The sequence below is a fragment of the Scleropages formosus genome, chromosome 7, assembly GCF_900964775.1.
Source record: "Scleropages formosus chromosome 7, fSclFor1.1, whole genome shotgun sequence".
Taxonomy (NCBI): Eukaryota; Metazoa; Chordata; class Actinopteri; order Osteoglossiformes; family Osteoglossidae; genus Scleropages; species Scleropages formosus.
In genome coordinates this window covers 4,215,528-4,285,634 of record NC_041812.1, presented here as the reverse complement: position 1 = coordinate 4,285,634, position 70,107 = coordinate 4,215,528, and the positions used below count along the sequence as shown (strand labels likewise).

The 70,107-nt window shown below is 45.2% G+C and overlaps 5 protein-coding genes across 7 annotated transcripts; 4 read left to right on the top strand and 1 right to left on the bottom strand.

Annotated features, from left to right (window-relative positions):
* The first annotated feature begins 22,577 nt into the window (after positions 1–22,577).
* On the top strand, positions 22,578–25,155 carry LOC108937529 (transmembrane protease serine 2-like). Its single transcript, XM_018757541.1, has 5 exons — positions 22,578–22,633; positions 23,027–23,080; positions 24,155–24,353; positions 24,735–24,994; positions 25,118–25,155. The coding sequence occupies exons 2-5, from the start codon at positions 23,035–23,037 to the stop codon at positions 25,153–25,155; spliced, it is 543 nt and encodes a 180-aa protein (XP_018613057.1). The 5' UTR covers positions 22,578–22,633; positions 23,027–23,034.
* Positions 25,156–28,382: 3,227 nt separating this feature from the next.
* On the top strand, positions 28,383–30,439 carry LOC114910984 (cell death activator CIDE-A-like). Its single transcript, XM_029253802.1, has 5 exons — positions 28,383–28,523; positions 28,757–28,895; positions 29,185–29,337; positions 29,538–29,689; positions 29,976–30,439. The coding sequence occupies exons 1-5, from the start codon at positions 28,483–28,485 to the stop codon at positions 30,076–30,078; spliced, it is 588 nt and encodes a 195-aa protein (XP_029109635.1). The 5' UTR covers positions 28,383–28,482; the 3' UTR covers positions 30,079–30,439.
* A 421-nt stretch (positions 30,440–30,860) lies between these two features.
* LOC114910918 (tubulin beta-5 chain-like) lies at positions 30,861–33,277 on the top strand. Of its 2 annotated transcripts, XM_029253343.1 has the most exons (4): positions 30,861–30,917; positions 31,106–31,214; positions 31,410–31,520; positions 32,223–33,277. In XM_029253343.1, the coding sequence occupies exons 1-4, from the start codon at positions 30,861–30,863 to the stop codon at positions 33,275–33,277; spliced, it is 1,332 nt and encodes a 443-aa protein (XP_029109176.1). The 2 variants fall into 2 exon arrangements, with proteins under 2 accessions (XP_029109176.1, XP_029109178.1); XM_029253345.1 differs by lacking the exons at positions 31,106–31,214; positions 31,410–31,520 and having other exon boundaries at positions 32,339–33,277.
* Positions 33,278–34,653: 1,376 nt separating this feature from the next.
* On the bottom strand, positions 34,654–45,224 carry afg3l2 (AFG3-like AAA ATPase 2). 2 transcript variants are annotated; one of them, XM_018757821.2, is made up of 17 exons: positions 44,988–45,224; positions 43,596–43,695; positions 42,532–42,603; positions 41,706–41,848; positions 41,450–41,602; positions 41,185–41,259; positions 40,570–40,694; positions 39,735–40,008; positions 39,065–39,202; positions 38,535–38,688; positions 38,180–38,287; positions 37,923–38,048; positions 37,248–37,358; positions 36,993–37,108; positions 36,515–36,715; positions 36,019–36,213; positions 34,654–35,780 (listed from the first exon to the last, which is right to left on the bottom strand). In XM_018757821.2, the coding sequence occupies exons 1-17, from the start codon at positions 45,084–45,086 to the stop codon at positions 35,538–35,540; spliced, it is 2,433 nt and encodes an 810-aa protein (XP_018613337.1). In that variant the 5' UTR covers positions 45,087–45,224; the 3' UTR covers positions 34,654–35,537. The 2 variants fall into 2 exon arrangements, with proteins under 2 accessions (XP_018613337.1, XP_018613339.1); XM_018757823.2 differs by having other exon boundaries at positions 40,570–40,691.
* A 2,616-nt stretch (positions 45,225–47,840) lies between these two features.
* On the top strand, positions 47,841–58,249 carry LOC114910967 (divergent protein kinase domain 1C-like). Its single transcript, XM_029253648.1, has 4 exons — positions 47,841–48,312; positions 54,352–55,065; positions 56,064–56,228; positions 57,693–58,249. The coding sequence occupies exons 1-4, from the start codon at positions 48,124–48,126 to the stop codon at positions 57,924–57,926; spliced, it is 1,302 nt and encodes a 433-aa protein (XP_029109481.1). The 5' UTR covers positions 47,841–48,123; the 3' UTR covers positions 57,927–58,249.
* The last annotated feature ends 11,858 nt before the right edge of the window (positions 58,250–70,107 follow it).

Genomic DNA, 70,107 nt, shown 5'->3' with positions numbered 1-70,107 from the left:
ACGACACCCGGAGGGAAGCGCCCGCCACAAGCAGCCTCTCGAAGACGGACTTAGAAATCGAGCGTGAACGCTAGGAAAGAGAGGGTGCGCTTGTAGACTCGGGGCAGCGGGCAAAACACCTCCGTCCAGGGCCGTTTTCAGGCGTGTCGTGTCACTCTGGCTTCCTCGACCGAAGGGCCTTCCAGCGACGGAGGACCTTCTCTAGGTCTACGTGGGATTGCGTGGGAGACCATCCGCTGGTGAAGTCCGCCCTACATTCCCGGCCCCGTTGAGCCCCGACGCGACCGGCGGTTCTTTCGAGGTTTCCGTGCGGATAAAAGCATCAAGGATACATTGACCATTTCCGTCAGTTCGCTGTGGTGAAACCTATCATATCCCATCATGGATAACGAAACATACTGAGCACCAAATCCTGCGTTCATAACGAGCAACTTTTGATAATAAATGAATGAAAGAACATATTCAGTATCATGTGTGGACTAATTTTAACATTATTCAGATGGCAAAGCCTCCAGAACTGGTTTGGATGTGTTGCATTGTTATTCTTCACTACAAAGATTAACAGAAATTAAGCTGGAACGAAGTTCAATGTTTTTATGTATGAAGTTCAGAGGAGGAATGACAGGAAACAGACACCGAGACATACGTGTCCTCAGTCACACGTGTCAACAGGCTCACGCAATCAGGATTTCTTCTCCAGGAGAACCTCACCCGTGTCCGGAGAACCGAAACGGCTTTGAACGCTTATGGACGGTCCAAGATCATCGTCTCTCTCCCTCGCCCCCCCCCGGTGGAGAAACCTGCGGTGGATTTTTCTAGAGGAAAGAATGCAATTGCCCTTTTGGTAAATGTAAATTGATGTCCTGCTCTGTGTTACTTAGTGTTCTAAAACCTCCATGCTGGTTAGTATCGGGGGCGATGAGCGCGGCGCCGTATCTCCACAGGACCATGATCATCAACCAACTCAACTGCTCCCTCTTATGGTCACATCACACATGTTCCTTCTCTCCTTCTCGCTGCTCGCATTACTAACCCTTTCCCTTTCTTCCTTTGGATTTTATTTATAAAATCAAATTTTGTAGGGATCTCTCATCTCCTCTCAGTTGATGTCTCGTGCAGCAGGTAGTTTAGTAGTTGTAGTTACTGTCTTTGGACTCAAAGGTTGCAGGTTTGAATCCCACCTCCAGCTGTAGTACCCTAAATTGCTCCTGTAAAATTACCCAATAGCTTTGGAGGAAAGTGTCGGCTAAATTAACGACTGTAGATGTCTTTACCCAAATTGCAATGGACTGTAGACAGTGTAACATCCTGGGTACGGTGGCTATTGTACCACGCAGGGGTTGGGAAAACATCTGACATGTACTTCCCAATTCTGTTTCTGTAGAATGGAGCCCAGAAAAAAAAAAAGGTCACCAGAACCTGCTCTTAGTGGAAAAGATGCTGTGTATTATGAGATGGAGTTAAGACAGGCTTGACCACAAACATCTTGTAACAGTAGGATGTTGATCCGTGTTTCTTCGTTTAGCTGACACCTTTCGCCAAAGCATCTTGCAATTATTTGGACAAACTAGGTAATTTTACTGGAGTAATCTTGGGTAACACAGCTGGAGGTGGGATTTGAATCTGCAACCTTCGTGTTCAAAGATAGCAGCTTTAAACACTACACAGCCAGTTTGGTTGGGGCAGGAATTAACTGTGGAGTTCAAAATGGGTAAAGTCACTATTTCTCGTTCAGTTTCACTAACTGCTTGTCCTTGTCGGGGTCACCGAGGTCCAGAGCCAATGCCATTATCACCGAGCACTGGCCTAGGAGGGGGGTCACCCTGGACGGGACACCGGTGCATCACAGGACACCCTCACGCATACAACCACACATTTTGGGGGCAATTCGGAGTCACCCGTTGACCTCAAACACACATCTCTGGGATGAAACTCATGCAAATATGGGGAGAACACACAAACTCCACACATGCTGGGCTGGATTCCCGCTGCGCCACCATGCCGCCCAAAACGTCCATTTCTCTTCATGAAACTGGTTAAATGCGTGAAATGGAAAGAAACTGCCATATTAAGCAGCGAGCCCTGGATTTAAATTTTGGTTCCTCACGACCTGCAGTTGAAGTATTAGCACAAATTGTATATAAAGTATTAGTACAAAGTACTGGAGCCCGTCGCTTCAGTGAAAAAGTGCCGATTTTGCGTGGGTGAGGTGTAAAAGCACGAGACACGCATGCCTGCTTAGCAGACTGGTAGACACCGAGGTGTTCCTGTTTGCCGATGGAGCGTGTGTGTCGCGGCCCGTGGAGAGCGTGTCATCCGCACGCCGGCCGTCTCAGGGTACGAACCCAGGGGGACAAACCGGATGGAGGAGAATGACTGGGATCCACGCGCTCAGTGCAAACTCATGAATGGGAGCACCGGGCCCCCTAAAAGAGCTCGGCCCCCCACGGTGACCCGACGCACCGCATAAGGGTGAAACGGATGGTTGGGGGAGGTTGGGTTCCTCCTCGCTCCATCGAGCGCTCCGGCTTCGACAACCGTTGCGTTTCAGGGACGGCGCGACAGACCCCGGAGTCTGGAATCTTCCGCACGGGGCGCTGGACTCGGGCCGGGGATCCGGACGCGACCGGTTTACGAGGGAATCGATGAAACCGGTCTGAATGCGGCTCGAGGAAAAGAAAAGGAAGTCGGGGTTTAGCGTTTCGAAACGAATGTGGGGAAACTTCGGTGTCCGCTGGCTGATGTCACACGGTTCCGCTTCCACCGAACAGCTTTCCAGCCGCAAGGCGGTCGGACGGAGTAGCTTTTCTCATTAAGCCGAGCTACATCACCGTTCGGACGGAGACGATGAATGATGTCACAAATCCCCCCCCATCCCCCCACGCACCGTAATTCCTGCCCTCCATACGTCAAATAATAAACTGTTTTTCTGTGTGCGGAAATTTCGAAACAGAACGCCGTTCTGTTGACCTTTCGGATGTGTTTAAATTTGTCTCCCGTGTGTTTATTTTATTAGGTATAATTTAAACTTTGCAGAATATTTATAGCAACTGTGTCTGAGTTGAGCTTCCGGAGAGGCGTTCGGAGGAATACCGGCGAACGCTCGTAAACAAAAATGTATATCTGTAATATATATCTCCGTCTACTCGTTTCATCGATTTGCTCAACTTAAAATAACTATTTGTTCAGTGTCAGTAGTGCAAATATAATATAAAAGTCTTGTTGTTTCATCCCTATAAATACTTAATGGCTTAACTTATATCTTACAATCTCTACTACAGTGGGGTATTTTTACAGCATCAATTCAGGGTAAAGACAGTGGTCAAGAAAGCAGGGATCGAACCCGAGTCTTTAGACTGGAACTTTTCCCAGATATCATCACACGATAAAGCCTTGCAAATGTACATTTCTAGCGTTTTTAGGAAGCAAGGGGCTATTTTGAGACAGGGTGGTCATTTCTAGATAGGGGCAATGTCCAACTAAATGGGTCCAACATTAATTTCTAATTTAACTTTTTTACTTGCAATATTAAATATTAAATCGTAATGTACTATTTTTGACCCGAGCGCATGAATGAAAAGACCTTCTATGATGTATCATGTAAAAGATAAAAAAAAAAAAAAAAACAGCGTAACTGCAAGTCACCGGAAGAGACGAAGCATTTGCAAGGGAGCGCACATGGGCAGCGGGTTGCAGGAAGGAGGAAATACGTGCGCTGGGTGAATCTGCGATGAATTCGTGTGGTCAGCGTGTAAAGACGTAATCATGGTCAGTGAATAAGGGGAATAAGTGTAGCGCCTGCATGAGCGCGCGCTGAATCCGCCGTCCCGTCACCGAGGGCCGGGGCTGCCAGACGTCTCCGAACGCCTCCCCTCGGCGCGGACGGTGGCGGAAGCCCCGGGCCGGCGTCGGGCATCCTGGAATCCGGCGCTGTGTGCCAGACTCCGGGTGGGAGAGCGACTCTCGGAGGAGTTCGCTTTGTGTAATCGACCGCAGGCCGACCTGGGAGGCCAGCTGGCCGACGCACCAGGACTCCGTGTTCCCCTTTGAAGTTTGGTCCGCGTGAAGCATTCCTCGTTGCCCCCTCTGCCCCGTCGGCCCAGCGCGCGCGCGCGCACACACACACACACACACACACACCGGCCGCGCGCTTTGCCGCGACTCCGCCCGTCGTCGTCGGGTCCGCCGCTCCGCTCCCTTCCCCGTCTTGGGTCCGCTGCCGCGTTACCGCGGTTCTTTCCCAGGCCGGGCCAGACGGATGACGACACAGAAGGTATTAGCAGTCCGCACCGCTGCGGAACCAGACGGGGCGAAGCTCAGCCCGCGCTGGGGTGAGTCAAAGGACGTGAGCGCTCGGTCCATGATGGGATGAGAGGAGTGCGGAGGATCGCCAGTCATCTTCTAAAGAAGCGTCCGCCCCGGGGTCGAACGTGAACGGAGTACTCCAAACACAGCCGCTGGACAGCTTTAACGTGGCCGACCACCATGACTCTCGTTCCAGATGTTGCGTGTCTGTTGTTCCCAGCCGAAGCGCCGCACCTCACACGGCGAAGGGTCGATGCCGCAGAATGCGGGTCAGGGAGCGTCGGGCGAGATGGAAGTTTTGCATCCCCAACTGTGATCTTTGAAATATTTCGCGTCAAGTTTCACTCCGGTCTCCTGCGACTGGCTATCAGCAGGCTTACGAGGGTCTTCCAGGGTCAAGCCGGGTCAAAGTGCCCGGACAGACAAACCTGTCAAAGACGGGTGACTGTGACGTGACGGGCCCTTTAAACCCCAGACTTTTTTAGGTGATTTTTTTTTAACCGCCATATGTGAACAGTTTTAGGTTTCACGGCTACCTGAACGATGAGTGTGTCCTGGGACAATCCAGGTGGCCTTGGATTTAGTGTCTTTGTGCCACTTAACAGGTCCCAGAGAACCTCAACCGCAAGAGTGGGTGGTAAAATAATGCAGTGTGTGAAATATACGGGATGTTGGTAAAAATACACAGGGCTGCTTGAAAGTATGTGAACCCTATAGGGATGGTCATTATTCCTATACAAGTATTTAAATGAACCTGCAAAATCTAAATGTTAAATCTTAAAATAAACTAGTAAAATGAATAAATCATTATGATTTGTACACATGATTCTACTTACACACACACACACACACACAGTCCGAACCGCTTGTCCCATACGGGGTCGCGTGGAGCCGGAGCCTAACCCGGCAGCACGGGCTGGAGAAGGAGGGGACACACCCAGGATGGAACGCCAGTCCATCGCAAGGCACCCCAAGCAGGACGTGAACCCCAGACCTACCGGAGAGCAGGACCCGGTCCAACCCACTGCACCACCGCACCCCCTTGCTTCTACTTACATACCTGGTTAATGCAACTTGGGCTTCACTTATTTGTACATCTGCACTACTACCGTGGTTCGACTACACACGATTTCCTTCAAACATCATATAGAATTGGTCATTACACAGCTGTTATGTCACATGAGAAATATTGAATAACCGTTTTGCGGTAGAACTAAGGGAGACAAGGGCTTCCAGCAGCACTCCATGTACATTTCTGCAGTTCTATCCATTTGACACCAATTAGTCGTTCTTACAGTGTTATATCTTTCATGAAAAAGTGGTCTGAGGTTTAGTGTGAACATGGATGGAATTAATTGCCTTGAAGCGATTCCTGCGTGAAACCAGAGCGCCCTGCTCCGAGCATGACGGGAGTGACTAACTGCGATCGCCAGTTGTTGACGGACACCTGTGTGTAACTGTTAAGTGCCTTGGGGGGAGTCAGCGGACCGATGATGTGAGATGTTAATTTAGACTTGATCACGACTGTCAGTTCGTGAGCCACGCAGAGCGGACGCAGCCCAGCACACACACGCACACACACACGCGCAGTACTGCTCTCATGACTTGCCGCATTTGCATCCTCCCCAATGCAATTTATGTTTATTCATTTAGCTTTTCTGTAAAGCAACTTAGTGTCAAACCAGTTAGACCAATTTACATTTGTTTATTTAGCACAAACTTTTTTCCAAAGCAACTTCCGATGAACTCTGTGTAGTGTTATCAGCCCACACACCTTATTCACCGCGGTACTTACACTGCTACTTTACACTGGGTCACTCATCCATACAACAGTGGAACACACACACTCTCTCTCTCTCTGTCACTCACACACTGTGGGGGACCCTGAACAGCATGCGTTTGGAGTGTGGGAGGAAACCAGAGCACCCGGAGGAAACCCACGCAGACAGAAGGAGAACATCCAGACTCCACGCAGACTGAGTGGGGATTGAACCCATATACTCTCACAGCACCCAGGCGCTGTAAAACAGCAGCGCTACTCACTGTGCTACCGTGCTGTGCGACATTTCCTCACCTGATTTACCTGTTAGAGCTGGGTAATTTTTACTGGAGCAAACCAGGGTAGGTGTCTTAGTCAGGGATATGACAACAGGCGGTGGGATTTGAAGCGGTGACCCTCCCCCCCCATCGAGAGGTGGCACCTCTAACCGCTACGCCACCTGCTGCCCCAGCTCCGCACGCGCGGGGGTCGAGGGGGAAACATCAAGCCGAGCGCCGCGGGCCCTCAAAGCGGAGTGAAAGCAGAGAAAAGCGACGCCTTGGCGAACGTCGCGCGGAAAGGGGACGAGAAAACCTCGCAGAGAGAGAGGGCAAGAAGAAAGTCATCGTTAAATCACGAAGGCAAGCGGTAACGTTTTGACACGTCGGATCTGTCATCCACGGCTCGTGTCTGACTTCCTCCCTCTCCGTGGGCGGCGCCGCGTCCCGGCCGGCGGGGGCGTCGAGGAGACTCTCCCCGCGCCGGGAGTGAATCAGACGGCAGCGTTCGGCCCGAGGCCCCCGAGGAGGCTGCGAGCGCCGGGTGGGCGGGATCCCTTTAGCTCCGTATCCTTCGCTCTCCGCAGCGCCGTCACCGTTCGCCGGATGAGTCACGCCCCCCCCCCTACACCGCCCCCCCCGACCCTCCGGCCGTCCGCCGCCACGTGCCGCGGGCCTCTCGCCCGCCTCTCCGTCAGCAGCGTGACATCACCCGCCAATCGCCGCCCGGGGACGTTCTCCGTTCAATCCGCGCAGCCCGGCTCCTGTCATTACCGTTATTATTACCTCTATCGTTATTATTATTCCGCCGTACAGCGTGAACTCGGCCTCCTATTTTCGACTACGCCGCAGACCGCGCACGTTCGCACTCTTACGTCCTTCTTCTTCATCTCTCCCCCAAGCTGATTCACAATTCTGCGCTGAGGTGTAGGTTTTTTCTTTTTTTTTCCCAAAGCAGTCTGTCTTTATCCGCGTTTTTTTGCGAGCCAAAGTGATTTTATGTAATGCCTACGCGCCGCTGCCGTGACGCACCGCAGTGAGCCGACGCACCGGCCCTTGCGTACGCTAACATCGCCGGCGCGGCGCTGCGCTGCACCCCCCCCTCCCACCTGTCAGGGGCGAGGTAGGGCTGCCTGCTTCGGGAACGCCTCACCACGTGCCGGGGGGTGGGGAGCGGGGTGACCAGAAGAGCCTGAAAAACAGACGACGACGCCTCTGGGGCTTCCTCGCCCCGGTGACTCGAACCCCCCGAAGCTTGTACTACGGCACACTGTCCAGGTGCACTGACAGTCTGTCCAGGTGCGCTCTTCCCTCATCCCTCGTCCCCTGCGGCTACAAAGCGCACCGATCGACAGCCACGCGCCAGCAGATGGCGTAGTCACTATGCACCGCGGCTACAAGTCGAGGACCGTGGTACCAGAGCGGTCCGGTAAAGCGTAAAAAGGGCCGCAAATTTTAACGGAAGTGCCGGGAGAGACGGCGAAGTAATTACAAGGTCCGGCGTCGATTCGAGGAGTCGGAGGCTCTCGCTGCCTTCTAGACTCCAGTCATTTGTTATTTACCGAGGCGGTAAAAAGTTCATCCCGTAGGCCGGGCGGCTGCTTCGTTCCCATTAAGGCCTCGGAAAATGCTGTTACTCGTCTAGACGGACATTTATATCTTTTTGTTTTAATTTAAACCGCCCTCGTTGAAAATGAGCTAAAATTAAATGAAACGCTCAGGCAGGGAAAGACGTGGAAATTCTGAACGATGTTTACAGTGCTTGTAACGTTTCGTCTGGTGGAAACAGCACACACACACACACACACACGCACCCCCACACACACATTTCCATCTGTGTGTTTTTCGCTTCTGTACGAAAGCTTTTCGTTTTGGGCAACTCCACGGCCTCTAAGAAGGAAGATGCGGGGCCCGCGATGCGAGCCTCGCACCCTCGCCACCGCCCAGCTGGATGGGAGGAAACGCCGACGCCGAACGGAACCACGCAAATACCTGGAGCGAGTTCCTGACCCGGTCCACGCAAGCAGCCCAATAAAACGAGAGACGCGGATCGGAAATTAATCACGAGTTGTGATATTGCCTCTTTTACAGCCCCCTGTCACGTATTAGTCGTGAATTTTGTTGTTTGAAGTCCCAATAAATTCCCAGCTGCGTCTGCGTCAAAACCCCGTCTTTCCCGAGGTGCGAGGACCCGGGCTCACTCCCCCCCGCAGCACACGCACGCACACACTCGGAACTCAGAAAGGTGTGCCCCCCCCCGAGAGGAGACCGCGGTGTGTTTCACATCATCGGTGCGAACAGCTTTAATGGAAGGGAAACCTACTGTTGCACCATTAGCTCTCATCTCTGCTTCCCTTCCTACTGTTTCCGGAAGCGAAAACCACTTCCCTTTTTTTCCTCCCTCATGGGACAAAAGGCAGAGATGACCGAACGTCAACCGCAGCCTAACCTGGAACTCGTTGCTAAAGAGCGGAAAGTGTAGCTGGGGCTCGAGTAACCAGCGCGAGGCGGTTTATTGCCCCTTTCAAACAGATCCCGGTCCCCGACGTCCTGGAGGAAACGGAGCCGTTTGCCAACTGGAGACGGGGGGGGGGAACACTGGAAATAGGAGCTCAGGATGGACCGGAGTGGCCAAGAATTAAGGCCGTTAACATGGGGAGAGGGCGAAAAGCCAATATTTCAAACTGCACTGGCACGCGTGTGCGTGTGTGTGTGTGTGTGTGTGTGAGGCACTGATGGTCCTCTGGTCCTTCTGGTTTCCGTAGTTTAGAGCGCACTGGGAGACTGGAGCGAAGTGTGAGGCTCTCTTGCTAATCCAACGTTTCCACCTTCAGGTTTTCCCTTGGAGGCCCGGTCGGGCCGAACGGAGGAAGTGTTTCTGGAGATCCACCAGGCCGCACCCCCTGCGCTGCCCCCCCTTTCCCTTCCTGACCGCGGTTCGCTTCGAGGTTGACCGTTGGCACTGAATCTCGCCGCTACCGCACACTTTGGACGTGTCGGCTCCGCAACAACGGACCTGCGAAGAAACGATTCTCACTAAGAAGGTAAAAGGTCAAACATCCAGTCATGGCCAGCGTACGAGTTCCAGCCGTTGCCGTGCACTTGAAGAACCCGGGTTCGAATCCCACTCCTGCTCTAGAACCCCTATCACGGTACTTACCCAGAACTAAAATGGCACAGCTGTAAAAATGGGTGAATCACTGTAAGTAGCTTAGAGCGCAAACCTCATACTGTTAGTCACCTTGGAAAAGAGCGTCAGTGAAATAATAATTAATAATAATAATCCTGGTGGAAAAAACAACATAATAGTTTAAATGTGAAAAGCATGACCTTCTAACAGTATTCTCACGGGATACTACTCATATACTGGCGCTAATGTGTTTAAGTTACTTCGTTTATCAGACACTTTTCTCCAATGCAACTTCCAACGAATGCTATGTAGTGTTATGAGCCCACACACCTTATTCACCGCGGTGACTTACACTGCTAGATACACTACTTACACTGTGTCACTCATCCATACATCAGTGGAACACACACACACACACACTCTCTCTGTCACTCACACACTATGGGTAAACCTGAAAAGCATGCGTTTGGAGTGTGGGAGGAAACCAGAGCACCCAGAGGAAACCTATACAGACATGATTAGAACGTGCTACCCACTGTGCCACCCAAAAATATGCCATTTCCTCCTTTTATAATTTTACTGGTGGTATATTAGACCTTCTAAGAGTGACCCCTCCACACACACACACACACACACTGGCTGAAACCGCTGGTCCCAAGTGGGGTTGCGGCAAACTGGAGCCTAACCCGGCAACACAGGGCGTAAGGGACACACCCAGGATAGGACGCCAGTCTGTCGCAAGGCACCCCAAGCAGGACTCGAACGCCAGACCCACCAGAAAGCAGGAGCCAGCCAAGCCCGCTCCGCCGCCACTCCCCCGTGACTCCTCTATCGATCCAATTTCAATAATCATTTGTCCTGAGCAGGGTCCCGGTGAACCAGAGCCTATCCCGGAATCACTGGTCCCAAGGCCCTGGATGGGATGCCTGTCCATCACATCCAGGGTAGTCCCACACACGCACACGCACGCATTGAAAGAATGATCCAGTATACCATTTTAAAAAACTGCAGTAATATTTTGATTTGCTTTAAATGCATAAGAAAATTGCACTGTTTTCCGTTGCTTGTGTGGGGTGTCTGAGAGCGTGTGTGTCCGTGAAGGTACTGCCGTTATCCTCTGTGACTACTCAGCACAGCTGTTTTCCAGCTTCCATCAGGTGCGCTTGGGCACGTTAAAGCAGCGGCCGCCTTCGCTGACCACGATCCTCGAAAGGGAGCCTCAGAAGTCTGGCTCGTGACCTCGGGCTGAACGCTCCGCTCTCTTCCGGGGGTTCGCTTACAGCGCCTGGCCTCGGGTTCGCCCTCGCTGCCAGGTGACCAGGCTTAACCGCAGCGCAGCTGAGTTTGGACCCTCTTGACGTCGACGAAAGCGCGGACCGCACGAAGGAGCGCGCCGTGAGTAATGGCGACCGCTCACGGCTTCACTTTCAAGCCCCCAGAACCGCTGTAAAGCTGCGCTGTGAGCTGCAGATGGCGGCGGGCTGCGACGAGTGATGTAGCGGTGACTGGGATCGCCTCTCAGCCTTCAGAGCCATTACTTTGGACTGAGTCAGCGCAATAAAAGGGTCCGGGTGTTTCAACGGCCGCTAAAAGAAGGCATTGACTCAGCAATCAGAGAGCGCTGACAGCCCGTTGACCCGCGCTCAGCCTCACCTTCCGGCACAGCCCCCTGCACGCTCGCTTACCACGGTAAACGTGTATCTAATAGGTCGTACACGTTAAGATGATTTGAAGCCTTTTGCTTGACCTTATATGGTATTCACGACATCCAAGGCTACACACACACCATGCAGACCAGCAGGCTCGTAGCTGTGAGAACCGCGTTTTCGGAGTGGACTTTTCATATTTTTAGAAAGTCAAAAGTGAATATGGATGAAGGGAAAAAATAATCATTTCTCTATTGGCCTCTGTGATGGATTTCGTGCGGTGGGAGCAGCGAGCGTTAGATGGACCGGCGAGGAAACCCTTGAGCGTTTTTTCCCACAGTGTCGGCTTTTAACTTCTCAAGTCCTTCTCCTGACATCTCGCAAACTTCCAAGAAATTCCAAGAATGCCAAAGCTTGTCGAAGGATAGTTTATCATGGCCTTTTTAGGTTTGGTCAGGTTGTGGTACAATTCATGTTAGGGAGTTAATTTCAATTATTTACAGCATGGTGCTTAATATGTTTTTGTTTTTTGTGCCTTAACTATATATATATATGTCCAAATTACAGCTTTGTTTGCATTCTTTTTACGTTTGTGGACCATATTGGCTGTCTGCAGGAACATTCCTTGTAAATACTTTTTCCACTAAGATGTACACACACATCTTTTTATACTTGTATGTCGCTGTTGTTAAGATCAGGAATTTACCCGCATTTATAACGGCAACTGAAATTTATCAGGTTTCCCAGGTCATCCCAAGTTTTCCAAGCAAGAAGCACGATTGCTACTGGATGTGATAATTTGATAATCCCATATCTTTATCACTTTTCTGCAAAAAGTTATGAGGAAGAATTGATTTTCATTCTGATTAGATGGAATTTTTAACAAAATCTAGTCTGAATTACAGTGAATTTATTTTTTTTTTTTGTCTCCAAACCCATTTATGATTTTTCCCTGGTTATATGGCTGGATATTTTTCGGGTGAAGACATTCAGAGCAGAGAATCAGAGCCTTGAATGAGCAACCTTCAGATTGCTTCCCAGAACATAAGGGCCTTGAACCAACCGCTTTCAGATTATTACCCTTACAGCACTGCAGGGGCTCTTAAACTGAAAGGTTAAAAAACAGCCATGAAATAAAAGGATAAATGAGACATTGCAAACTGATTTTTTGGTTCGTATTAAAAAGGTATACAGCAAAACACATCATAGTTAGAGTTATTGAGCATAATCCCCCTGTTCGCTACCTACTCCAAAAAGGCCTCTGCAGCGGGTGGCGACTCCACACTGAAGCCCGATTGCAATGAATTTCGCAAGAAGGGCTCCTTTGTCGATGGAGTTTAAACAGGAATTCTGCTACTGTGGCATTTGTGCCAGTCCAGCTGCTCTTGGCAAAACTCGGCCAGCCTCTTCCACCGAACACTTGGACCGGACAAACGGCTTATCTTGGCACCATAGAGTGACATGCAACAGACTGTGACACAGTGCACTTAGACACTCTTTCTAATGGAAAGACAGTAATATCAGCGCATGGACATTTCCCTTTTTTTAAATTGGTCCATGAGGAATTTCCAGGCCATGCTGATTAGAAACAGTGTTGCCGAGCAACAGTGGATGGGGTCTATATATTTGAAAATTATACTCCTTGGTGCGTGCACAGCGATATTTCTATGTACATATAAACCTATTTGTATGTCTCTTTGTCTGATGCCGTCCAGTGTGGTCATGGTCACTGCTTTGGGTCAAACATGGTTGTTGCTGCTTTGCACGTCTCCTATTATGATATGGCTAAAAAGTGGCAAATGCTGCCCCCCTGTGGCCAGAGTATAGAATGCACTTATTGCCGTTAGGTGTCAATTATTACACAGTGTGAGGAAATACCTTGTATTTCTTTCTGTACCTTGTATTATTACCTTGTACACTGTGTGGAGAAATAGGTGCCAGCATGGAAATGTGTTCGTATCTATTCAAAACTGAACCAGTTTCATGTCATTCGTTATGACCAAAGTCAATGTTTACCATTCTATGTAATAAATGTTTGCTGTTCATTCGAAAGGGCTTGCTCGACGCTCCAAGTTAATATTTTCTAAATGCTTCCCTCCTCTGCTCAGAGTATAGAATAGATTTATTGAGGTTTGGTGTCATTATTTTAACGCTTTAATATGGAATGCTTGTATACTGTATAGAAAAACAGATGCCAGCATGGGAATATGTGTTCATCTATGCAAAGTCGAACCATTATATGTTATTCATTATGAGGAAAGTCATTTTTTTGTTATTCTGTGCTATAAATAAATGAGCAATAAAGCTCATTCTGATTCTGATTCTGATTCTAAATGTTTGCTATTCATTCGACGCCTTCCAATGTAACGGTACGGTTGCTATTTGAGAAATGCTGCCCTCTTCTGGCCAAAGTACAGAATACAGTTATGTGGTGTCATTATTTCTATACTTTCCAAAGGAATTATTAATTCTTAAAGGGATTATTAATTATAATCATTACTTGTCACACACTGGCTTACAATTGTTACTTAATTCAGAATGCCCAGGAGGGGTGGGCAACCACTGGCCCGTGGACCCCCAGAGGTTTTTTTTTTTATCCCTCAACATTCAGTTGGGAGTTTTTGTTCCTTTTCCCCGGTGGCCAGTAGGTATACTTATACTATATAGCTCTATAATAAGTTCTTCATTATGGTAGCCATTAGTTGACTGTCTTCTTTGTTTGTATCTGTTTTTCTTGCATAGGCTTATGTCTGTGTTAAAAACAGCGCTCTCTGTCACTGCGTGAGAAGAGCGCTCTATCAAAATAAATTGAATTGAATGTTCTGCACCGTGTGCAGAAATACGAATAAGAATTTGTGTTTATCTGTAGGACATCGAACCAACATCGTGTTTTCCCTTACGGCCAACGTAAAATTTTGCCATTCTATGTCATAAATGTTTGCTTTCATTGCAAGCGCCAGTGCGACGCTACGGTGACTATTTTGGGAAATGCTGCCCTCTTCTGGCCAAACGTGTTGATGAACACACCGCTTCACCTGGGTCCCCCTGCTTTTGCTTCATCATAAGTAGCAGAGGAAACAAAAAGCCACATCATAGAATATTTTTGCAAACAGGATGTGGTTTTGACTCATCAGATCGCATCTTATCATAAAATTGATGGGTCTGGTTGTGGTTTTCTTTGGACGTTTGCTCTCACACTTGCAACCTTTCGATGTCTTCTCTCTTATTTCCATCTCACGAAGCTGAATGAGCCAGAATAAAATGGATGTAATTGTATTTTTTGTTTTGGTATTTGTTTATATATAATTGCTGGTTTTTACTGAGATGTACATCGCTTTGGATAAAAGTCTCTGCTAAATGAACAAATCTAAAATTAAATGTATAATATTGTTAATGAGAAAAATCTCTCCAGATATATTGTGTATTAGTCTGTTTTATTTAAAAGCGTGTTTGTCAAGCCTTCTGCCATTAAAGTCATGTCTTCATAGTCTGTTAGAGGGGTTTTCGAAAGGACATGGAAATTAGGGTTTTGAGAAAGAATTTACACATTAGAGTGCTAAATTTGTACATATCACCAAAATTTAGATTTGACAGTTTTTTTTTTTTTAATTTGATTTTTGCAAATGACCATGTTTCGTCCTTTCTCGGCGAGGTAATTCCCTGGACCAGGAAACATATCAGTAAAAATCCATGTCTATGACAACAGCGTGATCCAGAGTGGAGCTCATATCTTCTGCTCAAAAGTTTGCTGTCAAGCCAGTGGCTTTAATCACTGGGTACCTGTCACTTCACATAAGTGTAACACCCGGGGTCTTCAAGACGCAGTGAGTCACCATGAGGGCTTTGTGACTTCCGTTGTTCTGCTCATCACAAACTCATCTATCAAATATGGTTTTCACGTCATTTCTGAAATTTTCCCCGAGGCGACCACAGAAAATGAACGTCGATATTTATCGACTGAGAAATACTGCATGTGAGACTATACAAAATATCTGCTCTACCCAGCTGCACGTGGGATCAGAGCAAAGGCGGTCTAACTGCACGGCTGTCCGCCGATCCTGTTTTATGCCAACCGATTTTAATAGGCAGTGGCTTTGGTTTAGTGCACTGGTCCTATATGCCCACATCGGTTTGGCGTATACGCCACACTGTTGTACACCACTTTCTATAAATGCATGGTCTAGATTGCCCACCTCTCATTGTGCCGTCAGTAAAAATGGCACTGTAGCGTCCGGACGGGAGTCCGACACGGACGCGCGTTGCTATTACGTCCAAACACAGACGAAATATATAATGACTTCACGTGCAGTGTGAGGTTAGACGTGTACGGTGAGTATTGTAAGACACTCGGTGGAAGTGAAACAAGAAACACGAGACCAGGAAACACACACGGTGTTGGAACTACGGTGAACAGTGAAACGCTAATCTGTGAGTCTGACCGCAACCCTGAGACGTGACGAAATACCGGACAGGAACGATGGACCAGGACTGAAGAACAAGAGGCAGGAACTGACGGGACGGGCACTCGGGACTGGAACATGCACACCTAGGAAACAAACTGAGGGAACAAGAGACTACCAATCGCCAACGAAGCACAAGAGAACTGCTGATTAAGAATCCGCGACTAGTTCTGCTCCGCTGGCTCCTTTTATACCTCCATGTCCTACGAGACTGTGAGGTGATAGGTAAGCGTTAGCTAGCGGCACTGAGTGGCGCCGCCTCTGACCAGGAGGGGCAGTGACCCCGTGGGATGTGACAGTACCCCCCCCTCCAGGGGCGGCTCCAGCCGCAGAACGCCGGCGGGTAGGCGGTCGCCCCCGCCGTCGCGGAGCAGGCCGATCTGGATGACACTCATGGAAGTCCTCAATAAGAGCTGGGTCCAAGATGTCCCGTGCTGGTACCCAAGACTGCTCCTCCGGCCCATAGCCCTCCCAGTCGACCAGATAGTACAGCGTACCCCGTCTCCGTTTGGAGTCCAGGAGGGCCCTGACGGAGTAGGCAGGAGAACCATCCACATCCAACGGTGGAGGTGGAGAGACTGCTGGGCTCTGCAGGGCGGAAACACAATGGGGCTTGAGGCGCGAAACATGAAACGTGGGACAGATACGATAATGCGAGGGCAACTGAAGACGGTAAGAAACCGGGTTGATCCTCTTCAGGATCTTGAAGGGGCCGATGAAACGGGGGGCAAGCTTCCTCGAGGGCAAATGCAGTTTGAGATCCTGGGTGGACAACCATACTCTCTGCCCTGGCTGGTACAATACAGTCCTACGCCTTTTGTCGGCCTTCTCCTTTTGGTTGGATACCACCTCCTGGAGACGGACATGTGCGGATTCCCACACCGACTCACTCCTCTTGTACCAGTCGTCCACAGCTGGCAACCCACTGGTCTCCATCGTCCACGGGAACAGCGGAGGCTGGTAACCGAGCACACACTGGAAAGGAGTTAAGTTTGTGGACGAATGGACCAGGGAGTTCTGGGCGTACTCTGCCCAGGGGAGGTATCTGCTCCAATCCGCTTGATTCTGAGCACAGTAACTCCGCAGGTAACGTCCAACCTCCTGGTTGAGGCGTTCCACTTGCCCATTAGACTGTGGATGATAACCAGAGGAGAGGCTGACTGAGACTCCTAAGCGGGCAAAGAAGGCCTTCCAGACCCTTGAGGTGAACTGGGGTCCCCTGTCCGAGACGACATCCTCTGGCAGGCCATACAGCCGGAAGACATGTTGGAACAGCAGTTCCGCGGTCTCCAGGGCTGTAGGTAGACCTTTCAGAGGAATCAGTCGACAGGCCTTGGAAAAGCGATCTATGACGACCAATATGGTGGTGTTTCCATCAGAACACGGAAGATCAGTAAGGAAGTCCACCGCTATATGGGACCATGGACGGTTGGGAATCGGGAGTGGCTCTAAAAGCCCTGCTGGCAGCTGCCGTGGGACCTTGGCCTGGGCACATGTGGTGCAGGCAAGGACGAAGTCTCGTACGTCCTGTCTCATGGATGGCCACCAGAAGCGTTCAGCGAGAAGCTTCAAGGTTCGGTTGACCCCTGGGTGTCCTGTACTTGGACCATCATGGGCCCAGTGTAGGAGCTCGGACCGAACAGTGGACGGGACGTATTCTTTGTCTTGGGGCTGCTCGTTGGGACCGGGTTCTTGACGTTGGGCTGCTTGGATATCGTCCAATAAAGCCCAACGGATAGGAGCCACAAACTGCGTCGGGGACAAGATGGTGTCTGGTGGGGAGAGCTGAGGCGATACCTCGAACAAACGGGACAGGGCATCGGCCTTGCCGTTCTTGGAGCCAGGACGATAGGTCACCGTGAAACGGAACCTGGTGAAGAACATGGCCCACCGCGCCTGTCTGGAATTGAGCCTCTTTGCCTTCTGCAGATACTCCAGGTTCCGGTGATCAGTTAACACTAAGAATGGGTGCGTAGCCCCCTCTAACCAATGTCTCCACTCTTCTAAGGCCATCTTTATGGCTAAGAGCTCCCTGTTTCCTACATCATAATTCTGTTCAGTAGGCGACATCTTGTGTGAGAAATACGCACATGGATAGAGCTTCAGGGGACTTCCCTGGCGCTGTGAGAGCACTGCCCCTACCCCGGCCTCAGAAGCATCAACTTCCACAATAAAGGGCAGTTTGGGATCAGGGTGCTTCAGGATTGGGGCAGAAGTAAAACGCTTCTTTAGGTCTTCAAAGGCCTGACTCGCCTCAGGAGTCCAGGTCAGGCGCCTAGGGGCTCCTTTTAACAGAGCAGTCAACGGGGCTGCAACGGAACTGAAGTTCCTTATGAAGCGCCTATAGAAATTCGCAAAACCTAGGAACCGTTGCAGGTCCTTTACTGTCTTTGGCTGGGGCCATGACAGAACTGCCGAGACCTTCTGTGGATCCATCGTGACCCCGTTGGGTGTTAGGATGTACCCCAGGAAATCCACAGAGTGCACATGGAACTGGCACTTCTCCCCTTTCACGTACAGCTTATGTGCTGCCAGCTTTTGCAACACCTCCCTGACATGTCCAATATGCTCCTCACGGGACCGAGAAAAGATCAGGATATCATCCAGATACACTAATACTGAGCGATTAATTAGCTCTCTGAGTACTTCATTAACAAAAGCCTGGAATACGGAAGGTGCATTCGCCAGGCCAAAAGGCATGACCAGGTACTCATAATGGCCGAGGGCGGTGCTAAAAGCGGTCTTCCACTCATCCCCTTCCCTAACGCGAATCAGGTTATATGCGCTCCTAAGGTCCAGTTTCGTAAAGATGGTAGCACCGGAAACCTGTTCGAGGGCCGACGTGATAAGAGGCAAGGGGTGCGGGTACTTCACAGTAATGGCATTTAGCCCCCGATAATCAATACAGGGGCGCAAACCCCCGTCCTTTTTCTCAACAAAGAAAAAGCCAGCGGAAGCTGGAGAGGTAGACGGCCGGATGAATCCGGCTTCTAGTGCCTCCGTTATATAAGCCTCCATTGCCTGATGTTCAGGTTGAGAAAGAGGGTATACCCGCCCCCTAGGGGGTGTAGTGCCCGAAAAAAGATCTATAGCACAATCCCAAGGTCTATGAGGAGGCAGTTCTGCAGCCTTGTGTTTGCTAAACACCGCCACTAGATCTGCATACTCCCTTGGAAGCTGCAGGGGCAGATCTGCATTAGGGCTCTCTATGGATGTGGAGTTACAAGACGTCTCCAGGTGTTTGGGACACTGCTGTCCCCAAGACAGCAGTTTCCCCTCACTCCAAGAGATAACAGGGTCATGGGTGCATAACCATGGGTATCCCAAAATAATGGGGTTATCAGGGGACTTAATCAGATAGAACCATATCTGTTCCTTATGGAGTGGCCCTACCTGCATAGTAACGGGCTCTGTGCGCTGCTCTACACGCCCCGACCCGATTGGAGCGCCATCAATAGCTTTAACAGCCAGGGGTTTTGGGCATCGGGCACAGGGCAAGCCCCAGGACGCGGCCATATCATGATCCATGAAATTCCCTGCAGCGCCACTGTCTACCATAGCTTTCGTCTGCTGCTGCTGGAAACCCCAGGATACTGTAACTGGTAATGTCAACAGGGAGGTATGGAGAGATACATCACTCACCAGTAAGTCGGTCCGTTGGGATCCACGGGGTGGCCGCACTGGGCAGGAAACCTGAACGTGATCCGCAGCTCCACAGTAAAAGCACAAGCGTTGCAGAAAACGGCGCCTCCTTTCCTCCTCTGTCACACGCCCGTTACTGAGTCGTATTATTCCCTGTCTGACGCACTGTTCTTCGAGCCCTGCACAGCTGACAAGGTTGCGTGCTTGAGCCGGCTCACTGTCCACAGGGCTGTAGGGCACCTGCTGCCCTGGCGGCGTCGGGGTCCGGCTGGAACCGGAGTTGCTCCGGTAATCCGGCGAGAACTCCTGAGAGAGTGGTCTTGACAATCGGGGGCTGGATGTCTTCTCCACTGGAGACCAGGAACGCACCTGAAAACTCTTGGTGCTGGGGAAGAACTGTCTCTCTGTCTTTCTGTCTGGGCTAGGGGGTGACTCAGGAGAGTAGGGCCCTGGGAACAGAGAGGCTGGACTGGAGATTGAGTATTCTGTGTAATTCTGGTTCTCACCTCTGCTACCTTGCAAAGCCTCCTGGAAGGGAACGGACAGCTGCTCAGTAGCGCTGATCCCATTGGTCTGCACAGGGCTCGTGGGCTCCGCGCGAGGACCCGAGGAAGCATAAAGACGATCAAAAAGACATGTCCGCCAATCATCATGCGTTTGCGAACTGGTCGGATCGGCGCCCCGCCCACCGTGACTGAGGAGTCGTGTCAACTGCTCCAACTGATCTGTGAGGCGGCTAGCGGCGTTTGTGCAAACCAGGAGTTGTTCTTGGTTCGCCTCTGTCAGATCCGCCAGCTCACGCCATTCCGCTGAAGTCATACTAGCAGGCGGATTCTTCTGTAGCGTCCGGACGGGAGTCCGACACGGACGCGCGTTGCTATTACGTCCAAACACAGACGAAATATATAATGACTTCACGTGCAGTGTGAGGTTAGACGTGTACGGTGAGTATTGTAAGACACTCGGTGGAAGTGAAACAAGAAACACGAGACCAGGAAACACACACGGTGTTGGAACTACGGTGAACAGTGAAACGCTAATCTGTGAGTCTGACCGCAACCCTGAGACGTGACGAAATACCGGACAGGAACGATGGACCAGGACTGAAGAACAAGAGGCAGGAACTGACGGGACGGGCACTCGGGACTGGAACATGCACACCTAGGAAACAAACTGAGGGAACAAGAGACTACCAATCGCCAACGAAGCACAAGAGAACTGCTGATTAAGAATCCGCGACTAGTTCTGCTCCGCTGGCTCCTTTTATACCTCCATGTCCTACGAGACTGTGAGGTGATAGGTAAGCGTTAGCTAGCGGCACTGAGTGGCGCCGCCTCTGACCAGGAGGGGCAGTGACCCCGTGGGATGTGACAGGCACCATGGTGGCACACGTGTAAGACGCCACCTTCGGCAGAAAAGACTGATGTTACTTAGAGACTGGATAATAAAAGAAAGTCCGGCTTCCGCAGCCAAAGATTACGGCATCCACCCACCTACAAACAGAGAGAGAAAGACTTGCGGCCCGGCCGAACAACAGGAACCCTGCGAGAAAGACCAAAAGAGCCAGAAACGGACAGCTTCCAGTGTGCGCTCCACTGCTGTGGAGGAAACGAATCAGTCGGCGGAGCAGCTCGGAACGAACAATTTCCGAACGGATTTCGGTCGAGTGCTGGCGAGGAAGGAGCAGCTTCAGGTTCGAAAAGCAGCTGATGACTTTGCAGCAGAGCAATGGGTCACAGACCTTAATCCCAGCATTATGGAGGTCTACTAGCCTCTTTTACTTCAACTGTTCTGAACTGGGTGGGGGGTGCGGTGGCGCAGTGGGTTGGACCACAGTCCTGCTCTCCGGTGGGTCTGGGGTTTGAGTCCCGCTTGGGGTGCCTTGCGACGGACTGGCGTCCCGTCCTGGGTGTGTCCCCTTCCCCCTCTGGCCTTACGCCCTGTGTTGCCGGGTAGGCTCCGGTTCCCCGTGACCCTGTATGGGACAAGCGGTTCTGAAAATGTGTGTGTGTGTTCTGAACTGCTTGTCCCATACAGGGTCACGGGGAACCGGAGCCTAACCCGGCAACTCAGGGCGTAAGCCTGGAGGGGGAGGGGACACACCCAGGACAGGACGCCAGTCCGTCAGAAGGCACCCCAAGGGGGACTCGAACCCCAAACCCGCCGGAGAGCAGGACCCGGTCCAACCCACTGCACCACCGCACCCCCCTTTATTTGAACTGTACTGGACTATAATTCGAGTGGGAAAAGTACGCATGGTGTTTCTCACCTGCTCTACACTGTAGTGCCCAGTAAGTCCAGTGATACCGCATGTGCAGAGTGTACTTCTACCATTTACATTTAATTGTCATCATTTAGCAGCTGCTTTTCTCCAAAGCAACGTACATCTCATAGAAAATAGAATGTGTTCATTACATTAGCAGAAAGAGACACTTAGATGCAGACGTGTGATTAAGTGCAGTTAGTTTCTTTCCACCATATGAACTAATGTTCATCACACAAGTAGCTGCATAAAACCTTATCCCAATATCCACGATTCCTCATCACCGTCCTAGTAATTTTTTTTGAGATACATAGAAATATTTACGTTACATTACAGTAGTAGCTGCATAAAGGATTGATCTGGACATGATCCTAAAGTTATGGTGCATGAACATTTACACCTTACATGAACTTAAGAGATGATGAAGGAAGTGAGTCTGGAAGAGGTGAGTTTTCAGACCTTTTTTAGATGCGGACAGAGATTCAGCAGTTCTGAGTGAAAGGGGGAAATCGTTCCACCACAACGGAGCCAGAACCGAGAACCTCTGTGCTTTACCTTTCGTGTGTGGGACCACCAGGCGGGCAGATGTGGAGGAGCCAAGCAGTCTGGTTGGGGTGTAGCGGATGATCAGGTCTTGTACATATCTCGGAGCAGATTTATTGATGCAATTGTAGGCCACAACCGGGGTCTTAAATTTGTATTGTACCATAAAGTACTTTAGTTATTTTTCCAGTAGCAAGGCTGCACCTTTAAGCAGAGGGCACTTCATACACATACGTACCTGACCACAGACACCACCTACTTCAGACACACACACACACACACATTTTCAGAACCGCTTGTCCCATACGGGGTCACGGGGAACCGGAGCCTACCCGGCAACTCAGGGCGTAAGGCTGGAGAGGGAGGGAACACACCCAGGACGGGACGCCAGTCCGTCGCAAGGCACCCCAAGCGGGACTTGAACCCCAAACCCACTAGAGAGCAGGACTGTGGTGCAACCCACTGCGCCACCGCGCCCCTCACTACTTCAGACACTACATACTCCATTGCTGAGTACAGGAAACAGTTCTGATGTGACATATCAGAGTCTAAAAGACCTGAACACAAAGACCTTTTCAGGCATCTCAGGAAACTACTCTACCAGGAGGTGAGCATACCTTGGGTTTTTGCCCATCAAAGCAGTATTTCAGTGTAAAGCGACTGACTGAAATTACAAAATTAAATGTAATCAAATGGAAGCAACATTTAAGCGTGTTATTTATTTTGCATTTTTGGGTTTTGCGATGTAGTTGTAACATCTGTCACCTGCGATCCAGTCTTTGCGGTAGCAAAGTGTGCCAGTTGCTCAGCAAATTAATCAGTCGAAATTTACACCTTGTTTGTACGTATGTCGTGTGTTGCTGCAGCGAAAGCCACACTTCACTAAACACCAGAAATTTTTCCCCTTCATAAAAAACTATGAAACGAATGATTAAGATGAATGGACTTCGTCATAAATGTTTGTTTCTCATCCTTTCCCTCCATATGGGGACTGCGGCAGGTTTTGAGATGAAGGTCCTCCAAGTACAGCTGCTTCTTCTTGTTCTGTATCATGGTAAGGACAGACAACTGATAGTAATGTCCATGTTAATGAAAAGACATCTTATAATGTCTCAAGCTACAGGTGTCTGGCACACTTTTTTTCCTTTTCCAAAAATAAAAACTGGTATATTTTGCAATCCTACAATTCACTGTACAATATTATAGGGTATTTTCAATATCCAGACAATAGACTGCTCTTGCATTGTATGATGTATGACCATCTCTCATTAGCAGCACCCCATTAACTATTAGATTAGGCTCCGAGCTTACGGACTGCATGTGCAAATATGTTATCCGATGCAATCTGCATTCTGCTGAAAGTTTCAGGGAAGCGGTCATACCAATCAACTGAAGGCACATTATTGCTTTCAAAGTTTTCTCACTGGTCGAATGAATATTGTACAGAAATGAATATCACTAAAGGGGGGCACGGTGGTGCAGTGGGTTGGACCGAGTCCTACTTTCCAGTGGGTCTGGGGTTCGAGTCCCGCTTGGGGTGCCTTGCGACGGACCGGCGTCCCGTCCTGGGCGTGTCCCCTCCCCCTCCGGCCTCACGCCCTGTGTTGCCGGGTAGGCTCCGGTTTCCCGTGACCCCGTATGGGACAAGCGGTTCGGAAAGTGTGTGTGTGTGTGTGTGTGTGTGAATATCATTAGTGATATTACAGGGACATAAAAAGATGTTACGACTTTGTGAATCCACATCACGTCTTTTCACATGCAGAGAATCTGTAGATCACCTGTAGATCTTTTAAAACACACTTCAAATGAAAACCCAGACTGAAGCTTTTTTTTCTCCCCATCTATTCATTTAGCTGACACTTTTTCCCCCAAAACAACTTACAATGTTAAGGTGACAATTGTTTACCCATTTATACAGCTGGATGATTTCACCAGAGCAATTTTAGGGTAAGTAGCTTGCTTAAGGGTACTGCAGCCAGAAATGAGGATCAAACCTGCAACCTTTGGATCTGAAGGCAGCAGCTCTAACCGCTGCATTACCAGCTGTCCTCTCAGTTAATGTATGAACAAAAAAAATTGGATTTTGTACGTACATATGCATGGATGGATGCCCTTCCTTCTCTCACAGTGTCTCTTGGAGGTTGGCTGGAAAGTGACATTGCAGGAGGTCACAATGCGAGCAAGAAGTACTGGACGTGGATGGTGGCCGTGTTCGTGGAGGAACCCAACGCACATACACCGAAGAACGAAGGAGCATCTGTGAAGTTTCAATGCGGAGGATCTCTCATCACCCCCGAGTGGGTGCTCACAGCCGCGCACTGTGTCCAGTAAGAGCCTCTCATTTTCGATACGGAGATACGATCCTCACCAAGAGGTGTACAGAAAATTTTAACCAACCAGTTATTTCTGCTTTTAATTATATAATTCAAAAGTATTTAAAAAATGGAAATGAAGCATGTGAAATAAGTTGATCCAGCAAAGAATATGCTAAATATGACGTACAAATAAAGCAGCACTGTGACTCATCAATTGGACACAAAGTCTCTCAAAATATAGTCAATTTTAAATGCCCCCTTGGGAGAGTTTTTGATGTAATCCATCCCAGACATGCATGTAATTACTACAAACTGAAAGAGAGTTGAAAAAGCAATATGGATCAAAACCTGTTTGAACTATCCAGCCAGTGAGATGGTACGGCATTTCCTTAGGTGCCTTGATCCCCAGCAAATACTCGTGTACGTTGGGATCTACGAGACTGGCAAGCTCGACAAAAACAAGAGACACAAAGTCAAATACTTTGTCCAGCACGAGGCGTACGCCCCGGGAATACTGAGGAACGACATAGCCCTCCTGAGGCTCAAAGACGCCGTGAAAGGACACGAGGTTTCCCAACTAGCCAACAAATTGGATGGATTCCCTCCAGAAGCATCCTGTTTGGTGGCTGGATGGGGCGAGACGGCGCAAGACGGTAAGGTATCTCAAGGAGATAAAGCAGTGCGATCTGACAGATTGGGTCATTTCTCGACAGCGATGATGATGAGATGGTTTCCGTTTTCATGCAGTTGCTCTCGAACAACCCGGAATTCTGCAGCAATTGAACGTAATCATGGTGGACACTCAGAAGTGTGAAAGTCTGTACAAAGAGCCACTGGTAGTCTTTGATGAGAGTGTGGTCTGTGCTAGGGTGACGAGCAAAGAAAAGAAGTTATCTGGAACTTGTAAGGTAAAATCTTCCTTTTATGCCATATATTATCTGTATATATAGGCCATGGTGAAGAGACAAACATTATTTAACAAAGAACTGCATAATGAATACTGTACATTAATAAGAAATTGAAATCTATACATTTGTGAATTTGTAGTAATGTTATATTCCTTTATTATCCTTTATGGAGTCACCTGTTGGCTCATTTCTGCCTTTTCATCGCTAACATTCTCCAGTAAAATTTTGCTGAAGTGGGTACTGATATATAAGTGGCATTGGTGAACTAACCACCTAACAACAGGTATATCCATGATCTAAAGTATTGCATGCAGCACAGTGGCAACATTTTGTCTGCAGAAATAATGTGTTTTTGCATCAGTACACCACAGTGTACACCAGAAGAATTTTAAAGTTATTTTATTAACATTAGCAAATACCGTATTAGTGAAAATACAGTGATTGTGTCATAAATTGGGTTGGAATTAAACTGTTATAATTAGAAAACAATAACCTTTATTTTTGGGGTGCAGTGGTGCAGTGGGTTGGACCTGGTCCTGCTCTCCAAGGGGTCTGGGGTTTGAGTCCCGCTTGAGGTGCCTTGTGATGGACTGGCGTCCTGTCCTGGGTGTGTCTCCTCCCCCTCCAGCCTAATGCCCTGTGTTGCTGGGTTAGGCTCCAGCTCCCTGTGACCCTGTATGAGACAAGTGGTTCAGACAATGTGTAATCTTTATTTCCATACAACCTTTATTTTGTTACCTTCTCTGCTTTCAGGGCGACTCTGGTGGCCCGCTGATATGTGCGCCTAAAAATTCCAACACATTGGTGCAGGTTGGTGTGGTTAACCAAGCAAAAGAGTGCGGAGTGGGGCCTACCATTTTTGCCAGTGTCGCCCACTTCCACAAGTGGATCAAAGAAAAAGTCGGCAAGCTGCTTTGAGAAAATCGCTGCAGTCGGGCCATGAGTCTCCATTTCCAGCTAGAAACATTGAAACAGTTCCTGCAGATCTATTGCTTTGCTTGCCCAGCATTCATCATCCATGCTAAAGTGTTTCACATAATGCCCAATAATCCCAGCAATAAATAAAAACTGCATAAAACACAATTAATTCTATTTTTCTTAATTTCAAACATTATACTAAGACAAGCAGAATAGTGAACTTCCTTTTGCAAACATCCTTTTTTTTCCATTTTAAAATGTTCTCTGGATTTCAGCTATAACAAAATGAAGAGGGTTCTTTCATTTATATAGCATGACCGCATTTACTGAGAGGAAAAAATATTATAGTGAAATGAACAAATTGACAGGTAGGCTGACTTTTTCAAGCATGCAATAATTATTTAAAATGGGTGGCACTCAAAAGAATGGCTTTTAAAGCTAACAAGGTGATGACACGCAGCCCACTGACTTTGGGTTTGACTGGGATGGTTAGTTATGGGGAGGGTCCCACATATTCCCATCCAAGATCAATGCTTTGGACTTAGCCTGGTATGCACTCACACTCCTGGTCCTGCAGCCACGGTCGCTCTACAGGCAGAGACCGATGCTCAGACAGGCCCACCATTGGAAGGATGTGACTTTGACCTTTCAGGTGAGGTCATGACTATCACAGAACATGCAAACACACTGCAGTACTGCATACAGTCTCCCATCTGACTCTCCCCTGTAAAAATAAGCTGCAAAAGGGTGAACTCGTAGATCCCTCTGGGTGCGAGGGGTCCAGTTTCCTTTCAGTCTAATACACGTGTCCACCCTCGTGGGAAGAAGGGCTTCAAAGAGCCTGGGCACATCACGCATGCGCGTCCCTAACAGTACAGCGCAAACGCCTCACCAAAAAAAACAAAAGTAGCAAACAGCGCGCATGCGTATTGGATTCAGTACATTTAATGTTTTTTTATTTTTTTAAACGTACAATCGCGGAATTCTCTGTCACAAACTGGTCGGATTGCTTTTGAAATCTGAGCTAAATGTGAACTACGGCGTATTTCTGATGCTTGTTGTCACGCAAACATTCATTTAGTTGTTAAAAGTTATTTAAAACAGAACGTAAAAACACGAAGCATTTGTGTTTTGCTCAGAAATTGCGAGGGGTCACAGTTAATGTAACTTATGTGATCACGAAATATTCCCTTAAAAGTAAACGATTAAACGACAGAATGAATGGACACGAAGTAATTTACCAAATAAAGGGAATATTGTATTTACACCAGTGTCACGTTCAATACACTTACTTTCAGAACGCAGCGTTCTCTCCAAGCGAAAGAATATTAAATAAAAGCACTTTTTAAAGCACTTCTAGAAAAATAAACTGCTACTCCTTATCTAATCTCATCAGGAAATTAGTTCATTGTTCATATTTGCAATAAAACGGACGTGTTTTCAAACCGACAGTGGGGGGTGCGGTGGCGCAGTGGGTTGGACCACAGTCCTGCTCTCCGGTGGGTCTGGGGTTCAAGTCCCGCTTGGGGTGCCTTGTGGCGGACTGGCGTCCCGTCCTGGGTGTGTCCCCTTCCCCCTCTGGCCTTACGCCCTGTGTTGCCGGGTAGGCTCCGGTTCCCCGTGACCTCGTGAGGGACAAGCGGTTCTGAAAATGTGTGTGTGTGTGTGTGTGTGTTTTCAAACCCTTTTCTCACGAAAAGCGTATTTCCTGTCGTGAAACGGCTTATCGTTCAAACAAAATTAAAAATGGTTCATTTTCCACTCTGGTGTTTTTTTTTTATGTTCTTCGATCAGTTTCTAACTTCTTTAATGCAAAATTAATTCTATTATTTGAATGCTTTGCTACGGAAACGTGGCTTTAGATTTGCTCGTGAATTCCAACATTCATAGTGTCATTCCATAAATGTTTTGCATTATAACAGTCGTAAAAATATATAATCTTGCCACAAAACTACAATGTACTTAATGATGACAACGATAACAATCTTAATGTTATAATTAAAGCATCAACTAAAATGTGCCTCATTTTGACTAATTGATATTAGACTCACTGCAGACTCAATGATACATGGCTGTGTTTGCCAATTTGGGAAAAATTTTCTCAATTCTGCTACCAATTAGCACTTATCATTCCAGGGAAAAGCCCATTAAGTCTGATGTTATTAAAATGGTGCCATCTGAGCTGTTAACATCCATTAATAGAGTAGTGGGATTTTTTTTTTTTGGTGGGGAATTCTGGGGCAGGTCACTGGGCCTCTAGTAGACTGCTGTAGCAATCAAGACAAATACTAATATAATAGTAATTTATTGCTATAATGGAATATGCTAAAGCTCTGGTGCCGGTGTCTGTGGTGAGGTATGTCTCAGTTCATCATGGTTTGTCATGCTTATTTGGTGTGTTCTCTCCTTGTAAAGAAAAAAATTTAAAGGGTCAAATTAACAACTGACAATGTAGGTGCTGCCCTGAAAGCAATGGTGGTGGGGTGTGTCGTCCCCCCCCCCCCCCCCCCCATGGTTTTTTGCTGCTTGTTTTCATTTACTGTGTCCCTTAAACTGCAGGCTGCTTTAGTTTTATAAATCAACTTTCAGGAGGGTGTCTATAGTTGGCAAGTCCTTTAGTTGGTTGGCGCTGCCTGCTGCTCAACCTCGTCCCTTTAAGATGACCACTTACGACCGCTGTCAACGGATAGGTTTGATGGCCAGCTCCCTGGAGGACCTGCTGAGTAAGGTATGGACCCATTGTTTACTGCTGTTACACCTGTGGAAGGCGTGTGATATTTCTACCTGACAGCAAGGGTTTTTCTTTTTCCCCTTGCTTGCCTAAAAGCTGTCTTGCACCTGAACCTCATGAATCTTTCAGAAATTGGCAATTCCTCAAGTGTATTCTCCCTGTATACTAATGATGTATGAGTGCTACAGCATCCTGCATTGTGTGACAGAAATACAGGTTGGTGCTGTATGATGGGCTTGGAATACAGGCTGCCATCATTGCTGATTCTGATCCGTCTCCATGTCAGACCAAAGACTCCCTATTTCTGACCTGTCCGCTCCTGACTGTGGTGCTGGAAGAGGATGGCACGCTTGTGGAGTCGGAGGACTTCTTCTGCTCCCTGCCTAACAACACACAGTTCATGGTGCTGGAGAAAGGCCAAGAATGGGCACCAGTTCAGGTAGGGGACTGCCAACCTTGATTTAAAGAATGTAATTTTGGGAATTCTGCTCTCCATGTCCATTTGTTTATGGAAATGCAGCTTGCAAACACGATCCTTGCAGATGGCTAGAAAGTGAACCTATTGGATGTGTACCTACTATATTTGGACTACTTTAGGAAACTTTAATTTCTGGAATTCTATGGTCTTTTTCCTTGTAGGCTAAGAAGACAGAAGTAGTCAAGCTGACCTTTGACCTGTACAAACTGCATCCAAAGGACTTCATTGGATGCCTGAACATCAAAGCTAGGCTGTATGGAATGTACACGGTGTCGTATGACATCGAGTGCATGGGGGCAAAACATGTGCTTACGTGAGTTCAGTTCAGTGTTTCACTAATGTGGCAAGTTCTTGCAATTTACTCCCCCACCAATATCTCATCCTTGAGATGATACTTGATGTATTCAATTAATTTGATTTAAAGTAAACTCATTTTAGTTACAGTAGTGGCATACTACATAGATGCACACAACCAAATGTATGAAGGGGGGAATTAAAGCGCACAGCAGTGGTGCTACATATGGAATATTCCATGTCCTGAGTCAATTTTAGTTTGCTCTAATGTTGCCTAATGGCTTTCTGGGTTCTGTTCCTTTCAGATCAAGCCTGTGCTGCCTGGCCCATGTGACCAACACAGTGGGACACCTGCTCCTCTGTGGCTCTTCCTTAATCTTGCAGTATTTTTCAGAATCTGACTCCTAGAGCCAGCCTTCATGTCAGCTCCCAAGGCAATTTTGCGTGAGCTGTAGGAAATGATTTAAAAGATGGAACACAGGGTTATGCGGTAGTTATGGAAGTCAAACTCATCCATTTGGTAACGTCTCGGAACTGGACACCTGGCTTTGCTCCCAGTGGATTGTAGGGATTGAAGAGCAAGTTGTAAGCAGTTTGGACTTCTGTATTGAAGTTCATGGTAGAATTTGCAGAATTGCTTGGCAGTTTTATTGCTTTTATGTGTTGCCCTGTCAGCTGTGCAGATATTCCAGTGCTGGGTGTTTTTGGCTGATCAACCAGACTTTTACTGTATATGTCAGCATGAGATGTATGAAAACTTAAATGGTGTTAGTTCTACAATAAAGCTAAATATTCTAAAGGTTATTGTATTGGTGTGGGGTTTTTTTTTTTTTTTTTTTTTTTTTTTTCCCCCCCCCCCCCCCCCCCGGGAAAGTATTTCTGTAACACTCCTATATATACTTTATGGCTGTGAACTGGCAATGTTCAGGTCAGCCTTCTCTGAACAACATAAGGATTATGTTGCCATAATAACTGACCCCTATTTCAATCAATATGAAAGTCAAAGCAGTGAGACGCACTGGTTTCAGCCAGTGTGTGTGCTTGCTTGCCAAAGTCCCAGTGGAATATCAACTCAACATATGGTGTGCTGAAGCCCATCCCTTTCAGGGTGGGAAGGAACAGCTGTCAACAGCACTGCTGCAGTCTCAGAGATCAGCAGGAGCTCAATAGATCAGCATCTCTGTGGCATAATGAGGGAAATTGTGCACATACAGACAGGTCAATGTGGCAACCAAACTGGAACTAAGGTAAGTAGACACTTTCCAAGTTGACTCAATTATGCTTTCTGTTCTGTAAATTGATTGTAGTGCTTGATGTAAATGTGTCTTGAATATATTCACATCAACATACCTGTACTTAAACAATTCTGTATAAATGAATCTTTTCATATCAGTATAATATTTAGATGACACTGAACAGTCTCTGCCTTTGCCAGTTTTGGGAGGTGATCAGCGATGAGCACGGGGTCGATGCCACAGGGAACTACGTGGGGGACTCGGCTCTCCAGCTGGAGAGGATCAACGTTTATTACAACGAGGCCTCCTGTGAGTTCAGATGTGTGTTACCTGGCTTTCTGGAGCAGCCTGCATTACCATGTTAAAACCTCCGATATTTCAGGGTTTCAGAATGAAATACTACTCACGCGGAGCAGAAAGCTAAAATTATTGCCCAACAGCTGTCCCGAAACCCTTGACTCTCAACCTACTTGTCATTTTTACTTAAATGTTTACCCCCTGCAGCTCAGAAGTATGTTCCCCGGGCAGTTTTGGTGGACTTGGAACCCGGCACCATGGACAGCGTGCGTTCCGGACCCTTCGGCCAGCTTTTCAGACCTGACAACTTCATCTTTGGTTAGTAATTCATTACATGTGTAATTTTGAATAACTTCATGATGGGTTTTATAGCATCTGTATGTTCCTTGTGAAACTTAACATTGTGATACCACTACCTATTTTATAGTACAGTGTGCATTTAGAAACTTATTAGAAGCTGTTCCATTTGTCTGCTTCTTAACCATTTTTTGAAAGGATTTTACCCTCAATATCTTAATGATTTTTGTTCTGATATACGGTCAACACTTACCCCTGATAACTTGGCTTATATAATATCCACCCTCCCCATGAGGTCTGTAAATACAACTCCACATCAAGTCATGAAACCAAAAAATAAGCCTCACTGATCTCTACATAATGCATTTCCATATCAAATGTGATTCAAAAAAACTGGGTGTGCTGTGCAGTCATTCTATATACAAATGTGTAACCTCCTGCCTGTTTCGTGATTGTTTAATCGTTCCTTTTTATCTGAATTGGTACGGTAACGGTGAATATTTACACAGCTGCTGTTTTATAAGCTGTATTCATTAGAACAAGATTGGTTTCAAGTTTCCTGACTGGGATGATAAATGTGGCCATAAATCCAGACCACGACCGCCTGCCTGGGAGGAGACGTTGCATTCCCTGCAAGTGGGGCCGAGGGGGGTCAGCGTAGGGCGGCGCTAGGGATTGGGTTGCATCTCTCAAATTGCAGTCTTTGTTTCCACTGGCATGCAGGGCAGACAGGTGCAGGCAACAACTGGGCCAAGGGCCACTACACGGAGGGAGCTGAACTGATGGACTCGGTGCTGGATGTAGTGCGGAAGGAGTGCGAGCACTGCGACTGCCTGCAGGGCTTCCAGCTCACGCATTCGCTGGGCGGGGGCACGGGATCCGGTATGGGCACCCTGCTCATCAGCAAGATCCGTGAGGAGTTCCCCGACCGCATCGTGAACACTTTCAGTGTGGTGCCTTCACCCAAGGTATCTGACACAGTGGTTGAGCCCTACAACGCCACGCTGTCCATCCACCAGCTGGTGGACAACACTGACGAGACCTATTGCATAGATAATGAGGCGCTCTATGACATCTGTTTCCGCACGCTCAAACTGGCCACCCCCACGTACGGGGACCTCAACCACCTGATGTCAGCCACCATGAGTGGGGTGACTACCTCCTTGCGCTTTCCCGGCCAACTCAATGCCGACCTGCGCAAGCTCGCCGTCAACATGGTGCCCTTCCCCCGCCTCCACTTTTTCATGCCTGGCTTTGCCCCCTTGACGGCCAGGGGCAGCCAACAGTACCAGGCCCTCACCGTACCTGAGCTCACCCAACAGATGTTTGATGCCAGGAACATGATGGCAGCCTGTGACCCACGACGTGGCCGCTACCTGACGGTGGCTGCCATATTTCGTGGGCCGATGTCCATGAAAGAGGTGGACGAGCAGATGCTGGCCATCCAGTGCAAGAATAGCAGCTACTTTGTGGAGTGGATCCCAAACAACGTGAAAGTGGCCGTGTGCGACATCCCTCCCAGAGGCCTCCGAATGGCCTCCACCTTTATCGGCAACAGCACGGCTATCCAAGAGCTGTTCAGACGCATCTCTGAGCAGTTCGGGGCCATGTTTCGACGCAAGGCCTTCCTGCACTGGTTTACTGGGGAGGGCATGGATGAGATGGAGTTCTCGGAAGCAGAGAGCAACATGAATGACCTTGTTTCTGAATACCAGCAGTACCAGGAAGCTACAGCTGGCGAAGAAGCAACATTTGAAGATGAGGATGAGGTCGAGTGACTTGGATTGTGATTACCTTTTAAATGACATGTAGACTTGTTAGGGGCAGTGTTTAGTTTTGCGTATTTCTAATGTCTGAGAAGTGTTAGCAATAAAGAGCTTGTCAGAGGATCTTTTTTTATCCCCCATTTGTATTTAATTTTAACCACAAGCAAAGTTAAGAACCAAACAACTTGTTCTAGCAGGTCCCACTGTAGCTTTTTTGAATTCATGGGAGGAAATTGATCAGGCCAACCACTTAATCACTTAGTATTAATCTGTCTATTCTACTGATGTACTCAAATTTTGCTTTCTACCACAAACCTTGAACTACATCTGGGCCATGTGCGAAGGAGCCCATTTCTCTGCCACAAGCATCATATTGTGGCCATGTTTAGCATCATCCTGTCACTGCCCCTTCTCCCTGATAATAGAAGAGGAATAGATCAAGCAAATACTGGAGCTGATATTTAACGATCTCACAATAACTCACTTATACATAATGCAACTGGAGAAATGCTATTAGATTCATCCTTCAATTTTTATAGTGTTCTCAGTGACCTATTGAGGTCATTACTTTGATACAATTTTTTCTACATACTATTCAGTATCCACAATCTTATGTACTGCACTGCTGCACGTTAGATTTACAGTTTAGCTGATTCTTTTCTCCAAAGCAACTTAGACTTATCCATTTATACAGCTAGGTAATTTTACTGGAGCAATTTAGGGTACCTTGCATTCAGGGGTACTATAGCAAGTGTCTTCCCCAGTTTCATGAATATCTGGCATTCCTTGACAATACAGCTGTGATGGGAGGCACAAAAGTCAGTGTATGACACTTGGTGCATGTGGTTTACACAGCTGCTTTGGGAAGTCAGCTGAGCGGGAAGTAGGGCACGTCTGGAGCGCTGACTCAGGGCCCAGGGAATTCCACATTGCAAAGCTTTTGCCAAGTGGGTGAGGTAGGGCAAGGCAAGATAGGACAGGCTGGAGTGCCAACCAAATTATGTGCTCTTACAGACATTTACATTTTTTCATTTAGCAGACACTTTTCTCCAAAGTGACTCCCATTGAACACTATGCAGTGTTATCACCCCACAATATTTACTAAGGTAACTTACAATGCTAGATACACTACTTACAATGGGTCACTTAACCAGTGAAACTCTTTTACTCACACACACTATGGGTGATTTTAGAGTCACCAATCCACTGATGTCTGGACTGTGAAAGGAAACCCATGGGGAAAACATGCAAACTTCACACAGGCTAACCAGGAATCGATCCCACTTCCTCTTGCACCACCCAGCTGCTGCGAGACAGCAATGCTACTCACTGTCCCACCCCATTTACGTGATGGCTAAAGAATCACACGCATCAACACCTGTGTCGGTCTGAGTTGCAAACACGTTTTATTGTCTCTCTCAGGTATGTTAACGTTAGTGTTGAAAAACATTTCAAAAGCGAAAAGTGTTGATTTGGCATCTGAAGCAGTTTCATGAGTGCTGAATGGAAATTGCCACATCATCCACTAATTTGCAAATGTTCTCAACATTGATTATTCCATTCATGGTTAAAACAAAAATTCAACTTGAGTAACAGTAATGTTGATGATTGCTCTGCACCTGAATCTTGTCAACACACAACACTATTGCCAATTAAAGAAGCCTTGATTTAAATCATATTCACATGACAATTGTCTTTGGTGAGATTCAAAATCCCTTTGACTACTTTCTTAATTCAGAGCAATACCACATATAGCCAAACATGAACAACCAACAACTGATAATTTTGATTTAATGAAAGCGAAGCATTTACTTTCAGAATTTTGCTTCCCATCCACTTCACAGAAGCAGAATTAACAAGCAAGCTGCAAAGATAGTTTCTCTCGTTCCAACCACCAAATGCATCTTTATGTACATTCCGTGTCTCGAAGTAGCTGCGTAAAACCATTATCTTCACATCCTTCAAGTTGTAAATTAACTTTTATTTCTCACAATCAATAAGTTTCTCTTTAATTCTTCTACTCCTTGAGAAAACACCTTCCAAGGAAGGTGCGTCTATTAACAACCAAGACCCCCCACCACACACACACAGGTGATGGGCAACAACAAGTGATGACATTAAGTTAGGTCTTCTGTTATGGGGTCTGCTAAGGAAAATTTGCACTGCTGCTATTGGCTGACCACCAATGAGTTCACGGACCAAAGCTTCACAGTACCACCAACCCTCCCCTCCACTTCTCCTTCCCTTCTCCTATCTTGGTTGTGAGGAGTGCTCAGAAAGGCATTCCGCCTGTGATCTGCCGCGCAATCTGCTCATCAGTGCTCTCCTCCTTGTCCTTGTCACGCTCCTTGTTCCAGTCCTTCAGACCCTCGGGTAGAGAGGTGTCCTCATCCATACTCCCCGTACCCTCCACAAACTCCTCATATGTCGACTTTTCGGCGAAAGGCCGCTGGCCCAGCAACTCCACCATGTCGTTCTTGTCCAGCACCTCTTTCTCCAGTAGGCGAAGCGCCACCTTTCACATATGTGAATAACACATTACTGCTTTGAATGTGCATAATATCCACAACATACAAGAATGTGACAAACACATGGATTCCAACTGAGAAAATTAAGACTTAATTCATCTCCTCTCACAAGGCAGCCAGCACACACATATCACAGCAATAAGGAATTTAACAAGCGAAATGTCTTCTGATCCTGAGGATTTCCAGGGATCAGGAGATACTGGCACCATCACGCTGCAGCTTTACCTTCTCCACTTCAGCTTTCTTCTCTGACAGCAGGGCATGGGTGCGTTGGTATGCTGTGTTGATGAGCTGCCGCACTTCTGAGTCGATGAGGCGAGCTGTGGCCTCGCTGTAGGGCTTCTCCAGCACCATCTCGCCTTGCCGTGGGAGGTCGAAGGATACCTGGCCCACCTTGTCATTCATTCCAAATTGTACAATCTGTAGAATTGTACATTAGAGAGGTGAGCTCAACTAGTCACACTGACAAGCAAGAAAGTTTTTAAAAAAAAAAATTAAACCCACAAAGGTTTCTTTGTGGAAACTATATGTTACATCGCACTTCTGAAGCTGATCCAAACAGAAAAATATATTTACTGAAAATATGCAAAACAGTTATAAAATGATGGAGTTTAAGAAATTGTTCAGGACTAATATGCATTTTACCTAATCTGCTTTTGGAGACCAACAACTTACTTCTGTGTCACAGTCACATGATTAGCTTAGGGTACCCCTGACCCACCTGAGCATAGGCGCTTTGAGTGACTTTTCTCAAGTCATCCTGAGCCCCTGTGGTGATCCTGCTGAAGAAAATCTCCTCAGATACACGCCCCCCAAGGGTCATGCACATGCGATCCAGCAGCTGTTCCTTTGTGTAGAGATACTGCTCTTTGGGCAGATACTGGGCATAGCCCAGACCCTTCCCCCGAGGGATGATGGACACCTGGGAGCAGCCAATCACAGAAGGCATAAGGAAAAGGAAACACATTAAAACATTAACAATGTCACTTAAACTGAACAAAAAGACCCTTGAAGATGGGGACTGCCTTTCTTGAGTAGAAACAGTGGCCAACGTTGACAGAATAAAATAACCTCTACATCCATATTAAGAACCTTAGGATTCAATTACTGCTTGTTCAAGTTTGTCTTTAAGCATTATGTGGCAGTAGAACCTGCCAAAGGCTGGATTAACAATTAAGAACGCTGTCTGACTAGCTAACCTTCAGCAGGGGGTCTGCATGTTCCAAGTACCACCCTGCAACGGCATGGCCGGCCTCATGATATGCCACAGTCTTCTTCTCCTCAGGCTGGAGCACCTGGGTCTTCTTCTCAAGGCCTGAATATGCAAATGCCCAGCCAAATCATATGATGTGCACATACTCAAAAATTACAGTAATGTTTTTAAAAATTCCAATTCACATACACATCCAGCATTAAGCTACTCAGATTGGATCCACCTTATGCGGTGTGCTCACCTCCTATGACGCGTTCAATGGCCTGCTCAAAGTGCTTCTGGGTGATGGTGTCTGAGAGGTGTCGAGCAGCTATTAGTGCTGCTTCATTGCACACATTGGCAATGTCAGCCCCTAACACAGGAACATCCAGCCAATGAGAAACAAATATACACACAGCAACAGCATTCTCAAGTTATTCGAGGGGCTCAGTATTGATAAAGTGATCAGATCAATGTTATGACGCACATATTTAATCAACTGGTCAACATTCTTTCAACAGCACTGTTCGAGGTTGGTAAAATTATGTAATGATGCTGCTTCTTTAAAAATACAAAACTGATCAGTAAAGGGGTATTTAGTAGTGTAATGGTTAGAGCTGCTTCCTTTGGAACCAAGGTTCAATTCCCACCTCCAGCTCCAGCTGAAGTACCCTTCAGCAAGGTACTTACCATAAATTGCTCCAGTAAAAATTACTCAGCTGTATAAATGGGTAAATAATTCTAAGTACTTTAACATTGTAAATCGCTTTGGAAAAAACCATCAGCTAAATTAATAAATGTATTTACTGTAAAAATGTCAACACAGATAATCGGCCCCTCAGAGCTTAACATACCTATAGAAAAACCTTGGCATACGGTTGCACAGACAATGTGCCAGCATGCAAAGCTGTGACCTTGGTGACGATCGGTGCCTCACCTGAGAAACCTGGCGTAAGTGCTGCCATCTTCCTGGCCAGAGTCCCCTTGTCCAAGCTTGAATCCAGCTTCAGAGGCCTCAGGTGCACTTTGAAGATGGACGCCCGGCCCTTAATGTCAGGGGGGCCTTGAAACATAAACGACAGATAGGTAGAGTGCATGATAGTCACTAGCTCATGACAAGAGGCTCATTTTTAAGAAACTCATAACACAGAAATATAACAAAGGAGTGGTGATAAAAACAACAGGAGTGCATACCAATATATATCTGCCTGTCAAAGCGGCCAGGTCTCATGAGCGCTGGATCCAAGATGTCAGGTCTATTGGTGCCTGCGAGCACCACCACATTTGTGGCTGTGTTGAACCCTTGATAGATGAAAGATGACCTTCACAATCACAGCAGTGTACTGTAGATGATGGCCATTTCTGAATTACAACTTCCTTCCTCATGGTCTATATCCTGCTCTGCTGCTATCTTTTTTCTTTTTTTTTTAATTAAATGTTAAGAGGACCCACAACAGTCCCAAATCTAAATCTGTCCAGGTAGGAATTTCAGCTTGAAATGTCAGTGCAAATGATTAACACCATGGTTACCAGAACTACTCTCGCTTACCGTCCATTTCCACCAGTAACTGGTTGAGGGTGTTCTCCTGCTCACTTTGTCCACCAAAATTGCCCCGACCTCTCTTGCGTCCCACTGCGTCAATTTCATCAATGAAAAGGATACAGGGGGCATTTTTACGGGCCAGTACAAACAAGTCTCGAACCTGGAAGTGAAAGAAATTACTATATTTCAAATACAATCAAACACATTAGTACCCAACTTCAAATCTAAGCCAGAGAACATGTGACCAGATTTTGGCCAGTTTCTGAAGCGTCACGAGAAAAATTAGTCATAAGAATACTAGCACAATAACGTCACTGGAATTCAGAAGTACAGAAAGATACAAAAACTTCAGTTAGCAAAATATTTATAGAAATTCCTCAGGATAATTATAAGCAGATTTAAGGCTAATAAGGTAATAATACCTTCTGCTTAATAAATCAGGAAAGCCAAGAAAACAGGCTGTTGACGTACTGTAGCATTGCAATCCAGCCAAAAAACTAACACTAAGAACAAGGAGAACACTTTGTGTCACTCACCCTCGCTGGCCCCACGCCAACAAACATCTCCAGGAACTCTGAGCCGTTGACTGTGATGAAGGGGACGTTGGCCTCCCCAGCAGTGGCTTTGGCCAACAGGGTCTTTCCTGTACCAGGGGGTCCTGTCAGGATGGCTCCCTGAGAGGGCAAAACATGGGCAAAGCGCTTGGGTTTTAAACTGTCCATAATAACTTTATATGGAAGAACTGTTTAAATTTCACAGAAAAAAGTAGAAAACATATTTACATTTCACTTACGTTTATTTACTTAGCAGACACTTTTCTCCAAAGCAACTTCCAATGGATACTATGTAGTTATCAGTTCACACACCTTTATTCACCAAGGTGACTTACACTGCTAGATACACTACTTCCACGGACGTATGGATGAGTGACCCAGTGTAACACACACACTCTCTCTGTCACTCACACACTAAGGGTGAACCTGAACATCATGTCTTTGGACTGTGGGAGGACACCGGAGCACCCGGAAGAAACCCACGCAGACACGGGGAGAACATGCAAACTACACACAGGCTGAGCAGGGATTGAACCCATTGTCCTCTTGTACCACCCAGGCACTGTGAGACAGCAGCTCTCCCCACTATGCTACCGTGCCACCCATATTTGCACATGAAGACATTTTCCGTTCTCAATCCCATTCCACATACCTTGGGGATCTTAGCACCCAGGTCCTGGTACTGCTTAGGGTTCTTCAAGAAGTTGACAAACTCCATGATCTCAAGTTTGGCCTCCTCACAGCCTGCCACATCTTTAAACTTGACATCAATCTCATCACGCAGCACCTTGGCAGTGGTTTCACCCACACTGAAAAGGCCACCCATACCACGGCCAGGACGTCCGCCAGCTGCAGGGCCACGTCGCAGTGTGAAGAGCAGGAAGGCGATGATCAGCACTGTGGGAAGCATGCTCAGGAGGAAGGAACTGGAGGAGCAGAAGAAAGAGTTTGGCTACAGTTCACAAAGGACATATTGCGATAAAACTTTTTTTATCCTTTGTTCCCCTATGAGGATGTCCAGTCAAACAAATTTCTCTCTTACGCTTCTCCTCGACACAGAAAAAGACTGTGGACATTCACCAAGCATGGAAATGAAAAAACATGTGACCTTGGTGAAATTGTATGTATCATGTAATACAAGCAAATCTTTAACCATAGTACCACGTCTTAGTTATTACCACAATGACACCTGCTTCAGAATCTAGTAACCAGAACTGTTATTAACCATTATTTAGTTTAGAAGACTTACAGAGTGAGACTTGTATGCAACATTAATCACAAACAGAGAGCAGGGTATTTTTTTAATTGGAAAAGTAATTCAAGGTAATACAACACGAGCAGGGATTCAAATCCAGGTCCTTCGATTGCAATGCGATGGCTCTAACAACTACCAACTGCCCCTCAAGAGTTTGAGTAGCTTAGACTGAGAGGCTTATCACCTCCTAATAAGGAACACTGATAAACACAGTAATTAAGGTCTCCCTCACCCATCACTCTCAGAGGTGTAGACCACCGGCAGCCTGTTCTCCCCCTCGATGCCAAGCTCCACCTGCGCTGTCTCAAGATTTCGCTCAAACGTATCAACGCTGCCAATGTTGAACCACACATACTGCTGTGTGCAGAAAGCACCAAGTTATGAAGGAGCACTCAGCACTTCCAAAAATGATGTTCACAATGAGACAGAGCTAAAGGCTGCCAGGTACATTCAAAGTCAACTTTATTGTCATTCCCATAATATGTTTGGGACATACATAGGAGAAAAATAGCATTTCAGAGTAACACAGCATAAACTATTACTACTACAATAAGCTACAAAACTAAACCTCCTCCAGGATAAGGTGCAGTGATATGTTCACCATCAGCTTCATTACAACTGCTACAGTTTTGTCAGGAAAAACTATAAAACAGAACCGAGATGGAAAGTACACTCTAATACTTAATGTAGGTCAAAAGCCTAAAAGGTAGAAGCATGGATTAAAGGTGAAAGCAGAGTGTTCAAGGGCCCTTTAACGTCACTCCTTCAAACTCTGCCAGAAGGCCAAAGAGGATTCAAAGTCTGGCACTAAAGAAGAGAACATTAAAAAGTAACGACAAAAACTCACTCCGCTGACTGGAGCCTTTCCAGGAGAAAAGATGACTTTGACATAGCGCTTGTTGATCACTTCCAGTCTGTCAACCTGTAGAGAGAAAGCTTGGTTTTTGTCAAACACAAAGTAGCACTTAAATGATGCTAGGCCTAAATGAGAAGTCTCATGTCAAAAGGAGTTTCTTGAAATAGAATCAAAGTAAAACGGACCATTTATGTAAACAGTTCCATGGACAGGTTGAAGACTATTCATCGAAAGCGGACAGGACAAGAACACTCACAACTCCCTTGGAGAGGTAACTGTTGACAAAGTCCTTCCAAGTGACCTCCTGGGCAGCATTGCGGAAGAAGAAATAGTAGCCAACCGTGGTCCAGAAGGCTGCTGCACTCAGGAAGTACATGCGGAACTCCTTATCGTCCCAGGGTATCTCACCCTGCGGTAAATATAACAACCAAATTATAAGACAGTACATTTCAATAATTCTTAATTCAGCTTCAAACTGAAGTTATTATTCATAATTCTGCTTCAGATCTCACCTTCTGTAACCGGGTCCACCAGTTTGAGTCCTCCTTTCTCCCACCTCTTCTCCCTCCCCCACCAGCTGATCCCCCACCACTACTGTCACTCCCTCCTCCAGATGATCTCCCAGAGGCTTTCTGTGCATTGGCAGGCTTGGCCTCTGAAAGAGCAGAAGAGCTAATCAAACTTATTTCACAGAAGTTTTGATGTGCATACAACATTTTATTTCAGAGCAAATATGTAAAGTCTTACAAATAAAACGACTCAGGCTAAAAAAGTTACCTCTGATAATGATGCCAAGTCCCCACATGAAGTTATAAAATAAAGTAATGAGAGGCTCAGGGAATAATGCTAAAATCTCTCAGAAATTCAAGCACTTGGCTCAACTAAGTGCCACAGAAAATTAAAGCGCACAAATCTTTCAGGTAGTATGCTAAAACTTTTAATCATTTTCCATTATACAAAGAGTAAGAAAAGAGGAATGAGACTGCAACACAAACAATACCTGAGAGTATATAGTTCAGCTACAGTTCTCTGAATGATCACAAATACAGAACTGAAAAACCTACCTTGCATGCTACATAGAAAGACAGAAATTCAAACAAATGTCTAATAAGATCTGTCTTATACATTACATAAACATGTTTAAAATTTCTCACTGCATGCAGTCTTAACAGAGATGTATTTCAACACAGTTATTCTCTGTTTGGGAAGACAGGACACATGAGAGGAAACAGGAGACAAAGCCAACGACTGCAGGCTGTACAGTGCATGATTCCTGAATGACTGAGCACAGGATAGACAGGCAAGTAGCAGAAGAGAGTACAAGAGGGACGGTGGTACCTTTAGCTTCCGCTTTGGTCGGCTTGGCCTCGCTGCTCTTAGGACTGTTATTGGGGAAAAATTTCTCAAACCCTGGGGAGAAAAATATCGTATTCTCTAACTAGAATTAACAACAGTGAGCGAAAAAATTAATTACACTGGGTCCTTGTGTTACTAATTTTTGGGTAATTTTTAATTGGATCTTCCGCTATTTTAAATTTTTGTCTGCCGTGGAGCAAGCGTCACATATGTTTTCAAGTCCCTCCTTTAGTTGTTGGAAAAATGTACTGAGACAGAAAAGAGAAAGTACTGTGGAATTGCCTTCATTCAACTTGTTGCCACAGAAGTTGGTTCTCGTGTCCAGCACTGGTTAGGAATAATGATCAGAATTTGCATGTTTATGGGATGAGTCCATTAACAAACGGTACTGAATTGGAAGGTGTAGAGGCTATGTATTTTAATTATAATATAATTTTAAAAAGTTATAATTTTCACTGCACCTAAAGTTAACAAAAATGTTAAAATAAGTCCTACAATATACACTATTAGTTAAGACTATATAGAGGGATATAAAAGATTTAGGGACACAATACAAATTACAGGACATCTGTAATATTAACATTTTACTGACTGTGAAGAAAATAAAGCTTAAAGTAGCCATAAGCAGACACACATTGCATGTGCTCAAATGATGAATTAACCAGCAATCTGCATTGAATAAGAAGTTGGGCAGGTACTGGGAGACAGAATTACAATAGATGAGTGTTGTCCAGTAATTCTAACAATATGTTAAAAACTTGACTTTTGTCTAAAAACAAAAGGCATAATAAACAAGGAAAACAAACTAAACAAAAAAAAACACAAATTTCACTAAGTGTCTGACAGACAAACATGTAGAACACAAAAATTGATGTCAATAAGATTTACTCAATTTCCAAACAAGCTGCTCCTCCACAGAGTTAATGTTCATCTGCCACAGTGACATGTCAGTGACACACAAAGCAATGGCAATACTGTTATTGAATGACCCTGTGACACTCTGAGCGCATAAGAAAAACAGTACATCAGTCGCAGCTGAATCTCACCTTTCGGAGGTTTGGAGCAAAGTCTTCTGTAGGTCCCGAGCACACTGGCCAGAATTGTTCCCTTATAGAGTACAAGCTGGGTGTCAGGTAGCCCGCATGCCTTTCCAAAAGATGCAGGAAAAAACAAATTCAATTTTCTTACACTATTGCACATTACTTCCTACATTTATGGTTGACTGTAGGTTGGAAAAACAATGGAATCCACAAACATCAACAATCAATAATACTGTTATCGACCCTCACATCATCAAGGGTCTGTTCCCTTATAATTTCAAGGTTCCTGATTCAAATCGCACTACACTTGCTGTAGGACCCTTGACCAAGGAGCTGGTGATGTAGTGGTTATCGACTCTCACCTAGCTGCAATACCCTTGCGCAAGGTGCGTACCCTAAATTGCCCCAGTAAAATTATGCAGCTGTAAAAATGGGTAAAAAAAAACTGTAAGCACCTTAACACTGCAAAACACTTTTGGAGGAAAGTGTTAGGTAAATGAATAAATGCAAAATGTAACTCTGAATTGATGCTCATAGCCTGCTACAATAAAAAAAGGAATCACTGTGAATCTAGCACTGTAACAGTAAGGATAACAAGAATTGCTCAAATTCACTCCCAAAGCTCACAGTCAATGTGTGATTCAAAGTGAATCTTGAATACCAAGTTGAAAGTATGTAATTAAATTAGAAAGTGTTTCCTGTATGTTATGAGCATGTTATTTATATACATATATGTAAATGAGACAGAAACAAAACTGATTGGATGAGTGACCCAGTGTATCTAGCAGTGTAACTCACCGGGGTGAATAAGGTGTGTGGACTGATAACACTATATGTCACTAAGTTCACTGGAAGTCGCTTAGAGAAAAGTGTCTGATAAATTTAAAATAAAAAAATGTAAATGTAAATTCCCAAAAAGCTACGAATTAAATACAGACCACAGTGTTCATTATGATTATTTTATTCCCAGTCGTGTTTACATACTGAGCATCAACTCAACTGACACCACTGACTAAACATAATAATAATTATATAATGGCTGCATAAAACACAGAAACCAACTCCGCTTTGCAAACAAACTCTCTGTATGCAAAATGAACATTTACTGCTCATATTACATAGTTTAGCCAAATATATGGTGTACAGAGCTGTGCCTGACTGGTGATGATGATGTAACGACGTCGACGTGTTTACCATGAAATTCATGATGAATGTGAATGTCAGAGGCCTCCTGTCCTCCTGGCCGCATTTAATTTCATGCAATGTGTTCGTTAACAGCATTTCTACAAAGCCAGCTACTGCGAATGTCTAAACTGAGACATTTTCAGGCGTATTTCACACCGTCTCCCAAAAGAACCCAAGAGTCTGAAGAGACCCGAATCCGAGACCGAGACCCACCAGGGAAGAAGAAGAAGCTCCGTTTCGGATGTGAGGAGAAAATAGACTTTTAAAGAGGGTCCTACAGCCTGAGGAGAGGAGGAAGTACCGATGTGCCATGACGACCCTCTTCTCAAAAAAAATTCTTCTCCTTTAAAATGACTGAAAACCTAACTCCTGGAACACCGTCCACCTTGCAGTGGTACTAAACAAATGTCATAATCCTGCAGTGTGCAACTCGCCGCCATTGTGGCGTTTGCAATTTGCGTCATGACGTTCAACGTCGGAACGTCCTTCAGCCATAGCTCCGCCCTTTTTTTTTCTTTTTTTTTAAAATCACCGCTCTGTTTTTAGCAGCTTGCGTCATGACGTAACGAAGCGTCCATTAAGTATCTATATGTTGCACTTTGTAAGAGGATTGAAGTGTTTTTTTTTCCCCCAAACTTTATTGAAAATAACAATAACAAAATGCACATCATGAACAGAACAAAGAACCTCACTTAGTAATATTACAACAATCCCCAATGGGTCCCAAAAAGAAAAGACACAAAATACGAACATAAATAAAAAATACACAAACAGAAAAAAGATGACGTCAACAGTAACAGTTATAGCAGTTTTGAAATGTTTAGAATTCAGAAAAGCATTCTTCTAATGTTTAACTTCTTTTACAAACAGTGGAAACAAAGAAGCTGCATTACTGAATTTACACTTATGCACACAATATTAAAAAATACTGATTATGTAGTACACTGTGCCATTCCGTCTCTGGTGGTCATAAAAGCCAAATAATGCAGCTTTAAAAGAGAAACCAAAATAAGACCAGGTTTCCACTGCATGAAGGAGCTCAAACCACAATTTCTATCTGTGATTCCAAAAGCAGAACAAATAGATCTGTTTCTGCCCCCCCCCCTCCCCAATATCAATACTATTATTAACAAAGTGTCGCTTTCTCGTGAAGATTTTTCATGTTCCATCTATAATACTGTCTAAAACATTTTTCTCCATTCTGGTAAATATGGAGAGAACTGTTTTATAGTCCTTATTGAGTAAACGTATAGGGCACCACATCTCTATACGAGCTAAATCCTTCCCAGTTTAGGGATAAATGTAATGAGTTGGTGGAAGTGCACCATTATGTATAGGCCTACTGTCATTTCCACAGAAATTGGGAGCATCATTTTATACCCTTAGCCGCAATTCCAAATTTACCGGGATCATCACTTTCCTTCAATCCAAAAATACATTAGTTTTCCTTATCTAGAGTAAAGATGCCGTCATTTCTTGTCATCTTCGGAAATATATAAATATTACCGGCTGTATTTCCAGGACATCTTATTTTTTTGCAGTGGAGCTCCCAGAATTTTGTTTTCCTAAGCAAAGTTTTGCTCTCTTTCTTCTATCCTTCCATCCTTCAGGATCTAACAAGAGCTCCTTCATCACCGAACAGCTGATAAGGTGTTGATTTTTTTTTTTTTTTGTAGCTGAAGTATTTATTAATTCATGTGTTCGAAAGTTGCATCACGGCGTAGCTTAACACTGGCACGTGCAATTTTCCATGCTGCTGTTCATACTATCCCACCATCTCCTCGTTACAAAGGCACGAAATCAAATGTACACTTAGTTATTTAAAAAAAAAAAAGAAGAAGACTATTAAAATCAATAATAGACATGTAGCCCAGAGAAATAATTTTAAACATCAACCATTACATAATAAAACCGCCTGCTTGCTTATTTATTTATTTATTTATTTAGTAGGGGGTTGCAGTGTCGCAGTGGGTTGGACTGGATCATGCTCTCCCGTGGGTTTGGGGTTCAAGTCCCACTTGGTCGTGCCTTGTGATGGACTGGCATCCCGTCTTGGGTGTGTCCCCTCCCTCTCCAGCCTTTCGCACTGTGTTGCCTGGTTAGGCTTTGGCTCGCTGCAACCCCAAAGGGGACAAGCGGTTCAGTCAGTGTGTGTGTGTGTGTGTGTGTGTGGGTGTGGGTGTGTGTGTGAGGGTGTGTGTGTGAGATTTGAACTGTCGGCCCATTGACCCATTTTCCATTTCTGTAAGTACGCGTTCCGAACGCTAGATGGCAATATTGTAGCGACTCGGAACACGTGCCCAACTGGGGTAAAATAAACAAAATTAATAAAATATTTCGATATAGGTAATCTACTGTTACTATTGCCTGTCATCAAAAATAAAAATATCATAATGAAAGATGTGTCCTAATGAAACATATAGAATATAAGTGAGTACCTTACAGGTGCAGTGCTGGACAGAACCTGAGAACTATTCCCCAGGATGACAGATAATAATAAATTGCTGTGGAAATTTGAAGAGTGGATGTTTTGCCTTCTATAAAACGATACTAAAAATACAGCCGTGATTCTGTGGAACCAGTAGATAAACACCCTGTCAGATGTGTATAAAATTCCTTGTACCTGTGAGTCACGCTCCCTGACGACACTGAGTTCTTTAAGTCGTTCTTTAATTCTGTTGTTAGGACTGGATGGCTGCTAAAGATCAGGAAAACAATCACGAGTGAGTTCGCACCAGGATGCTCCGTCTCAGCATGGGTACGGCCTCCTTCCCTGGAAATAACTTCAATTTGGACAATCCTTGAGATTCCATACAAGGATGGAGCCCTGAGATTCAGCAGACGGAAAAGGTTGACGGGCAGCCGCCGTGCTGGGGCGCGTCACAGAGTCTGCTGCTGTGGAAACGGAATGGGGCAGTCCGCATGTTCCAAAAAAAAAAAGGCAGGGCATCCGAGGAGGCGGGGAGCCGAGCGGGGGGCCGAGCAGTTGGAGGTGGGGGGGGGGGGGTGCTTGTGTTTGAAAAGAGCAATTCCAGCCTCTGCTGAGCTCACTGCCTGATAGCTGCGGTGGAGCGACGCAGAGCAGTCGGCCTGCCCACGTTGTGTGTGTGTGAGTGTGTGTGTGTGTGTCTGAGGGCAGGCAGGCGAACAGGAGCAGCGATGAGAAACACCCCGGAGGGGAACAGGACACACAGTCAGTTCTCGGAGCAGACAATGGCTGCATCACGACCCCTGGATGATGCGTGGCCGGTTACCCCAGAGAGCCCCCTGCCAGCCGCCGGGGGCCCAGTGACCCGGTCCTGCTGAGTTCAGCGCGAGACGGGTGACGGCAGACTGCCGAGGACCGGCCATGTGGCCATCCAGGGGGGACTCCGGGCTCCGGTGGCTCAAGCCGAAGTTCAGCCGGAGGAGCACCCTGCTCATCGTCCTCTTCTGGTTCGGGATGTGGGTGTTTCTCAATGGCCTGCTCTTCGTGCACAGGACCATGATCTCAGACTTCTGTACTGATGACAAGAGTAAGAAGATCATACAAAGACTGGTAGGACTTTTACTTGCTCCTGCTTGCGTACACACACATAAAGAAGTGACATTGTATGCTGCAGCTACTGTGCTGGACAGCAGCACTCAGACAAGCTCATGATGAAAGAAGGTCAGCGGTCGTGTTGTTGTGTGGAAGTCCACATGGAGCCGGAGGGAATCGTCGGGGGTAGGCTTAATTTAAAAGACTCTTACTTGTCCCCTTCTGGCTTTTCCTCTAATGGTGGGGTCATAGGACTAGAAATCACAGCTGTGCTCTTGGGAGCTTCCATGAGTGGTCAGAACTCACAGATTAATCGTGGTATATTTAACATTGATTCACAGTGATAAAAAGTATCATTGCTTATCTATAATGCATTCATTTTCACTTACTGCTTGTCCTGGTTTGGGGTCGTGGAGGTCCATAGCCTATCCAAAAATCACTGCGTGTAAGGTGGGGCGAGGCAGGAATATATTGGATAGGATGCCAGTCCATCACACAATATTCTTAGCTGCTGGTACTTGCACTTGTGGCAAGCAGTTACACTATAACTGTATCATTCTTGCAGTATCTTTCAGTATTTTTCGTGTATCTCTTTAGTGTGTGAGTGACAGAGAGTGTGTGTGTGTTCCACTGATGTATGGATGAGTGACTCATTGTAAGTAGTGTATCTAGCAGTGTAAGTCTTTGGGTGTTCTGGTTTCCTCCCACACTCCAAAGACATGCTGTTCAGGTTCACCCATAGTGTGTGAGTGAAAGAGAGAGTGTGTGTTCCACTGGTATATGGATGAGTGACCCAGTGTAAGTAGTGTGTCTAGCAGTATAAGTCACCATGGTGAATAAGGTGTGTGGGCTGGTAACTACATAGAGTTCATTGGAAGTTGCTTTGGAGAAAAGTGTCTGCTGAATAAAAGCAAGGATGGAGTATTTTGATGCATTACAAAGTCGGAACAAAGCCAAAGACACCAAGGCCAGGGACAAAGAGGATTACGTTTTTAGAGTTACTTCATGATAGTCAAACACCCATTTCTAGAGCTTTCCCATAAAATTTTTACATGAGCATGACTCACAGAGTCTTAAAAAATTAAAAGAAAATGTTTTATAATTAATGTTTATGGACCTTGATCTTTCCTCCTTGTGCATTTTCCCCTGCTAAAAACAAATATGACTATAAATAAATATGCAAATCCTTCCTCTCCTTGTTTTCCCTATATCAGCATTACATGAAATGAATTTAAGTTGACATGAGCAGCCCCACCACACCTCACCGGGTAAAATCAAACATGAAGGTAAAATGCTGTCAAACAAGGTACAAAATCACACAAGGTGGGGTAGGAGGACAGCCGACTGTCTGGATGAATGACTTACAGCAACTGTATAACCTCTGGATGAGCAGAGAAAAAGGAGAAGAGCGAAAATGAACTTCAATAGACCCCGATCCTGTGGTCAGTTCTTCCGAAATGCCATGATGGAAAGAGTGACTTAAAGAGAGGGAGAGAAGAGGCAAAGAACAAACAGATGTGGAGGAGAGAAGGAAGACCAAGTTATAAGTTATTTTGTCACTCAGCTGTAGTTTTATAATTATATATACATGTGTTGATACAGCTGGGTAAAGTAAAAAATCATTAAATTCCTCACTGAAGGCTTCGTCTCACACCCGGAGCAGCGCTCTTCTCATTAAGTCTATGGCGTTGTCAGTCTCTGAAAACACACACACACACACACACACACTGCTTGTTCCGGGTGGGGGTCGCGGCAAGCCGGAGCCTAGCCCTGCAACACAGGGTTTAAGGCTGGGGGGGGAGGGGACACACCCAGGACGGGACGCTAGTCCATCGCAAGGCACCTCAAGCAGGACTCGAACCGCAGACCCACCCGAGAGCAGGCACAGGCCAAACCCGCTGCGCCCACCGCGCCCCCCTCCTGAAAAAACAGACGAAGACAAAAAAATATAAAACAGGTTAAAGCACAGAAGTTTATTGAAAAGAATACAGCAGAAGGGCTTCGGAAAAACCATAAAAAAACTTAATTTTTCCGGGGTAATTGAGGAACGAGTTAAATTTTACTTCAAACTATTTCAAAGCAGAAAAAGTGATAAGAAGACTCGAAAGCCCGGCCCATCCAAAATAAACAAATATATACACGAGAAGCACAAACATGAGGAAATGAACTTCTATTTTCCCAAACCCTCCCTTGGCAGCCCGCCTGGTTCCCCACAAATGCCATCAGACAAGTCTTCATCTCACATAAGATCTCCGGCTCACGTTGTTCTTCCAAAAAGGCTCAGTGGCAGGTCTGCAGTGATTTATTGGTTATTATTGGTTATTATCCATATTTTCTTAGGTCTAACTGCAAGAAGAGGCTAAAGAAGGTGTGTGCTTAGTCTATGTCTCTAAAATTTGTTGAAATGGATGTTGAAAGGCAGCGTAACGTCTCCAGCAAATGAAATCTGACTTTAGGCATGTGGCTCTAATGTGTTCATAGCTCTGTCATCATGGTAGGGTTCTGTGGAATTTCTGTAGATGCCATTGTGTTCTTGCAGTTTTTATGTGCTTTGTAATTCAAAGTGATTTTTACTCTTTGTGTTGATTTTTGGTATTTAGACTGAGTGAGCTCAGCAAAATCATGTTGTCTGGCATGACAGATGATACAGATATGAGCAATCAGAAGTTCCATGTGAGCTGGAAGCAAAACCAAGAACTACTTTGCCATAAATAGCTATGGTTGAGGCTTCTTCTCTTGGGCCTCCTTGAAAGAAACAATTTCAGAACTTTCAGAAGTCTTCCTTCACCTCTGGTCGAGTTCTGTGTCATTCGGCCGTAATGATTTTAAAGTGCACAAAATATTCAGATGTATAATTCCAATCTGTTTCCCTCATGGTGGATTTTGGATCTTCATGAACATTAGGATCAACAAACAAACCCCAAGAGGCAGGTTCATGGATTTGACAGCTTGACAAATAATGGTGATAATAATAATAATGATAATGATAATAATAAATGGTTATTAACAGTAACTGGGTTTTTTATAATGAGAACTGACCCTTCTAAGCAGATTTTCAGAAATAAAATATGCTCATTACATGAGAGGAGTCTGTACTTCATTACTTTTTTGTTTTATTTCATCCCTCGGTGATTATAGTTTCTTTTCAGCGGGATGCCTGTCAAGAGCACTGAACTCCAGCCTAATGGGTACCTTTGAGGATTCCAGCGTTTCAGAAGTTTGGAGATACACAAGCAGCTTTGCGGGGGAGGCCTTCCGTGTGCGCCGTAAAGGCACAGCCGCATTTATTTCTATATGCATTCGCGCTCGCAGAGAGATCTTCCAGGAATGCGACGTGTTCGGGTTATAGTTACCAGCGATGCCTGGAGGCACAGCTCTACCTGTGCTGCACCTGCCTGATGCAGGACGGTTCAAGTCAATGCACCAAAACATGTTTAACGTGCACGAGCACGTTCCCAACAGTTTGGGTGTCTGTTGCGAAGCTTAACAAAAATAAGGCAAACTTCTGTTGTGTAACCCCAACAAGGTGTAACCTTAGGCTACGCCGTTTCGAAAAGAACTCTGTGCGCCCTGAATTATTTCATTTTCAACAAATAATCTTCAAATTCATCCCGGCAGCATTAAAAACTTCGCGCTGTTAGTTGGCGGAAAAACTGTTAATCGAGGTCTACAAGCGACCCACGGAAGCACAGTCGGCCTGCCTTATCCATGGGTATATGGTTCCAGGACCCCGCGGATGTGCAAAAACCTTGGATGCTCAGGACACTTATATGAAATGATGTAATTTTACCCTGTACGTGTTCATAACTTGAAACCCCACCTATATGTACTATTTACAACTGCTAAACCCCACGTAAATCATACTGACTATATTCTCGGATACTGCATGCCACCATAAGAGTACAATTTACTGTACAGTAATACTGTACACCAACATACATAAATGTATGAATTTCAAATGTTGCTTTTTGAGAATATTCTGGATTTTTCAAAAAGATTTTCGAACCCCGGTTGGTCAAAACCTTGGATGCCAAACCCACGGATAAGGCAGGCTGACTGTATTTAAGACACACGGCGTTACTAGTGTAGAGTCTCAACTTATCTTCGTGGGAATTACATTTCGTTTAAAACCCAAGTCCAGCAGAATGCGCCTAAAATGGATCGTAGCATAAATGGTGTGTGATAGTTTCCGACACGGAAGCCACGCTAATGATCAAGCTCGTCTTCTTGTGCTGAGCTTTGGCACCCGCCACAAAATTCACTTTGGTCTTGGAAATGCGGAGCAGCACTTGCATGTGCGTGGCAAGGAGGCAACGAGTTTGATTCTGCAAGATCAAAAATAATGGCCTGTATCCGCAAGAAAGTCATCTGCAGCGACTTGCGTACAAGGCAATACACACACACACATTGGCTGAAGTCGCAGTGAGGACGGGACGCCAGTCCATCACAAGGCACCCCAAGCGGGACACGAACCTCAGGCCCGTCAGAGAGCGGGCACAGGTCAATCCCGCTGCGCCGCCGTGCCCCCTAAGAATGCAATACACAGAAAATAAAAAAAATTTCTTTATTTATTTTTTAGCTATAATCATGCAAACCCGCCTTTGTTTGCCAGTTTATTTCAGTCATCTTACCACCCTTGCAGGTGGCACTGGAACTTGTTTGTGTGTAAGAGACCTTCACTTGGTGAAACCTGCCGCTGGACTTCAACCGACTGACTTGAGCTACTTCTCAAGAATGAGTGATCAATGTGGGACCTCCACCCTCTCACATCCAGGCACCTTCTCCTTCCCTGATGAATCCTCAAGCCTCTTGTCAATGTTACCTTCCTCCACCCACAGACACAAATCTGCAACTGCCTTCCATCGCCATTCGAACTGGTTCCCCCCCCATGCGTAACTCGCTGCTCGTAGACATAACTGTTCCAAGATCAAAGCTGTAAAATCCACCTGTGAACCAACTTCCACCTCAGCTGCTCCCCTGAGTTGATAGCCCACAACAGTCCCAGATGGGGTCTGTTCCCTCCTGTCAGCTGTCTTTCCATGCTATCACATGGTCTTTCCTCTATTGCCAGCTGCCCTTTTCACAGCAGTCACTAGGTTTACTAGAGAAGACATTCAAGATCCAAGATTCAAGTCCAAAGAGATGCTATTCAGGTTCCCCCACAGTGCGTGAGTGACACATAGAGAGTGTGTTCTGCTGATGTATGGATGAGTGATCCAGTGTAAGCAGTGTATCTAGCAGTGTAAGTCTTTGGGTGCTCTGGTTTCCTTCCACAGTCCAAAGACATGCTGTTCAAGTTTCCCCATAGTGTGCGAGTGACAGAGAGAGTGTGTGTACCACTGATGTACGGATGAGTGACCCAGTGTAAGTAGTGTATCTAGCAGTGTAAGTCACCTTCGTGTATAAGGTGTGTGGGCTGATAACACTACATAGAGTTCGTTGGAAGTGAATAAATGTAAATGTAAATGGAAGATACACAGGACAAGATGTTATACCCCCTGCATATTTTTCAACAACTGTACACAAAGACCCAGTCAAACCAACAACATGGAGCCACAGAGAACAACATCCAGTGCAGTCAACATGTCTCCATTAACCAAGACCAAGAAGCTTAACTACCTTTTCCAACCCACCCACCAAACCAACAAACCAAACCCACCTGCAAAAACCAACAAACCAAACTCACAAACCAAACTTGACGCACCAACCAAACCAACATTTAAATTTTGTTTTTTTTTTTTTTTATTTATCAGTAAGGTTCAAAACGAAAATGCATTTTTTTTAATTGAACTGGCTTTCAGTCATTACACATTCAAAAATGAACAGGTCACTGTTCCCTGTGTACAGTTTACTGTAAGATGTACATGGAAACGCAAATTGTGTTAAGCTGTAAGATATGAAGAATACGGATTCAACAGAATTTCCTGGGTCTATGTGGGATTTGCCCCCTGCCTCAGTGCTTGCAAAGACAAACTGAGAACAGGGACTGGCAGTGGATCAGAGCGCAGAGAAGGAGGTCTGGTTCTCTCATTTGGCACGTGTCTCTCTTATTTCCAGTGCGACCAGTACAGACGGGGCGTCCTCACCGGGGACCTCTGTGAGGACCTGTGCGTGAGCCGGCGGCTGCAGTACAAGCGATGCCTTTACTACGAGAATGGCAAGAAGGTGCTGCAGGCTGACTGGAAGGGCGTGCCTGTGGTGCTCAAGTCCAAGCTTGAGAACTTCTCATCCTACGAGAGCCTCGGCCTGCTGGAGTACCAGGATACCCTCGAGCTGTCTGCTATGGATGTAGTTCTTTATGCCACACTGGAGATGAAGAGCTCACTGGGCCTGGAGGTGAGGAACACCACGGTGCCCCGGCTCTGGGGACGAGGGCTGCGGCGTCGGCACCAGGGGGGACTTTCACGGGCAGAGCTGGCATCACTCTGGTCCCTCTTGCAGCAGGAGGAATACACCTTCTTCCGGGTGCTTCAGGACCTCAGCCAACATGTGGCCAAGGTTCTGGGCTCCTGTGGACACTTCTATGCTGTTGAGTACCTGGTTGCCGGCCAAGCCTGGAGCCAGCACCTTTTTGCTTTGGAGGAGCTGCTGGGGCTGTCCACCAGAGACAAGGAGACAGGGCGAAGCCAAGGCGGCCTAGTGAGGGACATAGTGCTTCAGATTGCCCTCAGCTTCCTCGACATGGTCCAATGCTTTGACGGTGACTTTGCACACCGTCTCCATCTCTGTGACATCAAGCCAGAGAACTTTGCTGTCAGGAAGGACCTCACGGTGAGTTTTTTTTTTTTGGACCACACCATTTGTACTCAAATATTTCAACAAAAAAATAATTAATGATGGCAATTGTGTTCATTATTTCTTGTAATCTGTCTGGCACACACTGGTGGGGGAAAAAACAAGAAAAAACATGTTTGTGGTATATTTTCTGGTGTATATTGGCTGGATTAGAACGTTAAAACATACTAATAAAATACATCCCAATTTATTCGGATTAAATTATAAAATTATTTCTTTGGTATTAAGCGCTTATTGCAGTGAAAAACAGTGATGAACTCGTTACATTTCCTTAATAAAACATATGAAAACTATAAAACATTTACTGCACACCTAATGCTGAGCCTCTGAAATATACAACCTCTTGAGATCATTATACATCAGGGTGGACTTGAAATGCTGTTCTATAATGGATGTTAAAAATCAAAAATATCAAACTATTTAAGAAAAGACAAATGATTCTTTTTTACCTCTACTTCTTCAGAGTAAATATAACATGAAAATGCAAAACATGAAAATGCCTGGTGCTGCTTTTGAGTCTAATATGTAACTTTTGAATCCTGTCCATGGAGATGTTTAAGGGGGAAATTAAATTTATTTATCAGTTATTATGATTCTTTCCTAGATTTCCTTTGATGACTGCATGTCAGTCTCAGCAGCCAATCTGGCAGATTATCATTTTCTTAATTCAAGTCATGCAAATGAAACAAATCTTTTACAGCGGTTTGTCATGTCTTGAAATTATGTTATTCACATTGAACTATTTTGGATTTTTTTTTTTGCTTCCTGGAGCAATTTCTAAGTTAAAATCTAGGGCACCCTCTTTAAATAAAATTGGACATTGTATTTTGCAACTGCATATAGATTGTTTGACCTTTATTGAACAACATGAAATATTATCAATGACTCTTTACTGGGGCAAAGGTATGTAGTTAGTGCATTATTCTACAGGTGTTGACCACATTGGTGGCATTTTTGTACTACCTACCCTGCAGGTGGTTGCAATCGATGTGGACATGGCTTTCTTTGAGCCAAAAATGAGAGCCATCCTAGAGCAGAACTGCACGACCGACGAGGACTGCAACTTCTTCGACTGCGTTTCAAGGTGCGACGTGAAGAGGAACAAATGTGGGTGGAAACGTGTGAATAGCAACCTTCAGGTAGGTAACAAGCCGGGCAGAGCATAAGTCATCCAAAATTTTTCAGGGCTGAAAAAGGAGGAGCCATTCAACCTTAGGACTTTTACATACAGTCCTAATAATATTTGCATTGTTAGTTTTCTATATAAATGTTTAAGCTGTGATTTATGTTTGTTATTAGTACCTTTATTATACATGTAAAGCACAATTATATTATATACACTCACTGGCCACTTAATGGGGAACACGTGTTCACCTGCTCGTTCATGCAATTATCCAGTCAGCCAATCATGTAGTAGCAGCTCAATGCATAAAATCATGCAGATATGGCCAAGACCTTCACTTAATGATTACCTCATCAAGAAAAGCTGCTGGAACATCAGGATGGGGAAAAATTGTGATTTAAGTGACATGACTGACGGTACCAAACAAGGTGGTTTGAGTATTTTAGAAATTACAAATTTCCTGGGATTTTCTTGCACCACAGTCTACAGTTTACAGAGAATACATAACAGCGAGCAGCAGCTGGTGAGAGCGGACAGAGGGAGAGAGGAGAATGGCCAGACTGGTTTGAGTTTACAAGAAGCTACAGTAACTCTTTTAATTTTAACTACTCTTTACAACACTGGGGGGCAGGATCTCTGAATGCACAACATGCCAAACCTTGAGGTGGACGGGCTACAACAGCAGAGGACCACATTGGGTTCCACTCCCATCAGCTAAGAACAGGAATATGAGGTTACAGTGGACACAGGCTAACCAAATCTGGAAAGCTGAAGACTGAAAAACCATTGCGTGGTCTGACGAATCTCCATTTCTGCTGTGGTATATTGATCGTAGGGTCAGAATTTGGTGTAAAAAACATGAATGCATTCAATACATTGAGTTCAGTGTACTTTGATCTCAGTTCAATAGAGCACGTTTGAGATGTGGTGGAATGGTACAGTTGTGGCATAAATGTGCAGCTGACAAATTCACAGCAATTAGATGAGTTTTTCATATCAATATGCACCAGGAGTGGGGTGCGGTGGCGCAGTGGGTTGGACTGCAGTCCTGCTCTCCGGTGGGTCTGGGGTTCGAGTCCCGCTTGGGGTGCCTTGCGACGGACTGGCGTCCCGTCCTGGGTGTGTCCCCTGCCCCTCTGGCCTTACGCCCTGTGTTGCCGGGTAGGCTCCGGTTTCCCGTGACCCCGTATGGGACAAGCGGTTCTGAAAATGTGTGTGTGTGTGTATGCACCAGGATCTTTAAGGAATGTTTCCAGCACCTTGTTGAATCCTACAAAGAATCAAAGCTGTTAACAGAGCAAAAGGCAGTCTTACCCAGTATTAGAAGAGTGTTTCTATTTAAGTGGCCTGTGTGTGTGTGTACATATATATATTTGCAGAGAAGAGCATTGATCAGCTTTGTGATCAGCAAAATATGTGTGAAATAAGTTCAGAGTTCTAGGGAAGACACATAATAACAGTGATGCTATTCCTTCACTAGGTGATCTGTGATAAGATCTTCAGACATTGGTTCTCCCCGACTCTGCTGGGTACCAGGGCAGGGCACCCCCTAGAGGTGGAGCTGCAGCGTGCTGTGCAGGAGTGTGCCGAGGTGGCGGGCGGCGAGAGAACGGATCGCGGCCGGGTCGTCCAGGATCGTCTTCTACACCTTCTTACCCAACTTTTGCAGGACGGAGGGGGGCGGAGCAGGAGGGCAGAGCAGGGGGGCGGGTGAAGGGTGAGGACAAGAGGGGCAGGAAAACAAAGAGTGGCGCTACAGCTATCCTTTTTATATTCAAGGCTGAACTTGGGACAGTGATGGCAGATGGGTAATAAGCTCTGTAAAGTGATCATGAAGATCATAATAGAGTCTGTGTTAAGTGGTCAGTGCTCCACAGATAACACAAGCAGTGGCTGCAGGAACAGATTAAAATATCTGTCCAACTCAATGAAATATTGTTCAAAAAAGAATTTTAACGATGAATCGAGAAAAGCGGGAAATCGCTTTTATTTAAAATGTCATATCTTGTTGTGCCAAGAAATTTTTATGATGATGAAACGTTGATCATTATTTAAGTCATTTGCTATAAACATTACATTATAGACATCCATTGATAGTTCTTTTAATTTTAAAGAGCTATTTAATAACTTTTTACCAAAAAGATAAAGTATCTGTTTTTAAAGATGTTTATGGTGTTGTGCATTCTATTTTTTCATAATTAAATTTACAGACATACTTGGTAATAGAAGCCACATACAGCAGGACAAACAACAGGCTACAGAATGATGAAGGTTTTGGACTTTCAACACAGATTCTTTTGGTTCAATTCCAAAAATATTCTTTAAAAAAGAGTGTTAAGATAACATATCCAACGGTATGAATTAACTATACAATTTTGTGCTGCATCACTCACTGAACACATTTGTCTCACTGGCAATCATAAATAACAGTACAGACGTGTGAGAAACCCTCGTAAAAGAGGAATAATGTCATGTGAGGGGTTATGAGGCGTTGTGATAATTCATTCAGTATCGCAGTGCTCCACGAAACCCAGGAAATGCTCACATTTATCATGCACACCAGCTGATCAAGTGATTGGGTTTTTCTTCCAGAGGAAGTGACCAAACCAGTTAAGCAACCAGGGCAGCGATGCTGGTAACGGTTACCCTTTCGACAAGCTCCAGCCTGTAGTCCATGCCCCCAATACCCCCCATGGTGCAATTTTGTCATAAGGGTCGTAATGTCTTACTTACCCCTTTCATTAGAAGCTGTGTTCAGTTCTGAGGGTGGGACCTGACAGCAGCGTACTCCAGTTTGTGCAGGGGCTTCCAGACCGGCCTTTGGGGTCAAGATCGAGGTAGAATAATGTAAAAATAAAAACTTCTGTTTGGTTAAAAAAAAAAGGAGATACTGACACCTCTGTCCTTCAGAAAGTACATTAATCCCTTTAGCTGACACTTTTCCTTACGATTATTTACCCATTCATACAGCTGGGTAACCGAGGAGTACCTTACTCAAGGATACTACACCGGTATGTAAGAGCTGAACCGGCAACCTCTGGATCCAAAGGCAGCGGCTGTAACCGCAACACTACCAGCTGTCTCTTTAAAAGAGAAAGTCTATTTAGAAAACTGTATATTTCTGCAGATCTCTGTCCCTGAATGAAAATGAATGAAAACATTTTACTAAAACCTCAGCTCCAGCAAGTTAAATATTTTCTATATGAATTTTGAGAAATATAGTGCTGTATTTCTCAGAACTCATACACACTCACACACTGTCTGAAACCACTTGTCCCGAGGCGAACCGGAGCCTATCCCGGCAACACAGGGCGCAAGGCTGGAGGGGAAGAGGACACATCCAGGATGGGATGCCAGTCCGTCGCAAGGCACCCCAAGTAGGACTCGACCCGAGACCTGCCAGAGAGGGTGGGACCCGGCCAAGCCCGTCCCGCCACAGCACCTTCTAAAACTCATATAGACATACAAAATATATGTATACCAATGTATAGCAGCGCCTACATACCTGTAGCACAAACACCAGCTCCTGGATGTGGTCGTGGGGGAAGCAGTACTCAACGCAGCAGCTGGCAACATCTGGAAGGACTCAGCACTAACCCTAAGTGAATTCTCATCATCGTTCCAGAAACAGAATACTACAGAGCAGCTGCAATCGGAATTTCAATTATCTGCTCGAGGGTTCTGTGAGAGAAAGCTCCAAATCATGGAGCTTTTTGCTCATATTTCCAATGGGCACTGGACTGTGTTCTGTTTTCACTTCTGACCATCAGACAGGTGTCCTGGGCTTTACAACGTTCACAATCAGCAAATTACCATGGTATCCAGTTCTTCTGGAGCACAGGTTAGGACACTGGTGAGCTCGGATTTCTGGTGTCAGAGTCATCCAAGGTTTGAGAGGGATTCAGTTCTGCTGTCAGGGTTAGATACTGCAACAAACACAGCATCTACATCAGAGTGCAGAGCACACTACACATTTACTGATGGAGATGTAGTACAAAACTGTAGTTACACATTTATGGGCTGAACTCAAGAAAAATGTTATCCTACATTCTGCATGTTTATGAGAAGAGCTGCAGCCTACACTGCAAAATAATAGGACATATTTTGAAAACATGCATATTTACAAGGCGCAGCGGGCTTGGACAGGTCCTGCTCTCTGGTGGTTATGGGGTTCGAGTCCCACTTAGGGTACCTTGTGATGGACTGGCGTCCCATCCTGAGGGTGTCTCCTCCCCCTCCAGCCTTGCGCCCTGTGTTGCCGGGTTAGGCTTGGGTTCGCTGCAACCCTGCTCGGGACAAGCAGTTTCAGTCAATGTGTGTGTGTATGTGTATTTACAATTAATTAATTAATATTGTGGAATTCAGTGAATGACAGTAGAAAATTTAAATCAAAATAGTAATAGTTGTGTGTACTTATAGCCACAGCTTCCTTAACGATGTCTGATGATCTGATGGAACCCAGAGTTTAAGAAATGGAACACCGATTCATAAATCATAAATAAGGATACTAAGTTTTTTTTTTTTAAATGTAAAAACCAGTCCTATACAGCAGCTGTCATTTGGTACTGCAGGGATTTAGACATTATTAAATCAAAGCTTTGGATAAAAAGCACAACAAGCTCAAGACTGTGGTCATGGAAGAAAAATACTGCGGTAAATTAAAGTCGATGCAAGTTTTCCATTTGACAGTGCAAGCGAATAGCAGAATAAAAAAAAAGGACAGTTTCCAGGCTGAGTCACACTCATGGACACAGAAAATTACTATGATTTATTGTTTCCATTTAAAGCATCGTGCAGCAAATTATTGATTTCTGAGTAATTTTGCTTTCACATATTTAGACGTTAGAATATTGAACAAATTTTTCTTGGAAAAAATGTTCAGCAAATGCAAATTGCAATTAAAAGACACAATTCAATTGTAATTAAATGGGATGTTCACAAAGGAACCAGTTCAAATAGCCGTGACCGTTTTTTCCTGCACTTGGTGAAAACAGCCAGCTCTGAGTCATTGGTGGTGAAAGTCTCTTATGAGGATTGATGATGTTGCTGGAACGCAAACTGTTTTTGTCACGATTCTCATGCAGCCCTTGTGAAACCTCACCCTCTTCCTGTAATCACGGCTGTTTGGGTTACGACCAACATCTCTTTGGGAGGACGAAAAGGACAGCGAGTCAGTGACAGCTGTGGAGATGCGATGCTGCGTTCAGCTATTGGTCATCCCCAAAAATTGTCCATGTGCTTATTTGACCCTGTGGTCTGAAGAACCTTGTTTGCACCATTCTGTTCTTACCATCACAGAATAAATTTAGCTGTGAAAATGCAGACGGCACATCACGCTCTCAGTGACTCGAGCTCGGAGTGTACACTTGCACTACATTTATTCTTTTAGCAACAAACATCTAACAAAAAGTGCAACACATCAACAGAAGGAGCGATTCGGATACAAACGTAATTCCTGAGTATAGTCAATTTGTCATGTACAGTGGTACAAACCACTGTACATTATACAAGTAGCTGCATAGTGTGGCGCAGTGGGTTGGACGGGGTCCTGCTCTCCGGTGGATCTGGGGTTCGAGTCCCACTTGGGGTGCCTTACAATGGACTGGTGTCCCATCCTGGGTGTGTCCCCTCCCCCTCCAGCCTTATGCCCTCTGTTGCCAGGTTAGGCTCTGGCTCCCTGTGACCCCATATGGGACAAGCGGTTCAGACGATGTATGTGCTGCATATTGGTTTTTTTTTTTAATTATTAAACACAGAACATGTTCATTGAGCTCACAGGACGTGAGTGGAGAAGCGAGTCCGAAAGAGATGAGTTTTGAGACTGTTCTGTAACCAATTTCATCTTTCTCTTTGATCTGTTCACGTTTAAACATATTCTTGAATTTTTTTATTGGATCTTTATGAAAGATGTGTCTTCTTTCAGGGTAATGACCCCAGGTGAGTGTTTGGTACGGGATACTGGATAGCGATTTCAGCATGTGGCAGCTGAGTCTTGTTTCTAGGAATCAAGCCAACACACACAGAAAGCCTCGTGGAATTCAACTGTCTCACGTCTCCTGGTGCATTCTGGGTAAGTGGAGATGGGAAGAGGACATCAGTTCTTCTTTGGGGACAAACACCATGGAAGCACAAATCACCCAGAATCTCTATCACTTTTGCGTCTGAGGGTGGAAAAAAAAGTGTTTTTGTGGCCAAGATCCCATAAATTAGACATGCCGCATCATTCATGTTCTCACTCAACATCCACAGCTGTTGCATATCGAAAACCAGCCCATTACTGTACTTGGACTGAGCAGTGCTTAAGTGGGACCATCCAAGACTGCATGACAGTCCACATGAACAGTGAAGGAAATTCAAGGCGACCAGAATAAAAAATGTAGTGGAGAAGGAGGTTAAAAAAAAACACCTTGAATTCAAACAGAGTTTTCAGCACCTCTTTATTTCGGCTGCAGAGTGCATAGATTTATCATGGAAAAAATGTTTGCACGTTCTCCCTCATAAAATAAGCACTTCATACTGAAAGAGAAATAAAACTAAACTAAGTATGTGTTAGTATGAATTGAAGATGTCAGTATTATCTGAGCATGAGAAAAATTAAAATCACAGCAAGGTAATGCTGTTGTACAATATAAAGAAATAACAAAATCATGTCTCTTAATGGCATACTTTGTCCAAAAACATGATAAAAAACAAGTGTGAGAAAACATGGGTTTGGTCACTGGTCATTCTGGATGGAGTTTGCATGCTCTCCCCATGTTTGTGTGGGTTTCCTCCCACACTCCAAAGACATGCAGTTCAGGTGAGAATTGGTGACTCCAAATTGCCAATAGTGTGTGTGAGACTGGCTACCCTGTGATGGACAGGCATCCGGTCCAGTATGTACCCCACTCAGCCTTGCATCTGATTGCAGGATAGGCTCCAGATCACCATAGCCCTGCTCAGGAGAAAGCAATTATTGATATTGGATGGATGGATGGACGATAAAAAATTACAAGTAATTTATGACTACTGACCTTGGATAAAGTAATTTTTTATATTAAAAGCAATAATGAAATTGAGTAAAAATTGCACTACAAACAACATGTATTTATTGTACTATAAAATGTCATGTTTACAAAACAGAGGCAGCTTTTGAGCTGTGTGTCCAGATGCGGGTTGAAATCCGACTTTATCTTTGGGGACATTCCATATTCTCCCAATGCTTGCATGCGTTTCCCTCCGGGTACTCTGGTTTCCTCCCACAGTCCAAAGCCATATTTCAGTTAAACTGTTGATGCTTAGCGCTGTAGCGTCGTGGGCTTGCCCGGATCCCGCTCTCTGGTGGGTCTGGGGTTCAAGTCCTGCTTGGGGTGCCTTGCGATGGACTGGCGTCCCATTCAGGGTGTCCCCCCTCCCCCTCTAGCCTTGCGCCTTGTGTTGCTGGGTTAGGCTCCAGTTCGCCATGACCCTGCTCAGGACAAGCGGTTTCAGCCAGTGTGTGTGTGTTGATGCTTAATTACTTATAGTGTGTGTCTGCGTGTGAAAGTGATTGCCTTGTGATGAACCGGCATCGGATCCAGAGTGTACACCGCCCCACACCCAATGCTTCCAGGACAGGCTTGTGATGCTGCACTGAACAAGCGGTTATTAACAACGGATGGCTGGAGTGATGCGAAGCGCTATTGCACATAGCTATGGGGAAGCACATCAACACATTCCAGACGAAGAAAACACCTACACACACCAACACACGCGCCCAACGCTACACATACCTGGTTAATTTACACTTACGTTCGCTTTCCTCCAAAGCGACGCACATCTCTGAGAACAACACAAAGAGTGCATCACATCCCCAGAAGGAGGTTTGCATGCAGACACATGACTTCAGTGTCCTGCAACAGTCCTGAATTAATAACGATGAATGAATCAGCTTGTCATTTTTGGCAACTGGAGGCACCGTGTTCAAATTCGCAGAGGTTGCATTACTTTACCGTACTCTCTGGCTTCACCGATCTCCAGCAGTCTCAGTCTGTTTCTTCTTTTGGCATCCTTGTTACCGGCATCCAGACATCCGGGATGTCCCAGTGATTTACTATCGTCTTCCCCTGGCCCATCGAACATGGAAGCATGCGGGGACGCAGTGAATAAATAGTTCTTTTTTTATTTTGTGGAACATATGAATGCTGCCAGGTTCTGATTCTTCTGTGCTCCAGTTGCAATTCGTTACAGATGCAGAAACGTGCGCCGTACAAACAAACGTCCCGTTTGAGGGAAACCAGGACTCGGCGTCCAGCGCTACGGCCCCGAAGATGCCTCCATGCTGCCGGCGGGAATCTCGAGCGATACTCTACAAACAACCCAGCGGCCATCAATCTCATTTAGGAAGTCTGTTTACAGAAATGAAAGACTTTGCAGTAATTTCCTTCTGAATTATGTTATATTGCTTGTATCTGTCTTTCCAATATTCCTGGCATTAAGAAGGCTCTTGCTGCCTTTCTGTGGCCGGGCTGCTGCAGCTCCATCTCACATTCCTCTGTGGTGAAGGAGGTACAGAAATAGCAGAGCCAACGGGTGGAGTAGTACAGTACCGCAATCAAGGTACTTATCCCGAATTGCTGTAGTAAACATTACCAGGCTATATATATGTTTATTATGGACAACTAGTATAGCAGTGGTTACAACTGATGCGTTTGGACACAAAAGTCCAGGATTGAATCTCACCTCCAGCTGTAGTACCCTTGAGGAAGGTACTTAGCTGAAGTTGCTCCAGTAAAAGTACCCAGCTGTATAGATGAGTAAAAAATGATAAGTTGCTTTGGAGAAAAGTGTCAGATAAATGTAAATATGGGTAAATAAGTACAAGTATCTTCGTATACAGTAGCTCAAATCATAAGTTGCTTTGGAGAGTTGGATCATCTAACTGATTGGTTTTTACAACAGCTTTTGCTGAGCTCTTTCATAGATGTAAGAGATGGTAAAACACAATATTAACTTTGGAAAAGAAAAAAAAAAAAAAGCGCTGACTCTTTGCTTTCCAAAATGTTTTGTTCCTTTGTCTTTTTGAAATATTTCTGATGTTGCTTTTGTGGCACCCTGCTAAAAATGGCATTCCTTTGTAGTATGTATTATGGCCCCGGGAAAATATAGTGTGACTTTCTACAAAAGATTCTTGTTAATCTGGGGGGGGGGGGAATCCCTCAAAACTCCAATACCCTCTTAGAGAACCACATTGTATATTAAACTTCTCTAATGGCAGCAAATTGGAGCCAGCTTCTCTGGAGCTGAATTATATGGGGGTAATAAACATCCCCGAAGTACACATGCATCTCTTTATTCACAAAGGGTAATGTACATCAAATATTACATACATAGACCACAATTTATTTCCATGTTTGCGCGCTTAGGCATATTTTATGAGCCAGTTATAAACATTTTGTATTACCCGTGACAGTTTTACAACAGCAGAGTGAATGCGGTATTTAAGTAAAAATCTGGACGCACTTTTTTTTTTTTTTTTTTTTTGAGAATTTAGATCTCGGTCCCTGTAAACAAACCTTTCATCTTTATATGTTTTTGAAATGCTTCTGGTGTATATTTTCCGAGCCAAACTATTTCAGAGGGACAGAGCCGATTGTATGTGCTTTGATTCACATTCATTGCGTTGTTTTGCTGCTCAAAGGAATGGAACATTTGTTGAACTTTATACTTTATTGTTAAAGAGGTGTGAATATGTGTCCAGCGCATAAAACATAACTACATAGGAAACGTGACCTGGTGCCAGATGCATAAATGCCATTTTCACTGGCGGGCAAAGAGGAGTTAAGAGACAATAATTTATGCCCTTGCTGATTCCGGGATAGGCTCTGGACCACCGCGATCCTGACCAAGACAAGCAGTTACGGAAAGTGAGTAACAGGCAGCATTGTTTGAATGTATGGATTTTATTATAAGACCACCAAAGACATGAAAAATGTCCCTTCTCCTTAGCACCAGCTTGTAAACTTCCCAAAACATGTTCTCCACACAATGTGTTTCCTTGTGAAGTTTATCTGAGGGAAGAGAGAATGTTACCGACGGGAAAACATTTGATTAGGAAAGTACCTCTTGGCAGCGTTTCTTTGTGGATCAGGCCCCTCCATGAGATCGGGTTGCCCTGGAAACAAAGGTTTGTACAGAGGAGAGCGATAATGACCCCCGAGTTGAACATCCTGGAGATAAACAGCCCACCATGGCGGATGACTACTAAATTACCGGGACAGTCAGCGAAGAGCAGGGGTCACATCTGTGAAGAAGCCTGTTCAAAGGACGGTATCAAAAGCTAACAGAGAAGGACAGTGTCAGCCTTGTTCATCTGCTTGGCAGATGCTCTTTCCAAAATAAATCCCCAGTTTAAACCCTTTGAACAGCTTTGTCAACAGACGCACCCGTAGCGAAATGTGACTTACAACTTGGAAGCACATTTTTAAAGGTTATGCTTTAAATTCATCCAAATTCTTAATATCACCCTTCAGATCCACATATAGTTGTGAAGATTAAAAAAAACGTTTTTTGCTCCCGGCGTGTTACGGTAGTCCTCATGCTGTTTTATGGTTTGTTATTTCTATCATTTTTGTGTCCTGGGGAGGGCCGCTGTGGTCTGGAGCCTATCCCAGAATTCATAGGGGGTGAGGTAGGGCACATCCTGGATAGGGTGCCAGTCCATCACAAGGTAATCACACATACTTATTCACACACATATGATCACTAGAAGGAATTTAGAGAGCTCAGTTTACTTAAAACATATGTGCTTGCACTGTGGGAGGAAACAGGAGCCCTTGGAGGAAAGCCACGTGAACAAGACTCACTTCGCCCATGATCTCTTACGTTCATGTAAGGTGTAAGTGGTCATACACTAGACTATGACTTTAAGATGATGACTGGATAAACCTTTTCACAGCTACTCCTGTAATTTAACGTAAATGTTTACATGTATCGCAAAAAAAAAGTAATAATATAATTAGTAGGAAGGTGATCAGGAATCGTAGATATTTGGATAAGGTTTTATGCAGCTACTCATGTGATGAACACTGGTGCATATGGTGGAAAGAAACAAACTAACTGTACTTTCGAATCACACGTCTGCATCTAAGTGTCTCTTCCTGCTAATGTAGCGAACACATTGTATTTTCTATGAGATGTTCGTCACTTTGGAGAAAAGCATCTGCTAAATGAATATATCTAAATGTAAATGTAAATGAACAGAGCCATAGGAATGAAGCTCCGCACAGACTGAGGCGGATTCAAACCCACATCCGAACGCACAGCCCAGATGATGCTATGCGCCAGTGCTACCCACTGCCGCATATGATGTTCACTATTATTCCAGCACACCTTGTTTAATATCAGTGTTCCATATTTAATTAAATTCCCCCAGAACAACTTTGGGAACAATTAACTAATGTTCTGTGTCTGTTTTGATATATAAAAGCATTATCAGTGTAAATAAGTGCAACTTTAAAAACTGGTGGACAAGAGAGGAGGATTTTCGTTTTATATTTAGTGCTTGTTTTCCATGGTGCGGAGCCTGTTTAAATGACATAGCCTAAGAAGGGACCATACACTATTTATAAGGCATGGGATTAACCCGGGAAATCTGGGCAGGAACACACATACCACACTGCACTCTCATTTATCCTTAACCTCTCCCAGCAATTCCCACGCTAGGGTCAAGTAATTTAAAGATTACATGTGTAAAAGCGAATTACACTGGGTAAATGTATGAATGTGGCTACTAGCTTGGTTGGAACTGGTTCATAAGTAATGAATGATCCAGCTATACACTACTGAATATATCCCCAGAAATTCATAAATATATATATGATTTAATAATTACGTATGTAAAAGAATGTGTTGAATTGTTCATGACTTCATTCATGAAACAATGAGAGGAAATGTGGTATGGGGTGTACATTTACTTAGAAACGAGATGGGCTGTGCAAGGAACCTTCAAAAGCTATATAAGTATTTTCTATTGAGTCATTAAGTATTTTTCTATGTATTTGAAAATGTGTAGTGTATATAATTTTACTTGTTTTGCCATAAAGGTTGTTCCTTATTGTATTAGATCCAGATGGGTTGGAATGGGGAAAGGGGTTGTGTAAAAGGTACAGTTATATGAGCTATTCATTGCTCATTGTAAACTTTTAAGGAAAATACCAATACCAAAATAAGTAGAACATTAATGACAAAAACAAATTGCAAAGTATTTTCCATTAAATCCTTCACTTTGACTATTCTCATTACCGAAACAATGAAGCTACAGCAGATGGATGTAGTATGAAATTATGTAGTGCACATTCTGAAGTTTTATATTATTATTATTATTAGTATTATTATTATTACTATATTCCAAGATTTTACTGCTATGGTGGAAGCGTGCGAGAAGGTTCTGTTTCTGTTCTTCAAGAGGAGGAATGTGTAGGGGGAAACTCACACCGCATTCTGTAGGAAATATGCAGAAACACTAGCCATCAGCACATGTTTTTAGGGTAAAAATCTAAGCACACAGCCCACAAGCACGCCGCCCGTGCAGACTCAACGGGACACCGGTCTTAAGTGATTTATGTTGTAGGAAATTATAAGTCAGCTAAGTACCCTGACATGAATCTTTACTAAAGGGCATGGAACTTGTTTTACCACAAAATGGTTCGGTAAGTAGGTAAGTAGAATCAGGTGTGTAAATCATAGACATTTATTCATTTATTAAGTTTATTGTTCGATTTTATACATTTATTTTAAAATTTTATACAAGAATCATGACTATCCTTAGGGTTCATAAGCAGCGCTGCATCAGTATCCCGGGTGGATGTGCCTCTCTGATCGAAAGACTTCACACTATTGTGTGTGATGTTTTGTACACGATGACAAATTGCATGATTTAATTTACATTCTGATTTTTCTAATGAAACATCTCATCTTTTCAGAAGCCATCGCTAAAGAGGGGTTTCCTGCACGCTCTGGGCTCCCTTTTTTAAGGATGTTTTCTGCACATCAGAATGGAATTGTGCTTTTGAACGGGGCATCATACAGAATCCACGAACACTTTCCCTCATATGAAAATGATTAATTGAAAAAGTCTGAATTGCTTTTCATCATCTTTCTCGGAGGGGACCGTCTCGCCAACTACGGTGAATTCCCATTTCAGATTTCAAAGAATGTAATACATAAATAAAACAAAAAAAAAGGCATTTACATGTGCAATTATTTAGTTTCTTAGCTGAAAATTTTACCCAAAACAACTTATTGGACAACTGTTCGTTTAAAGAAGCAACTGCAGTGATTTTTTTTTGCTTTAACCAGAAATTTACCTGCTGGATTAGCGTACGGAAATGACTCCTGGAGTCCAAAAACAAGAGCTGAGCAGGGGGAAGCTGAAACAATGGACACCAGCAGTGTGCTGACCACCTTCACCAGAATGGGAGGTGATGTTGTGACCACCTGTGGCGTCCGTCTACCGGGACCCCCAAGATGTAGATCCTATCAAGTGTAAGAGGTTCAGCACATGTGCCACACTTTTCCAAGCTTCTGCACCTGAGAGCACCTTGTGGCCGTTCACCAACGTAAGCAAACTCACGCCCAAGCGGCTTCGCCCACAGCTGAATTTCTCAAGTGGCAGGACTGCCAAATGTAAAACAAACACGGCGCTGTTTGTTTTGGCATTAAGTACTTTGTTCAACTGCGGCCTGTAAGTGACTCCAGGAAATGAGCTCATATACTGTCTGCCACAATGCAGAAAGCATTTTACTGGGCTCAGCAGGGTAAACTGCCTGCTTCCTTATAGGTGAGGAGTGAAGAAGCTACAGGAAAAATCCCCCGTAACTTAACTGTCTCTCTCCTTTGTGAGGACACATTTTAGTGTAAAAACACTGTACATTACG

What these genes read in the sequence shown, in the direction of transcription:
- LOC108937529 (XM_018757541.1), top strand. Translation starts at nt 23,035, where the DNA reads ATGAAGGTCCTCCAAGTACAGCTGCTTCTTCTTGTTCTGTATCATG. An exon ending in TCTTCTTGTTCTGTATCATG is followed by an intron (nt 23,081 to 24,154) that starts GTAAGGACAGAC and finishes CTTCTCTCACAG; the next exon opens with TGTCTCTTGGAGGTTGGCTG. An exon ending in GGGCGAGACGGCGCAAGACG is followed by an intron (nt 24,995 to 25,117) that starts GTAAGGTATCTC and finishes GGAATTCTGCAG; the next exon opens with CAATTGAACGTAATCATGGT.
- LOC114910984 (XM_029253802.1), top strand. Translation starts at nt 28,483, where the DNA reads ATGGAATATGCTAAAGCTCTGGTGCCGGTGTCTGTGGTGAG. An exon ending in TGGAGGACCTGCTGAGTAAG is followed by an intron (nt 28,896 to 29,184) that starts GTATGGACCCAT and finishes TCTCCATGTCAG; the next exon opens with ACCAAAGACTCCCTATTTCT. An exon ending in GGGGCAAAACATGTGCTTAC is followed by an intron (nt 29,690 to 29,975) that starts GTGAGTTCAGTT and finishes TGTTCCTTTCAG; the next exon opens with ATCAAGCCTGTGCTGCCTGG.
- LOC114910918 (XM_029253343.1), top strand. Translation starts at nt 30,861, where the DNA reads ATGAGGGAAATTGTGCACATACAGACAGGTCAATGTGGCAACCAAACT. An exon ending in GCAACCAAACTGGAACTAAG is followed by an intron (nt 30,918 to 31,105) that starts GTAAGTAGACAC and finishes TGCCTTTGCCAG; the next exon opens with TTTTGGGAGGTGATCAGCGA. An exon ending in ACCTGACAACTTCATCTTTG is followed by an intron (nt 31,521 to 32,222) that starts GTTAGTAATTCA and finishes ACTGGCATGCAG; the next exon opens with GGCAGACAGGTGCAGGCAAC.
- afg3l2 (XM_018757821.2), bottom strand. Translation starts at nt 45,086, where the DNA reads ATGGCACATCGGTACTTCCTCCTCTCCTCAGGCTGTAGGACCCTCTTT. An exon ending in TACACCTCTGAGAGTGATGG is followed by an intron (nt 40,009 to 40,569) that starts GTGAGGGAGACC and finishes CTGCTCCTCCAG; the next exon opens with TTCCTTCCTCCTGAGCATGC. An exon ending in GTTACTGGTGGAAATGGACG is followed by an intron (nt 38,288 to 38,534) that starts GTAAGCGAGAGT and finishes TCATCTATCAAG; the next exon opens with GGTTCAACACAGCCACAAAT.
- LOC114910967 (XM_029253648.1), top strand. Translation starts at nt 48,124, where the DNA reads ATGTGGCCATCCAGGGGGGACTCCGGGCTCCGGTGGCTCAAGCCGAAG. An exon ending in AGAAGATCATACAAAGACTG is followed by an intron (nt 48,313 to 54,351) that starts GTAGGACTTTTA and finishes TCTTATTTCCAG; the next exon opens with TGCGACCAGTACAGACGGGG. An exon ending in GTGTGAATAGCAACCTTCAG is followed by an intron (nt 56,229 to 57,692) that starts GTAGGTAACAAG and finishes TTCCTTCACTAG; the next exon opens with GTGATCTGTGATAAGATCTT.